The sequence below is a fragment of the Cherax quadricarinatus genome, chromosome 53, assembly GCF_038502225.1.
Source record: "Cherax quadricarinatus isolate ZL_2023a chromosome 53, ASM3850222v1, whole genome shotgun sequence".
Taxonomy (NCBI): domain Eukaryota; kingdom Metazoa; phylum Arthropoda; class Malacostraca; order Decapoda; family Parastacidae; genus Cherax; species Cherax quadricarinatus.
In genome coordinates, this window is record NC_091344.1 from 9,982,758 (window position 1) to 10,054,846 (window position 72,089).

Below are 72,089 nucleotides of genomic sequence, written 5' to 3' on the forward strand. Positions count from 1 at the left end.
GCTCTGACCACTAGACAAGGTATAATACAGTAGACCATCGTTTAACATGGTAGTTATGTTTCTGAAAACGCCGTGGTAGTTAAAACTGTGCTAGACAAACTGAAGAACTAATGGGAAAAACAGTTACAGTCCTGGGAGCCCCCAAAAAAGCCAAACAACTTTCTGAAAGTTAAGACACATGTGCAACATCTGGATATTTTTATTGTAGACGTTTCGCCATCCAGTGGCTTTATCAATGCAGATTCGAGAACATAATTAGAAGACAGTAGAACTATGTACAAAAGATGAGATAATCAATCCCTCAGCCTTGGAGTTAGTGTTCACAGCATCGTGGTGGAGGAGAATCTGGAACAAAGGCAAGAAGGCTGCTACAACTAACCCATCCCTTTGGGTAGGACCTAATTCCACTGGGGAATCCCGCCTACCAGTGATTATGCCCTCGTCTGCTACACGTCCTTATCCACTGACGCCTATATAACTGCCAGTCTTCTTGCCTTTGCTCCAGATTCTCCTCCACCACGATGCTGTGAACACTAATTCCAAGGTTGAGGGACTGATTATCTCATCTTTTGTACATAGTTCTACTGTCTTCTAATTATGTCCTCGAATCTGTATTGATAAAGCCACTGGATGGCAAAACGTCTACAATAAAGATATCCAGATGTTGCACATGTGTCTTAACTTTCATAGTGTCGGTATTTTATGCCTTTCTTGCACAAACAACTTTTTTTAGACCAACAGATCTTACAAAAATAAAAGTGAATACGTAATTGTAGTTCACTGTTGTGATGTATTATGTTATTTTTACTGCTTAAGATTACAAATGCAACAGAAATAGTAGTATTTCTTACCTTAAATTGTTGGTGCTGGTGTTTGTGGATGATTGTGGGGAGTGGAGAGTTATGCTGTGGCCCTACTGGGCTGAGGTGGATGGTAGAGGTTCTGGTACTGAAGTCGATGGTTGTACTGGAGTGTGCATAAATCATTCAAATCAGTCAGTCAAGTTAGTAAATCAGTCAGTCAAGTCAGTAAATCAGTCAGTCAAGTCAGTAAGTCAATCAAATCAGTAAGTCAGTAATACAGTCAGTAAGTCAGTCAAATCAGTAATACAGTTAGTAAGTCAGTCAATCAAGTCAGTAAATCAGTCAGTAACTCAATCAGTCAGTAATTCAGTTAGTCAGTCATCAAACAAACTCACATTTACTCATATTTTCTAGCATAGGATGATCCTACAAATATATGAACCCAAGGCTGGGACAAGGGTGGTGGAAGTGATGGAGGGTGGTGATGGTGGCGAGGGGTGGCGGGGGATGGCGGTAGCTCTTTCCCGTTGACTCAGTGGTCTAACCCACAGCCAGGCAGTGTATCCTGCGGGTGATGCTCCAAATTTTTTCCCCTCCCGCAAACTGAACCTTGTTAAGTTAATTTTACAAAGTGTTGTACAAAAATATTCCGCAATTCTTCAATAGTGCTATAACCAAAACGTGCCAAACAAAACTGTGTTAAACGACAGTTTAACACAGTTACATCCAACTACATTTATTTCTATACACTAGAGAGGTTAGAATGGCACCACTGTCACCACAAATGTATATTTTTGTGGTTGAATCTCCCACCCACATGCTGAGATCTAGCTCAAGTCCCTTCAAAATTGTTATTAATGATTCATAAACTATAACATGGCTAAAAAAAATCATGCTATATTAAAAAATTTAATTCAGATTAAATGCTCTCAATCTAACATGAAAATCGAAAGGAATAGAGCAGTAACTTAAGTACCTGTGACTGAACACTTAGTTGACTCTCCAAAATACTCTTCTTCGTACCTGTGACTGAACACTTAGTTGACTCTCCAAAATACTCTTTTCTTTCTTGATTTGGCTGAGCTGGTCCTCTAACTTCTTCTTCTCAGAGTTAAGAATTGATGTGTTCTTCTCCCAAGCTGCTCTTTCCTCTTCAAAGTCCTTCACTAATATGCTCATCTTAAAAATAAATGTTTCTTTTGTTAGCTACCGCTAGGGTTAGAATAAAAAAAAATTGTATTATCAAGGCAAATAATGCATAATAATTATTAAGATTTACATCGTATTTGTGCTGTGAGCAAGGTTAGAGTTATGAAGGGATTCAGGGAAACTGGTTAGCCAGGATTGAGTCCTGGAGGTGGGATGTATAGTGCCTGCATTTTAAAAAAGGGGTGGAGCTGTTCCAATTCGGAGGACCTCTGAAATGAGATGTCAGCAAAATTCTGGTAAGACAGCAATTAAGTGAATGATGGTAAACGTGTTTTCTCTTTTTTTGGGTCACCCTACCTTAGTAGGAAATGGCTAGTGTTAAAGAAAATATATTTCAATCAGATATGATCCAAAGAATAATTCCACAAATAAAGTGCAAGTTACATAAGAGAAACAAAGATTACAGGGAAGAGGCCTCTCTATAGTTAAAAAGCTCACTCATACACATGCCTGATACTACTCACTTACAGAAATCTCATGTAGAGTACTGTACTTATTTTAATAACCTTATTTAATTCATCCTTACAACAGGCATGCATACAAAAGATTTTGCTACCTATGCACTATATGACCCCCAGAGGGGTCATACAGTGCATGGGGAATGGGAGATTAATTAGGTTCAGTCCATGGAAGGGGAGGGGTAGCTGCAATTCCTTGGATCAAGAGCCCTTCACCAACATCATGTCATCCCCTTTAAGAGGTTTTCTCCTTGAATTCTCAAAATGACAGACGTGAAAAAATTCTAAATTACCTTTTCGGCATTCTTGTCATCATTATCAGCACTGACAGCAGAAGTCTTCTCCACACATGTGTTATTTGCCTCTTGTTCTGACACCTCAGTCTCGCTTATGCTTTCTTTGTTCCTCATTTTGTTCTTTTTACTAAGTATCGGCTTCACACACCCTTTATAGGGCTCATAAGGCACAAACTTTGGGTCTTTTCTCTTTTTGGAATATATGTTTGAAGCTCTTTCTCTTGTACAAGAGAGGGAACCTGTGCTTTGACTTCTTGGAATCAAGGGAATGATTCTCTCTTTGTTTAAATTCTTAGGTGGAGTATTAAGCAAGTAAGTGTCTGGTGCAGACATAATGGAAACTTTTGTCAGCTTAAGAGCAATGTCTGCAACTTCCGGTAAGTACTTATTTGTCCGCTTGATATTATGAGACGTTTCTTTTCCTAAAACAGGTAACATTACAGAATTTTCCAGTTCAACATCCTCTTTTAGTTTGTGTACAGCTTCAACATTGTGAATGATTTCTTTGATAGTCTTCTTATGTGTGATTTTTGATTTGGTCGATGACTGTAGAAGTATTTTTCCTGATTCTTGTAACTGGGGAAAAGAGATCAATGCCTGTTCCTCGCCATCTCCCTGAGATCTTTGTCCAGCAGCAACTCGATGAAGTGTCACACCTGGAAATTATTGGCAGTGAGTATTAAAGTACATATTGAATTAAAAATATAAAAATGCAGAATCGAAAGTATTGAAAAGCAAGTTTTCAATAGTTATACTAATTATATACGTACACAATTTTTTTTACTACAATGGCTGGTATTTCTTTAAGATAATGGTTATTGGGGTATGTTATGGTTTTTTTTAATTTGTTATTACCAAAGTCAAAAATTAGTTTTGCTGTTTTAGAACAGAGGAAAGCTTAAAGAAAATAGTGTCATTTAACCTAACAATGTTTTTCCTATATATTTTTAGCCAAAATTTTGTCTAACAATTCTGTAATTTGTGATAGACCACACTGAATATTATTTTGCATTATTTTATTTATGGGGAGGCAATAAACCTGAATGCTATTTTTCAATTCCCACTAATTTTATGCACTATTTTTCTATTTCTTTCTGAGTATGTACGTGGTTGCATACAAGGCACTCTGGCACAATCTACATCTTTTCTAAGGACTCTTGGATGTTCAACTGCAGTTGGCTGTTTAATGAATGTTCTTAGGTCGCTAAACAATCATTATTCATCATAACATGCACATATATTTGCACACAATACAAGAAAGAGCCCAAACGTTTATGACATGGCTTGCCGTATTCTGAGTTTTGACTTCCTGGTTTCGTAGAGATTTTGGGAGTCTAAATGCCCCTGCTGAGAGGTAGAGTATATACATGTTAAGAGTTTACTGTTTTCCTCTATTTTAAAGGGATTAAATGTCACTGATTGATAGTGTACAGGGCAACATGCAGCCTCACTGATCTTATTATGGCTGATAGGCTTTGAACCTAATAAACAAACAAACCTGGAAACACCTCATAATGTTATCTTATGAATTATCTAAAAGTGTACACTGTATCTGTTAAGAGTACAGTGGGCCCTCAGTTATTGGCCGTTCTGGCTATTGGCCAACTCAGTTATCGGCCGGGTTCTCAGCTTCTGGTTATCGGCTGTTATTTCGCTTATCGGCTGTATGAGATGCATTGGCCGGCCAGCCGACGTGGCTTGGGCGTCAGTCTAGCTGTGTCTTTGGGTGAGTGAGGAAGCTTGTGCTCATTCATCGAAACATTTTCATTGTTTGTAGAGGTTTTATATTAAGTGCAACTGCAAAATAAGTAACTATGGTTCCAAAGAAAGTTCCTAGTAAAGTTCCTTTGGTAAAGAAAGTGAGAAACACCATGGCAGTGAAGAGGGAAATTACTGAAAAATATGAGAGTGACCTTCAAGTGCTTGAGCTTGCCAGGATGTATAGGAAAAACAAATCAACAATCACTTCTATCCTGGCAAAGAAAGAACAAATCAAGCAAGCTGATGTGGCAAAAGGGGTAAATGTGCTAACCAAACAAAAGCCACCAATAACTGAAAATATGGAGAAGTTATTGTTGTTGTGGATCACCAAAAAACAGTTAGCAGGAGTCAGTGTTGTTGAGTCGATTATCTGCGAGGCAGTTGCATGCGGATCTTGTAAAGAAAATGCCTGGAACAAGTGCTGATGTTAGTGAATTTAAGGCCAGCAAAGGCTGGTTTGAGAGATTTAAGAAGTGTAGTGAGTCAATTATGTGTTTGGCCCAAGTGTGAAAAAATACCTCCTGGAAAATAAATTGTTACTCAAGTGCCTCCTGGTACTGGACATTCTGCTCATCTTCCAGACTTGGAAGACCAGTTGTTTAGGGACTTCAGGTTTATGAGAGTGAAGTTCTTGCCTCCTAATACAACTCCCCTCCTCCAGCCCGTGGACCAGCAGGTCATTTCTAACTTCAAAAAACTCTATACCAAAGCTGTGTTTCAAAGGTGCTTTGAAGTGACCTCGGACACAAATTTGACCCTAAGAGAGTTGTGGAAGAATCACATCAATATCCTCCACTGTATAAGCCTTATAAGTAAGGCTTAGCAGGGAGTGACTTCCAGGACTTTGAACTCTGCTTAGAGAAAATTGTGGCCAGGTTGTGTCCAAGAGAGGGATTTTGAAGGGTTTGAGGTTGACCCTGAGGACCCTCTGCCTGTTGTGGATTCTATTGTGGCACTGGTGAAGTCCATGTGGTTGGAGGTTAGAGGCGAGGATGTGGAAGAATGGGTAGAGGACCACAGGGAAGAGCTAACCAGTGAAGAGCTGCAAGAGCTTCAACTTGAACAGCAACAGACTGCAGCTGAGGAACTTGCTTCAGAGGAGGAGGAAGAGGGAGTGAAGGAGGTGCCTTCTTCAGAGATTAAAGAGATATGTGCAATGTGGACTAGGGTGCAAGCTTTCGTGGAGAAATACCACCCTGACCAAGCTGAAACAAGCCATATCTGCAACATGTTCGGTGACAAAACTTTGTCCCACTTCAGAGAAATCTTAAAGATACCAGAAACAGAGCACTCTTGACAGTTATTTTGTGTGACAGATGTGCAGTGACTCTCAAGCTGGTCCTAGTGCCATTAAAAGACAAAGAAGGGAAGTAACCCCGGAGAGGGAATTGTTACCTGAAGTTATTAGGGAAGGGGATACCCCTTCCAAACAATATCCTCAACTCCCTCTCTCCTCCTCCCTATCTTCCATAAGTCCAGAAGAGTTGTCAATAAAGATATGTAATACTGATTTAATTGTTCATGTATTTATTTTAATTCATTAATTAATAAAGCATTACTTTTTGTGAATATTTTTGGGTGTCTGGAACATCTGGAACGGATTAATTATTTTTATATTTTTATTATCACACTGGCCGATTCCCACCAAGGCAGGGTGGCCCGAAAAAGAAAAACTTTCACCATCATTCACTCCATCACTGTCTTGCCTGAAGGGTGCTTTACACTACAGTTTTTAAACTGCAACATTAACACCCCTCCTTCAGAGTGCAGGCACTGTACTTCCCATCTCCAGGACTCAAGTCCGGCCTGCCGGTTTCCCTGAACCCCTTCATAAATGTTACTTTGCTCACACTCCAACAGCACATCAAGTATTAAAAACCATTTGTCTCCATTCACTCCTATCAAACACGCTCATGCATGCCTGCTGGAAGTCCAAGCTCCTCGAACACAAAACCTCCTTTACCCCCTCCCTCCAACCTTTCCAAGGCCGACCCCTACCCCGCCTTCCTTCCACTACAGACTGATACACTCTTGAAGTCACTCTGTTTCGCTCCATTCTCTCTACATGTCTGAACCACCTCAACAACCCTTCCTCAGCCCTCTGGACAACAGTTTTGGTAATCCCGCACCTCCTCCTAACTTCCAAACTACGAATTCTTTGCATTATATTCACACCACGCATTGCCCTCAGACATGACATCTCCACTGCCTCAAGCCTTCTCCTCGCTGCAACATTCATCACCCATGCTTCACACCCATATAAGAGCGTTGGTAAAACTATACTCTCATACATTCCCCTCTTTGCCTCCAAGGACAAAGTTCTTTGTTTCCACAGACTCCTAAGTGCACCACTCACCCTTTTCCCCTCATCAATTCTATGATTCACCTCATCTTTCATAGACCCATCCGCTGACACGTCCACTCCCAAATATCTGAATACATTCACCTCCTCCATACTCTCTCCCTCCAATCTGATATCCAATCTTTCATCACCTAATCTTTTTGTTATCCTCATAACCTTACTCTTTCCTGTATTCACTTTTAATTTTCTTCTTTTGCACACCCTACCAAATTCATCCACCAATCTCTGCAACTTCTCTTCAGAATCTCCCAAGAGCACAGTGTCATCAGCAAAGAGCAACTGTGACAACTCCCACTTTATATGTGATTCTTTATCTTTTAACTCCACGCCTTTTGCCAAGACCCTCGCATTTACTTCTCTTACAACCCCATCTATAAATATATTAAACAACCACGGTGACATCACACATCCTTGTCTAAGGCCTACTTTTACTGGGAAATAATTCTCCTTGTATCCCATCTACCTTTTACTCTGAGTGTAGCTACAACTAGAAAGTGATCTGATATATCTGTGGCCCCTCTATAAACATGTACATCCTGAAGTCTACTCAACAGTCTTTTATCTACCAATACATAATCCAACAAACTACTGTCATTTTATCTTTATCCCATCAATACCGCCCTACATCATATCTTGTATACTTATTTATCCTCACAGCTTTTTTCTTAAAATATGTCCATTTGTTCTCTAGGCTTCCTTAACTTGTTAATCTCATTCCAAAACTTTTTCTTATTTTCAACAAAATTTGTTGATAACATCTCACCCACTCTCTCATTTGCTCTCTTTTTACATTGCTTCACCACTCTCTTAACCTCTCTCTTTTTCTCCATATACTCTTCCCTCCTTGCATCACTTCTACTTTGTAAAAACTTCTCATATGCTAACTTTTTCTCCCTTACTTCTCTCTTTACATCATCATTCCTCCAATCGCTCCTCTTCCCTCCCGCACCCACTTTCCTGTAACCACAAACTTCTGCTGAACACTCTACATTTTTAAACCTACCCCATACCTCTTCGACCCCATTGCCTATGCTCTCATTAGCCCATTTATCCTCCAATAGCTATATCTTACCCTAACTGCCTCCTCTTTTAGTTTATAAACCTTCACCTAATTCTCCTTATATCCCATCTACCTTTTACTAGTATAGCTACAACTAGAAAGTGCTCTGATATATCTGCCCCTCTATAAACATGTACATTCTACTCAACAGTCTTTTATACCAATACATAATTTCGCCCTACATCATATCTTGTATACTTAGTATTACCTATAACTAAGCCCCTTTCTATACAAAGTTCAATCAAAGGGCTCCCATTATCATTTACACCTGGCACCCCAAACTTACCTACCACACCCTCTCTAAAAGTTTCTCCTACTTTAGCATTCAGGTCCACTACCACAATTACTCTCTCACTTGGTTCAAAGGCTCCTATACATTCACTTAACATCTCCCAAAATCTCTCTCTCTCCTCTGCATTCCTCTCTTCTCCAGGTGCATACACGCTTATTATGACCCACTTTTCGCATCCAACCTTTACTTTAATCCACATAATTCTTGAATTTACACATTCATATTCTCTTTTCTCCTTCCGTAACTGATCCTTCAACATTACTGCCACCCCTTCCTTTGCTCTAACTCTCTCAGATACTCCAGATTTAATCCCATTTATTTCCCCCCACCGAAACTCCCCTACCCCCTTCAGCTTTGTTTTGCTTAGGGCCAGGACATCCAACTTCTTTTCATTCATAACATCAGCAATCATTTGTTTCTTGTCATCCGCACTACATCCACGCACATTCAAGCATCCCAGTTTTATAAAGTTTTTCTTCTTCTCTTTTTTAGTAAATGTCTACAGGAGAAGGGGTTACTAGCCCATTGCTCCCGGCATTTTAGTCGCCTCATACGACACGCATAGCTTACGGAGGAAAGATTCTTTTCCACTTCCCCATGGACAATAGAAGAAATAAAGAAGAACAAGAGCTATTTAGAAAAAGGAGAAAAACCTAGATGTATGTATATATATATATGCATGTGCATGTCTGTGAAGTGTGACCAAAGTGTAAGTAGGAGTAGCAAGATATCCCTGTTATCTAGTGTGTTTATGAGACAGAAAAAGAAACCAGCAATCCTACCATCATGCAAAACAGTTACAGGTTTCTGTTTCACAGTCATCTGGCAGGACGGTAGTACTTCCCTGGGTGGTTGCTGTCTACCAACCTACATTAATTCTTATAAAAAATATTATTTCAGTTTTCAGCCATTTCGGTTTTAGGCCGGGCTTCTGGAATGGATTACGGCCATTAACCGAGGGTCCACTGTATTTCTTTTGAGTAGTAATATATTTAGAAAAGAAAATGCCTGAGATGTTCATTAACTATTGAACAATATTATTATAATTATTTTTATTAATATAGTAGCTGTCAGTTTCACCAAAGATGTAAACCTGATGTAGACTACACTAATGATAATATTGTAGACTGTTAAAACACCTATAACACACTAATATAAACAAGTCGATTACAGCAATAATATACTGGCATGAATAAGGAATATAAAACAATGTGCAATTGTGACTGTGATGAAATATGGACCAACATTAAAGAATTGGCATATTTCTACATTTAGTATTGTACTACGAAACCTGAAGCACTGTATCTATAGTGCCTGTAGTACTGAAGGTAATAACATTAGTATTAACCCTTTGAGGGTCGACAGGCCCTCTCCGAAACTCGTTCTCAGGGTCGGCCAAATTTAAAAGAAAAAAAAAATTATTTTCTCTTATGAAAAGATAGAGAATCTTTTCCCGATCATAAAGACACCAAAAGTTTGAAATTTGATAGAAAACTTACGGAATTATGCTCTCGCAAAGTTAGCAGTCTCGGCGATGTTTACGCATCGGCGATTTTGCCCACTTTGAGCCCCATTTTCGGCCAATTTCACTGTACTAGTCGACAAAAAACATGAATATTTCGCTAGAACTCCATTTTTTCTATCGAATGGATGCAAGAAACCACTCATTTATGAAATTCAACTATCCAGTACAGTGGTCAGAATTTAGCAATTTTGCCAATTTCACACAAATTTCAAAAGATGCCAATTTCGGAATAGGGTCCAGAATAAACAAGAAAGACATTCCTGGCACTAAAATGACATTTCCTCTAGTCATTAGTCATGTCTCAAGTCCCCTCTTATATTCTTTTGCTTTCCACTTTGAATTTTTATTTTCACAAAAAATATAAGATTTACTGTTATGCAGACTACTGCATTAGTGTAAAAAATGGTATAAATATTGTTGGTGCACTTGTGAAAGAATATTAGACTCACCAGTTGACGTGTATTGCACGCTTGGCACGATTTGTTTACTTTTGAAGTTTGGTAAAAATCGAACATTTCTGCTACTTTGAGCTCAATTTCAAGGCACCTTTCTTTGTAAAACCAGTCAAAATCATCTCAATTTCTGTAATATGTCTTCCATTCTATAAAATGAGACCAAGAAAACTAGAATACAACAATAAATACCATACGAAAATACACTGCAAAATCGCTGATTTATTAAAAAAAAATGGTCAAAGTTTTTTTTTTCTCATTATGCACTGTGTGCTGCAGGATTTTTTTTAGACTGTGCACACTGACCACATAGACCCATTCTTTCATATGAAGGCCTACCAGCTTTCTCCCACTAGATTTGAGGCCGCTAGAATTTATGAGTACTAGTACGTCAAAAACCCCTACGCGTAAAACGTACTAGTACGACGAAAACCCTCAAAGGGTTAATAACTTCATTAATTTCTTTTTTTATTGCATTTGGGCTCAGCCAGATTATCGAAGCCTAAAGCCTCTTATAACAATGTATAATTAAAGAGCGCAGTCCTCGCATCTCTAAGAACTATATGAATGAGCCACTGACTTAACACAAAAATCTATAGATAAGATTAACCTTCTTTTTACATAATAAATAAAACAGAATGTTACCTTGTACAGGGTATAACACTGCTCCTGCTGGCTTCATGGTTAAAGGCAGTCGGATCTGAGAAGATAATACAGGTATCGATTTACAGGTTTCACTTTTTAAATTACAACATATATACTGATACATAAATAACAAAAAAAGGCACAATACCGTGACTGGAACGATACACAAATAACCCACACATAGAAGAAAGGAGCTTATGATGATGTTTCGGTCCGACTTGGACCATTTACAAAGTCACACTGTGACAGTGTGACTTTGTAAATGGTCCAAGTCGGACCGAAACGTCGCCGTAAGCTCCTCTCTTCTATGTGCGGGTTATTTGTGTATACTGGTACATACATGTTACAGTACCATTGCAGTGCATTAAGTAAATTTTACTTTAATACATTTTCAATATTTACTACAATACATCTGTAAATTGTGCATATTAGCCATACTGTAGAGTATTTAATTTTGTTTTCTATTTTATTAATGTTCTGATTTATTAGTCCATTATACTGAGAATTTACTGTAACCTGAGAGATATTAAATCCACTATATTTTCAATATTCTCCTTATGTAACAATAAAATGTTCCTAATACCATACACAAAATAAAACATGAAATATACTTAAAAAAATAACTGTCACAATACTAAGGATGGAACAATTCACTAAATAATCCATACTTCGGAGAAAATATTTCAGACAGTGTTTTAGTCTCCGACTTGATAATTGTCCAGGAAAGACCAAAATAGCGTCTAAAGTATCCTCTCAAAAGCGTAGGTTGATTGTGAAGGTGATGGTCTTTATTCAGGTTCATTATACATACAAACAACTGGTTCATGGTTCTGGCGGTAGTTCCACTGGCATGATCATATCTGAAGTCGAAGTGATTGAACACATCGACTCCAGGCTGAGGGACTGACTACCTCAAACTCCTTTGTATCTGAAGGAACTTAAGGGAGTTCAGTCCTGTTACATTATTACTATTATTATTATGGGGGAGTGCTAAACCCATAGGGATTATACACTGCTTGTGGTCCTTGTACAAGTGGGAATGTTGGGCATGTTTCTTCATGCCTGTTGCCCCTGTTCACCTAACAGTAAACAGGTACCTATTGTGGGTCGCATCCTGGGGAGGAAGACCAAAGGAATTCTGTGAAATAAGCCAGAGTGGCTTTTTTTGATATTTCATGGCTTTCTCTTACCATCTGGTTTATTAACCTAAATACAATCGTAATGAAAATGCGTTTATACAATGGTCACAATGAACACTATTTCTAGACAATAAATTATGCAGATTAAAGCTATTATTATTATTATTATAATCAAGGGGGGAAGCGCTAAACCCGGAGGATTATATAGCACCTGGGGGGGGATGTGGAAGGCATTCAGGCTTAATTAGGGGAACTGGAGCACAGATCCAATTCCCTAAATCAAGAGCCCCTCACCAACATCAAGGAACCTTCCTTGAGGGGATTATTATTATTATAATCAAAAAGAAGCGCTAAGCCACAAGGGCTATACTCCTTGAGGGGAGATTAAAGGTAACCACCTGAAGGTCGTGTGAATAATCACCTTATGTACCTCCATATGTTCACCCAGAAGCCACTTATCCTGTGGCTTTTGTCCTATTATTAGCACTAAAGTCGTCTGTTCTCTATGCATTTCTTTAAGAGGCGGAAAAAACGAATGTTTGAAATACTTACAAGTTCTTCCCGTATCTGGGTATGGAGTATTTTATTTTGTTGTTGTTAGGGTTAAGGACTGTGATAATTTAGAGGAGTCAACATGAAAATTACCGTCTTTTGCTGTTGGGGATTTATAAAGCCACTGGCAGCTTACGCCGTATCGAACCCTGAATTCCGGTGTCCAGGAAGGAAACCTTGTCCTCAGTGTAAGTTTATTCACTTATACACAAATACAGTTACATAGATTATCATACATACAGAGACAGGCTATTCTAGAGAGGGGACACAGAACAAGAGGTCACACATGGATGTTGAAGACTCACATAAGTCACAGGGCCCCAATGGTAGTAAGTCACTCTGACTTTTCTGGGTTATCCTAGGTTCTCTACACATATGCTGCTATGTATGATAATCTATGTAACTGTATTTGTGTATACCTGAATAAACTTACTTACTTACTTACTTACTTACTTGTAGATGAATGGTTCAAAGAACCGACACGTTGTTAAATTAGACACATGTGCAACTCTTGGGTATGGAAATAAATGGTATAAAATACCGACACAATGGCAATATAAACACAAATGCAGTATAATGTGATCCTTTATTGACTACGTTTCGCCCACACAGTGGGCTTTTTCAAGTCACAAACAGAACTACCTGGGGTGGAAGGAACGCGAGTATTTATAGTCCGGCTGAGGTCAGGTGAAGAATGCTGCATCTGATGATGTACCGAGTTGGGTTGTAGAGTCTAAAAACTTGGGTAGCTTGGAAAGGAGACTGGACAAGTTTGTGAGCAGACCTTCTACAGTGTTCTTATGTGGGATAGCGATGAAGAAGTTTCTTGGCAAGTGGTTCAGCTATGTTATAGAAGCCACTATTCTGGTTGAAGTTGTCGGATATAGAAATAAGTGATGATTCCAGGATTCTTCGGTATTGGGTGTTGTCTTCTGTGGCGATAAGTCTTGAGTTTCTGTAGTTTATCAAGTGGTTGTGTGAATTACGGTGTTGTACGCATGCATTCCTTGTGTCGTCAGACCTGCTTGCGTATTGGTGTTCTGAAATACGTGTTTGGAGGTCCCTTGATGTTTCGCCCACGTATAACTTGTTGCAGTCATTACAAGGGATTATGTATACCCCTGCAGAGGATGGAGGCTTGTCCTGCCTACTACTGGTGATGTCCTTGATGGTCGTGGTTGTGGAGGTAGATACTTGGAATGATGTTTTGGCAAAGATGTTGGAAACATGTTTGGCAATGGAGTTGGTGGGAAGGACTATGTATCTCTTCTCGGCAGTGTCTTCTCTGGGTGTGTTGAAGATGTTTAGTGCTCGCCGTCTGCAGTCTCTGATGAAGTGACGAGGATAGTGGAGTTTGGAAAATACCTGTTCAATTATAGTGCATTCTTCCTCAAGGAACTCGTTGCTGCAGATTCTGAGTGCACGCAGGAAGAAGCCTATAATTACACCACGTTTGGTTTTGGTGTCGTGGTGAGAGTAGAAGTGGAGAAGATCGTTTTGGTTGGTGGGTTTTCGATAGACTTTAAAACGAAGTTCGTGGTCAGCTTTGCAGAGTAGAACATCAAGGAAAGGAAGAGTGTTGTCGACCTCTTCTTCAAGTGTGAACTGGATTGAAGGCTCGACCTGGTTGAGCTTGTCTTGGAGAGCTTGAACGTTGAAGCGTTTAGGAGTTATGAGGAGAATGTCGTCAACATAACGGAGCCAGGTGACAGACGAAGGAATAATGGTGGAGAAACGTTCGGCTTCTAGATGTTCCATGTATAGGTTCGCTAGGACTGCACTGAGTGGCGAACCCATGGGTAGTCCAAAAGTCTGCTGAAAGAGGTGATTTTCAAAAGAGAAACACGTAAAGCCAACACATAGTTCAACCAGGTCGATGAAGTCGCTGGCTGGAATGGGAAGATCAAGTGAATCGTCAATTTTCTTGCGCAAGAGATCGATGGCTTGTTTAGTAGGTACTTTAGTGAATAGGGAAGTCACGTCAAGGCTGGAAAGCTTCTTGTTCCTGATGTTGATGTTGCGAATGCGATTGAGAAGATCACCTGAGTGTTTGAGATGTGCTGGACTGATAGTGCCCAAGAGTTTCGAGAGGTGTTTGGCGAGAATTCCTGAGAGCTTGTGGGGAGCACTGCCTATTCCCGAGGATATGGGCCTCAGTGGGATACCAGGCTTGTGAGTCTTTGGCAGGCCGTACATTCTGGCAGGTCTGGGGTTGCTGGGCATGGTGTGCAGAAGTTTCTTCCCTTGTTCTGAGCTCCTCAGAATGCGGCGAGTCCTTTGAAGAAAAGTTTTAGTAAGGTTGTCCACTTGGTTAGTTGTGAGAGGTTTGTAGGTATCTGGGTCATTAAGTAGATTGAGCATTTTGTTCCTGTAATCGTCAGTGTTCATGATGACAACACCACCTCCTTTATCAGCGGTGGTGACCCTGATGGTCGTGTCTTCTGCTAAACCTTTGAGTGCATTGATGTAACGTCGGGGTATGACTGGGGAGCTGCGTGTTGAGATGGCTGCTGAGATGATGCCTTGAAGATAGCCTTTTTGGAAGTCGGAGTCATTGTGTCTGTAGTTTTTGGCGATGAAATTGAGGTCTTGTTTTGGTTTCGTAATTCCTGTTGCGAATTTGAGGCCTAAGCTGAGGGCTTCAGTTTCTGTGGTTGACAGTGGACGAGATGAAAGATTTTGAATAATTTCAGGTCTTCCTAAACTTTTCCAATTACTATTATCGCAGAGTGTTTGTAGTTTCCTAGTAAGTCTGATCTTCTGTTGAACATTCGCTGTGGTAACTCTGCTGCGAATGATTTCGGCGGTGCGTCTGTTCATGTTGCCCCGGAGTGTTGTGCCTAGTGTTCAACACAGAAACTGAAGCCCTCAGCTTAGGCCTCAAATTCGCAACAGGAATTACGAAACCAAAACAAGACCTCAATTTCATCGCCAAAAACTACAGACACAATGACTCCGACTTCCAAAAAGGCTATCTTCAAGGCATCATCTCAGCAGCCATCTCGACACGCAGCTCCCCAGTCATACCCCGACGTTACATCAATGCACTCAAAGGTTTAGCAGAAGACACGACCATCAGGGTCACCACCGCTGATAAAGGAGGTGGTGTTGTCATCATGAACACTGACGATTACAGGAACAAAATGCTCAATCTACTTAATGACCCAGATACCTACAAACCTCTCACAACTAACCAAGTGGACAACCTTACTAAAACTTTTCTTCAAAGGACTCGCCGCATTCTGAGGAGCTCAGAACAAGGGAAGAAACTTCTGCACACCATGCCCAGCAACCCCAGACCTGCCAGAATGTACGGCCTGCCAAAGACTCACAAGCCTGGTATCCCACTGAGGCCCATATCCTCGGGAATAGGCAGTGCTCCCCACAAGCTCTCAGGAATTCTCGCCAAACACCTCTCGAAACTCTTGGGCACTATCAGTCCAGCACATCTCAAACACTCAGGTGATCTTCTCAATCGCATTCGCAACATCAACATCAGGAACAAGAAACTTTCCAGCCTTGACGTGACTTCCCTATTCACTAAAGTACCTACTAAACAAGCCATCGATCTCTTGCGCAAGAAAATTGACGATTCACTTGATCTTCCCATTCCAGCCAGCGACTTCATCGACCTGGTTGAACTATGTGTTGGCTTTACGTGTTTCTCTTTTGAAAATCACCTCTTTCAGCAGACTTTTGGACTACCCATGGGTTCGCCACTCAGTGCAGTCTTAGCGAACCTATACATGGAACATCTAGAAGCCGAACGTTTCTCCACCATTATTCCTTCGTCTGTCACCTGGCTCCGTTATGTTGACGACATTCTCCTCATAACTCCTAAACGCTTCAACGTTCAAGCTCTCCAAGACAAGCTCAACCAGGTCGAGCCTTCAATCCAGTTCACACTTGAAGAAGAGGTCGACAACACTCTTCCTTTCCTTGATGTTCTACTCTGCAAAGCTGACCACGAACTTCGTTTTAAAGTCTATCGAAAACCCACCAACCAAAACGATCTTCTCCACTTCTACTCTCACCACGACACCAAAACCAAACGTGGTGTAATTATAGGCTTCTTCCTGCGTGCACTCAGAATCTGCAGCAACGAGTTCCTTGAGGAAGAATGCACTATAATTGAACAGGTATTTTCCAAACTCCACTATCCTCGTCACTTCATCAGAGACTGCAGACGGCGAGCACTAAACATCTTCAACACACCCAGAGAAGACACTGCCGAGAAGAGATACATAGTCCTTCCCACCAACTCCATTGCCAAACATGTTTCCAACATCTTTGCCAAAACATCATTCCAAGTATCTACCTCCACAACCACGACCATCAAGGACATCACCAGTAGTAGGCAGGACAAGCCTCCATCCTCTGCAGGGGTATACATAATCCCTTGTAATGACTGCAACAAGTTATACGTGGGCGAAACATCAAGGGACCTCCAAACACGTATTTCAGAACACCAATACGCAAGCAGGTCTGACGACACAAGGAATGCATGCGTACAACACCGTAATTCACACAACCACTTGATAAACTACAGAAACTCAAGACTTATCGCCACAGAAGACAACACCCAATACCGAAGAATCCTGGAATCATCACTTATTTCTATATCCGACAACTTCAACCAGAATAGTGGCTTCTATAACATAGCTGAACCACTTGCCAAGAAACTTCTTCATCGCTATCCCACATAAGAACACTGTAGAAGGTCTGCTCACAAACTTGTCCAGTCTCCTTTCCAAGCTACCCAAGTTTTTAGACTCTACAACCCAACTCGGTACATCATCAGATGCAGCATTCTTCACCTGACCTCAGCCGGACTATAAATACTCGCGTTCCTTCCACCCCAGGTAGTTCTGTTTGTGACTTGTGTGGGCGAAACGTAGTCAATAAAGGATCACATTATACTGCATTTGTGTTTATATTGCCAACTCTTGGGTATCTTTATTGAGGAAACGTTTCGCCACACAGTGGCTTCATCAGTCCATACAAAAGATAAACTTGAAGAACAGGAGGAGAATGAGGTAATCATTCCCTCAGCCTTGAGTCGATGTGGTCAGTCCATCAATCTTGAATAGAATACGGTATTCTATTCAATTGAATATGGTATTCTATTCAAGATTGATGGACTGACCACATCGACTCAAGGCTGAGGGAATGATTACCTCATTCTCCTCCTGTTCTTCAAGTTTATCTTTTGTATGGACTGATGAAGCCACTGTGTGGCGAAACGTTTCCTCCATAAAGATACCCAAGAGTTGCACATGTGTCTAATTTGACTTACTTACTTACTTACTTACAGGGATAGTTTTAAGACGAGGTATGATAAAGCTCATATAGCAGGAAGAGAGAGAGAGGACCTAGTAGCGTTCAGTGAGGAGGCGGGGCCAGGAGCAACCACAATTAGGTGAGTACAATTAGGTGAGTATAGCAGCATATATGTAAAGAACCTAGGATAACCCATAAAAGTCAGATATTGACTTATTTCCATTGGGGTCCTATTCTTATTTCCATTTGGGTAAGTGAGTTTGTTTAAGCACAGGTACACGTAAGTACAATAATCATACATAGTGTAAATTACCTAGGATAACCCAAAATAGTAAGACAAAATAACTAATTTCCACTGGGGTAATATGGTAATGAAATAATGGGGTAATGTGACTTAAAATAACGTAAAGATTATCGTCATTGAGGTCGTTTACTGGGGTTCGGTTCACATCCGAAATGTTCTGGATTCGATTCCCGGTTACTCAGAAAATTAATTTATACTTTAATTTAGGCTATGTATTGCGCACTACTTCCCCAAAATTACAATGGTATTGAGGCACACAGGTTTTGCAGGCTCACACAAATATACTATAGTATATTATCACTGATTAATAAGACTCACGTGCAACACTTGGATATCTTTACTAATAAAACGATTCAACAACCAGTGGCTTTTACCGTCCATCATGAGAGAATAAAGACTGGAGACGGTGGAAGAGGTGGAGAGATGTGTAATTTCAAGGTGTTGAGTGCCTCAGTCTTGATGGAAGGTGTTCCCTTCCTTAGCTTTAATAAATCTAAAGGAGATGATAAGACACATATGCAACAATTACCTTTATTCCGAAACGTTTCTCCTACACAGTAGGCTTCTTTAGTCGGATACAGAAGAGTTTAGCAGAAGCAGTGGAGATGTGAAGACGATGCAATCAGTCCATCACCCTTGAAGGCGTAGTTTTGAGGTGGTCAGTCCCTCAGCCTGGAGAAGGGTTTTGCTCCATAGTCTGGAACACTGTGAAGTTTAAGCCTACTACGTAGGCCAAACGTTTCGGAATAAAGATACTTAACTGTTGCATATGTGTCTTATTTATCAACCTGTCGGTATTAAATACCATTTTCACATTCACTAAAGGAGATGCATAAGGAAGGAGACTCATGCTGGAGCCAGAAAAGAGGTGTAGCAACTGATGACATCATCTTAAGCAATGTCGGTGACTGAATACATACTCACAGGTAATGTCGGTGAATAAAACCCAAGAGGTTTCCCAAGAGAAAGACTCAATATACGAAAACACAAACTGAGAGTACAAATCGGCGAGTAAAGACTGTATTACACAGTATGGAAATTCTAACATGTTCCGTCACACAGGATGGTTTCCTTGATATACATCACATGAATGGATTTAATCATTATTCCTTATCATATAGGATGTTTTGTCTCCCCTTGACTTACTACCTCAGGCTGAATGGTTGTCCTGGAGTACTTCATCACACATGGTGATTTTCAAGGTATACTGCATCAGGGAGGATAGGTTTCCTGACTTCATAATAAAGGATGACTTTCAATATGTACTCGTCAGGGAGGATATTTTTCTTAACATACTCTTTTAAAGAGGATGATTATCAAGACGTTCCCTTACCCAGGATGTGTTTTCTATCAATTACAACACAGGGATGGGTTTCACACATGGGGTAATGAAATCTGTTAGCCTATAGCTTCGGACAATAGACCTACCATGTACAACATTCTACTCTCAAGGCCTACATGACGGCCTAGCACTATTGGACTACATTCCACAATATTTCCAAGTGATAATAACTCCAGTCATTCTGGAACTCCTTATAGCCATTAAGGAGTCTCCCAGCTCAGGCACACAGATTTCAATACCTCGTATGAGTCCCATCCTGCGTGATGGAATATGACAGGGAACATATGAATCTTTTGTTCCCACTGTGTAACTGTCACATATAATAGCAACACACTGCGGGTGTATCCAATTTTCAATAAAAAAAAAACATTCTAACACATTCCGAAGGCCAAGGTGGCGCAAGAAGTGCTGGATAATGTTGCGCCAAAAACATTCATCTGCCACCTGCTAGGTAAACATGAGTTATGACATATACTTCATGCATGTTGTGTAACCTGTGTGGAGACATGGACACAAGTTTCTCAACAGGCTTTAATTAGGATGACGTTTCGATCTGTTTAGACCTTTACGCAGAACGAAACGTTGTTCCAATAAAAGCCTGTTCTGCAACCTGTCGCGGTAACCGGCCATTTCACCCATGCTGTGTACCGTTATTATTATTTTTAACAAATGGTATATAATATTCATCATTAGCTAATTACCGATAGTTTTTATGTTTGTATTTCCTCTCATTATACTTATCAATAAACATTTTTTTATAAATATTAAAGAAATCTCTCATAGTTATTAGTAATTAATTAAACATTTCCCTCTCATAGTTATTAGTAGCTAAATATATTCCACTCATCATACTTAACACTTTGCTCTCATTATGCCTAAATACACTAAACATTTCCTGAATGTTGATGTCTGTTAACCCATCATAAAAATATTGGATCAACATTGCATCTGTTGCAATAAAGTTATTGAAATTTACATCTCTTTTCGATGTGAATGAATTAATTTTTTCAGATTTCAGAATCAGTCTATAAGAGGCAATGTACTTTAAAATGGATCGAAAAGGAATGACGATCGAAACGTTATTTAAAGTTTAATCAGTATTTTATTTGGTGTGTGTGTGTGTGCGTGTGTGTGTGTGTTTGTGTGTGTGTGTGTGTGTGTGTGTGTGTGTGTGTGTGTGTGTGTGTGTGTGTGTGTGTGTGTGTGTGTGTGTGTGTGTGTGTGTGTGTGTACTCACCTAATTGTACTCACCTAATTTTACTCACCTAATTGTGGTTGCAGGGGTCGAGACTCAGGTCCTGGCCCCGCCTCTTCACTGATCGCTACTAGGTCCTCTCCCTCTCTGCTTCCTGAGCTTTGTCATACCTCTTCTTAAAACTATGTATGGTTCCTGCCTCCACTACTTCACTTGCTAGGCTATTCCACTTCCTGACGACTCTATGACTGAAGAAATACTTCCTAACGTCCCTGTGACTCGTCTGAGTCTTCAGCTTCCAGTTGTGACCCCTTGTTTCTGTGTCCCCTCTCTGGAACATCCTATCTCTGTCCACCTTGTCTATTCCCCGCCCCTGACCCTTCTGTCCTCCAGTGTCGTCAGTCTGATTTCCCTCAACCTTTCCTCGTACGACATTCCCCTGAGCCTTGTTGAAAACCTTTGTACTTTCTCTAACTTCTTGACGTGCTTGATCAGGTGTGGGTTCCAGACTGGTGCTACATACTCAGTATGAGCCTAACATACACAGTGTGCAGTGTCTTGAACAATTCCTTATTAAGGTATCGGAACGCTATTCTCAGGTTTACCAGGCGCCCGTATGCTGCAGCAGTTATTTGGTTGATGTGTGCCTCCGGTGACGTGCTCGGTGTTATGGTCACCCCAAGGTCTTTTTCCCTGAGTGAGGTCTGTAGTCTTTGCCCACCTAGCCTATACTCTGTCTGCGGTCTTCTTTGCCCCTCCCCAAACTTCATGATTTGCATTTGGCAGGGTTGAATTCGAGAAGCCAGTTTCTGGACCATATGTCCAGCCTGTCCAGGTCTCTTTGCAGTCCTGCCTCATCCTCATCCGATTTAATTCTTCTCATCAGCTTCATATCATCTGCGAATAGGGACACTTCAGAGTCTATTCCTTCCATCATGTCGTTCGCATATATCAAAAATAGCACTGGTCCTAGAACTGATCCCTGTGGGACCACGCTCTTCACAGATGCCCATTGTGATATCTCTTCACGTACCATGACTCGTTGTTGCCTCCCTGTCAGGTATTCCCTGATCCATTGCAGTGCCCTCCCTGTTATATGCGCCTGATCCTCCAGCTTCTGCACTAATCTCTTGTGGGGAACTGTGTAAAAGGCCTTCCTGCAGTCTAGGAAAATGCAATCAACCCACCCCTCTCCCTCGTGTCTTACTTCTGTTACCTTGTCATAAAACTCCATGCTGGTTTTCATTTATAATCTTGTTCCGTTCCAGGTGTTCCACCACTCTCCTCCTGATAATCTTCTCCATGATTTTGCACACAATACATGTCAGACACAGGTCTGTAGTTTAGTGCCTCATTTCTGTTTCCTTTCTTAAATATGGGGACTACAGTTGCTGTCTTCCATTTCTCAGGTAGTTGCCAAGTTTCAAGGAATGTGTTGAAGATTGTTGTTAGGGGCATGCACAGCATCTCTGCTCCTTCTCTAAGGACCCACGGGGAGATGTTGTCCAGTCCCATCGCCTTTGAGGTATCAAGGTCACTTAGTAGCTTCTGCACCTCCTCCTCGGTTGTTCGTATGTCATCCAACACTTGTTGGTATATCCCTTCTTGATGTTCCCTTCTGTGCTGTCTTCCCAGAGCCCTTCCTGTCTCTACTGTAAAAACTTCCTTAAATCTCCTGTTTAGCTCCTCACATACCTCCTGATCATTTCTTGTGAGTTCTCCACCTTCTGTCCTCAGTCTGATCACCTGGTCTTTGACTGTTGTCTTCCTCCTGATGTGGCTATACAACAGTTTCGGTTCAGTGTTGATTCTCGATGCTATGTTATTTTCATACTGTCGCTGGGCCTCGCTCCTTACCTGTGCATACTCGTTCCTGGCTCTGCGACTGATCTCCCTATTTTCATGTGTTATCTGCCTTCTGTACTTTTTCCATTCTCTTTTGCACTTTGTTTTTGCCTCCTTACACCGTCGGGTAAACCAGGTGCTCGTTCTGGTCTTCCCATTGTTTCTGTTGCCCTTGGGAATAAACCCTTCCACTGCCTCCTTGCATTTTGTTGTTACATATTCCATCATTTCGTTTACTGGCTTTCCTGCCAGTTCTCTGTCCCATGGAACCTCCTGCAGGAAGTTCCTCAACCCTATGTAGTCCCCTCTTTTATAGTCAGGCTTTTCTCATTCAACTCCTGTTACTCTCTCCACTTGCAACTCTACTATGTATTCAAAGCACAGAACCACGTGGTCACTAGCTCCTAGGGGACTCTCATATGTGATGTCCTCAATGTCTGAACTGCCCAGGGTGAACACAAGGTCTAATCTTGCTGGTTCATCTTCCCCTCTCACTCTGGTAGTGTCCTTAACATGTTGGTGAATGAGGTTTTCCAGCACCACATCCAACATCTTGGCTCTCCATGTTTCGGGACCCCCATGTGGCTCCAGGTTTCCCCAGTCAATCTCCCTGTGGTTGAAATCCCCCATAACCAGAAACTTTGCTCTGCTGGAGTGAGCTCTTCTTGCCACCTCAGCAAGTGTGTCGACCATTGCTCTGTTGCTCTCTTCATATTCCTCTCTTGGCCTCCTGCAGTTCTGTGGTGGATTATACATCACTGCAATGACCACCTTGTGCTCCCCAGACTGAAGTGTACCTACTATGTAGTCCCTTTCTCCTGTCTCGTCTATGCCTCCTGTTTTCTCGAATTTCCATCGGTTTTTTACGAGCAGAGCAACCCCTCCTCCCCCTCTGCCCCTTTTGTCATTCCTTATGATCTGGTATCATGGTGGGAAGATTGCATCTGTTATTGTCTCCGTGAGTTTTGTTTCTGTAACAGCTATGATGTCTGGGGACTTCTCATCGATTCTTTCTTGCCATTCCTCATATTTATTCGTTAATCCATCCGCATTTGTGTACCAAACCTTCAACTTCTGTTCTAATACTGTAACTGTGGTCCTGGGGGAATACTGGGGTTGGGAGAGCAGGAGCCCTAGTGGGGGCCTGTGGGGGGTTGCAGTGGAGGTGGAGGAAGAGCTCCCATAGGGGGTTGCTGTAGGGGTAGGGTTCGTGGTGTGGGGGGTGGGAACAGAGGGATCAGTGTGTGATGGTTGGTTTGGATTGTTCAGTTGCCTTGGGGGAGTCGTGGCTGGAGTCCTTCTGCAGGTGTTTCTGGGGGGTGTGCTTGTCCTTCCACCTGTTCCTGGGTTATTCTGCTCTCCTTTTTCATTTCCTCCCATTCCTCCTTTCGTTTTTGCACTCTCTCTTTCAGTATCATCCTTTCCTCCTGCGTTCTGTCTCGATCGAGGTACACACTCATGAACTCCTGTTTGCCTCTCAGCCGTGCTTTCTCCTGCAGTATCATGGTTCGGGTTGATTCTGCCTTGAAAATTACTTTGAGAGGCCGATTCCTTTTCTTTGTGAACCACCCAATTCTCCGAAAATTTGCCACCTGGGTCATGTCTCCCTCGCCTATCACCTTCATGATACCTTCAATCGCTTTTTTCTCCTCCTGCTTTCTTTCCTCATAAGTTTCCCCTTTAGCTTCGTCTAGCCCATAGACAAAAACTGATCTCTCCCTTTCCACCTCCCACTGTGACTCCCATTGCATCCTCTGAGGTGTTTTAGTTCCTTCCCGTGGAGTGTTCCTTCCTTCAGTCCCTTCCCTAGCTGTGACCCCTATGCTCATTGGTTTGTCCTTCCTGCTCACCTGCTCCTGGCCCCCCACAAGTGTCTGGTAAGGTCCCTGCACATGTCCTAGTTCCTTCAATGTCTTCTAACCTCTCATTCTGTCCTAGTGTGCTCCCTGTCTTTGTTTTGGCCCCCATGTGGTTTTGACAGGACCTCTGCATAAAGTTTAGCTTCCATGCTCCCTTCAGATCCGTTGTCTGTGTCTGATGTAGACATTGCTGATGCTACTTCTGTAATATCTTTGTCTCTAGGCTGTTTCAGATGTCTCAGCTCCTCTTCTAATCTCTGTATCTTGGCTTCTATGTGTGTGTGTGTGTGAAATGTTCCAGCCATGGTATTATGACTTACATTCCTCCCTTTATAAAATGGGCTTACATATATTACATTCATGGCTTCATGTGTTAGGAAATAATAATGTCCTTAGTCTTTACTAAAAAACTTTATTGAAATAAGTTACATTTGTTACTAGAGTGATTTACACTTGTCCTTAAGAAGAGTGAGGGGCAGGATAGCTTGGACTTGGATCGTAAGAGGTAATAGCTGGCTCATAGCTATCGTCTGAGTAGTTGGGGATGGGGTCGTAACTAGGAACAGGGTAAGGTTCGTAGCTATCGTCTGTATAAGTAGGAATGGGGCCATAACCTGGGACAGAGCTATCGTCTGTGTAAGTAGGAACGGGACCATAACCTGGGACAGGGTAGCTAGGGACGGGTTCGTAAGATGGAGGTGGGTAACTGGGAGCAGGTTCGTAAGCTGAGGTAGGATAACTAGGGTACTTAGGAGATGGTTCGTAGGTGGGCTTGTAGGTGGGAGTGGGTTTGTAAGTCGGAGCAGGCTTATAGGCTGGGGTAGGTTTGTACACTGGAATTGGCTTGTATTCTGGCTTGTACTCAGGCTTATATTCTGGCTTGTACTCAGGCTTATATTCTGGCTTGTACTCAGGCTTATATTCTGGTTTGTACTCAGGCTTATATGCTAGCTTGTACTCAGGCTTATATTCTGGCTTGTACTCTGGGTACTGGGCTTCACCCTCGTAGGTGACCACAGCCTCCAAACCATCGCCGTTGTCCACGTAGTTGACAGTTTGTTTGCGGCCGTCAGGTAGGTCCACCGAGTAGCTGCCCTCGGTCTTGTAGCCGTCTCGGACCTCAGAGTGACCGAAGTTGGTACCGGAATAGTGGTCCACCACACCATAGTTGAAGGAATACTTGGGGGGAGCCTGCAAAAAAAAAAAAATCACAAATATTCATCACATAAAGTAGAAGCATTAAATTACTGCTGAATACTATACCGTCAAATTGAATAAGACATGTACAACACTCGGGTATCTTTATTGCTTGTAATCGACTAAAGGATTTAGTAATAAAGATATGCAACTGTTGTACGTGTGTCTTATCGCAAAATAGATGAGAAGAGTTTGCATATATTTTTTTATAGATACGTTGACGAATTTGAAACATTATTATGATTGGTATTAAGCATGAGCTGTATGTATGCAAATTATTTCAGCATAAATTATGTTACTTATGAGTGAGAATATTATTTAGAAAAGTAACACTTGACTAAGTAATTCCCAAGACAATTCATTCGGGCATTACATTAGTTTATTGTTACCTGTACAAATCATGTGAATTAACTGAAGCAGATGGAGTAAATGTTGTATCTTTCGTTGCAGGAAAAGTTAACATGATATTGCTTACTTGATAACGACTATCCTGTGCGCGAAATGTCGTCAATAAATGTTCCATTTAACTGCAACTGTGTCTTAAATTAATGAACATAAGATGAAGAAGTAATTCTCGTTGACTGTCTAATATCAGTGATGGACATAGAACAGAAATAAATTTAAAGTTAAAGCAATATACAGAAAGTTATGAATTTATATATATATATATATATATATATATATATATATATATATATATATATATATATATATATATATATATATATATATATGTATGTGTGTGTGTGTAAGATAAGATTTCGTTCGGATTTTTAACCCCGGAGGGTTAGCCACCCAGGATAACCCAAGAAAGTCAGTGCGTCATCGAGGACTGTCTAACTTATTTCCATTGGGGTCCTTAATCTTGTCCCCCAGGATGCGACCCACACCAGTCGACTAACACCCAGGTACCTATTTGCTGCTAGGTGAACAGGACAACAGGTGTAAGGAAACGTGTCGAAATGTTTCCACCCGCCGGGAATCGAACCCTGGCCCTCCGCGTGTGAAGCGGGAGCTTTAGCCACCAGGCCACCGGTGTGTGTGTGTGTGTGTGTGTGTTTGTGTGTGTGTTACTTACGTCTCGGTAATCTTGCTTGTATGGAGAGTGTGGAGGATATGAGGGAGGTGGGGCATATGCAGGATTGGCAGGGTATTTTGGAGGATGAACCAGATCATCATCTTGCTCGTATGGTAAGTGTGTGGGATAAGTGGGAGGTGAGGCGTACGAAGGTGGGCCAGAGTATCTAGGAGGATAATCTAGATCATCTTCTAGTAGATAGGGTGAGGGTTGGACGTATGATGGAGGGCCAGAGTAACTAGGAGGTTCCTCTGCTAGAACCACAGCTGCCACACACACCAGGACGAAGTGCTGAAACATGGCATTAAGTTAAACAGTATTATTATTACTATTATTATTATTATTACTATTATTATTATTATTACTATTATTATTATTATTATTACTATTATTATTATTATTACCTGAGGACTTTAAATAAAACTTATTTGAACATGGTGTGAATTATGCAAGTTCAAAAGACCGTGTTTATTAGAGGTCAATATTCATCCTTGAAAAACTTATGTGAAAATGTTAAAATTAACCTAAAATGGCGTCAACCTTTATTATAACGACGCTTTGCTCAGGGGAAACGTCATCTTGAGCGAAACATGGTTTTAATAAAGTTTTACCCAGTTTTATGAGTCTTTCCAACCACTAGTCACCTTGCTGCTAACCTGTTCTATTATATATATATATATATATATATATATATGTCGTGCCGAATAGGCAGAACTTGCTATCTTGGCTTAAATGGCAACTCTCCTCTTGCCATATAGGTCAAGCCAAAATTTGTGTACGCAATAATTTCGCCAAAATCTTTCTGAACCTAACGAAAAAAATATATTTCACTGTGTTTGTTTAGTATTAAATTATTGTAAAGAAATCTAAAATATATTTAGTTGGGTTAGGCTAAAATAAATTGTTTTTGTTATAATAAGGTTAGGTCACTTTTCTAAAATTCTTTTGGTGCAAAATTAAAAATTTTTACATTAACATTAATGAAAAAAATATATATTTAAACGTATAAGAGAAAATTTTAGAAAGGACTTAATTTTAAATGAGTTCCTGCTAATTGAGCAGTTTTACATATTCGGCACGACATATATATATATATATATATATATATATATATATATATATATATATATATATATATATATATCAGAAGCTCTCTCGGTAGCTATATTATCCGGTGATAATCAATGTCGAGTTTTCCGAAAAAAAAAAATCACTGGAGGTTCTCTCAGACTCAACATCTTCAAATTCAAATATATATTTCTCTACATAGCATACAGTGCTTAGTTTACATGCAGTAAAATATTGTGAAACACAAAGACAGCCACTAACATGCATGAATATTTCTTAAGGTGGTATGCAATCAAACTTGTACCCCTACTTTTTGATCAATTAGACTATGATTAAAAGATCCCCAAAACAGGAATCAGTATATTCTGGTAAATTTCTCGTCCGTTCTTTTTCCAACGTGGTGTTCTGAGTGAGTTACAACTGCAACATTTCCCTTATATATACATTTTTAAATAACAGGTAATCGATACATGGAGTATAGAAGTATATGCGCACCTTGAGAGCCATGGCTGGAATGTGATGGTGAGAGGAGTGTGTACGTGGACTTATATACTACTATGACACCCCCCACCCCCCACAAGCGACACGCCCACACCACACCCACACCACGCCCACATCAACCTCACCTCTAGGTCATATTAGGTTGTGTGCACCCGCTACTTTCCCCCAGCTGGGTGTTCAGTGAGCGCTGTTGTGTTTTAAATTAATCATAAGTGGAAAACAGAGAATGTATATTCGTAATTACTTAATAGCAGAATTAAACAATAGACACACAGCATGATATATATATATATATATATATATATATATATATATATATATATATATATATATATATATATATATATATATATATATATATATATATATATATATATATATATATATATATATATATATATATATATATATATATATATATATATATATATATATATATATATATATGCAAAACAACCACTCTGAAAGAATAGAGAAATTCCAAGCGCTTTCGTGACTACTCACATTATCAAGGAACTATCATAGTTCCTTGATAATGTGAGTAGTCACGAAAGCGCTTGGAATTTCTCTATTCTTTCAGAGTGGTTGTTTTGCATATATTGAAATCACCTGTTTACTGTGATCTTATTGCATATATATATATATATATATATATATATATATATATATATATATATATATATATATATATATATATATATATATATATATATATATATATATATATATATATATATATATATATATATATATATATATATATTTGTAGATGAATGGCTCAGAGAACCGACATGTTGATAAATTAGACACATGTGCAACTCCTGGGTAACTTTATTGAGGAAACGTTTCGCCACACAGTGGCTTCATCAGTCCATACGTAGGAGGAACTTGAAGAACAGGAGGAGAATGAGGTAATCAGTCCCTCAACCTTGAGTCGATGTGTTCAGTCCATCAATCTTGAGTAGAATACGGCATGTGAGCGGAGAAGCAGCTTATAAACCGTATGGCAGGAGAGGTGCAGCAGTCATAGGTGGTGTCACATTTGGACTGAACACATCGACTCAAGGTTGAGGGACTGATTACCTCATTCTCCTCCTGTTCTTCAAGTTTCTCCTACGTATGGACTGATGAAGCCACTGTGTGGCGAAACGTTTCCTCAATAAAGATACCCAAGAGTTGCACATGTGTCTAATTTATCAACATGTCGGTTCTCTCAACCATTCATCTACAAACCTGTCAGACACTGCAACTTCTTGGGATCTTAATACTTAGGAATTCTTCGCTTGCCTAATTCTTGGGCACGACCTACTTCAACATTGAACAAATGTGACACCACCTATGACTGCTGCACCTCTCCTGCCATACGGTTTATAAGCTGCTTCTCCGCTCATATGCCGTATTCTACTCAAGATTGATGGACTGAACACATCGACTCAAGGTTGAGGGACTGATTACCTCATTCTCCTCCTGTTCTTCAAGTTTCTCCTACGTATGGACTGATGAAGCCACAGCGTGGCGAAACGTTTCCTCAATAAAGATACCCAAGAGTTGCACATGTGTCTAATTTATCATATATATATATATATATATATATATATATATATATATATATATATATATATATATATATATATATATATATATATATATATATATATGTATATGTATATATATATGTATATTATGTAAACATTTATTTCAGTTCAGAGGGAACTCAAATCTACCAACCTTGAACCTTGAGACAAAGTACGCAATAACCTGACTACACATGACTATCCCCGGGCTATCTAGGCGTTTACTCCAGAATATATGGCCTTAGGCTAATGAATAGTTTTCATCTCTCGTGTATGCAATGACATGAGAGATATTAGAATGCCTATAATTCGTCGAACAAGCAACATTACTTACAAACATTTATCTCAAGCCAGAGGAGACTCGGCTTCTCTCGCTGGCAAATGAATGATAAAGTAGAAGGAAGCTAGACTGTTGCTGAAGGAGTGTGTGATTTGCAGAACATCGAGTGATCTACGCGTCCTGGATCACCGTGTCCAGCATAGTGGCCCAGAACTCCCGAAGTTTTAGTGTACGAGATGTCCTCGCTAGACTGATCCTTGCTCGCCACGCGTAAGAATAATGCTCGCCAAGACCGGGGTCCTGGCACGGGTCTTAATGTTGCGATGATCCGTTTTTATCTCGCCACGCGAGGTACGATCAGCAGTTAATTCACACACTGACATTTGACCTCACCGAACTTGACTTCACTTGATTCCCTGACCTCTGACCATTACATATTCTTGCTGTTGTTGCTCTCTTTATTCCAGTGACGAAGTTGCCATTGGGCGAAACGTCTTATTAATGTCCCGAATGCTGCTTTTGCGTTTTTATATCACAATTTGTGAGTATTTTTATACCTAGTACTTGTACTGGTTTGAGACTGCTGTAGGACGTAGTACATTGCGTAAAGTAGGTCACCTCATACTTGTATTGGTTAGGATAGGTAAGGTTTGTCAGGAAACAGGGCAAGTGTTTCCTGATGTTCGTCTTACTCGTATGATGACCCGCAGCTGGGGCTTCTAGTCATCTGACCGAGGCCTTCCGCTGGCTTACCGGTCCACCCCTTTAAAAATTATAGATATGAGTTCTACCATTAGATACATATATTTTTTTTATAGATGTATAGCTATCTAGCAAAGAGGCAATTAAGTAGAGGCACTTAAGTAGAGGCACTTAGTTCCGAAGACCTTACGGACCTTAATCTATTTAGAAAAAGTGAATTATTGTCTATCAGTCGTTTTTTTTTCTCTCTCTAGAGAGAGAGATGAGGTTAAGATAGTATAACAAATGGCTCTCCTCCCACCCTTCACTCCTACCGTCCACACTCTCGGCATAAATAAATAAGTGAAGATAATTATCATGGCATATTGTAAAAAAAAGTGCATTTAGCTCCGACTATATGAACTCTAAGACATTGATTTCCCATTATTAATGTGAACCCGACCATCTCCACCTCTGCTACCACCACAGCCACACTGCTACCACCACAGCCACACTGCTACCACCACAGCCACACTGCTACCATCACAACCACAAATACACCTACCACCACAACCAGAAAAACTGCTACCACCACTAAGAAAATTATTTAATCATATACCCACTCAGGATAGAAGGGCAAAGTTTTGCTTAGAAACTAAGAACAATGAGTCGCTGCAGTAGGCCTATTGGGCCATGCGAGGCAGCCCAAAGCCACACTTAACCACACTCACTCTTCTTTCCAACTCATTTTTTAAATCCGTTCAGAATCTAAATTATAGCTATCTATTATTTGTGCAGTGCATTTGTTAACCCATTATTCAACACCGTTGTAGAGACAGTAAATACCCTAGGTATTTCCTTTACCCAAGAACAGAATTTTGCTTAATTCACACTGTTGTTATTGGTGATACTTGTTCATGACGAACTCGGCAGCATGAACTGTAAAGCCATTTCATTACAAGACTCCTCAATCAGGATACTAGAATGCTGAAGTTACTTCAGAATGCTGAAGTTACTTCAGAATGCTGAAGTTACTTCAGAATGCTGAAGTTACTTCAAAATTCCTCCGGGTTTGTTCCTTCTCATTCACCAAAGATGCTCCTAGGGGGAAGAATTTTTAGTTTACATTTCAGCCTTCGTATAATGCTTTATTCAATTCTTTATCGGAAGAGGGTTTGTTCTTCTGATTGTCAAAAGAGTTTACTTGATAAGCATTTGAAATATCACGGAGTATTATGTATCTCTTGGCAAAGAAGAACTCTCCCACCAATAATAAAAGCAACAATGCCCCGTCAGGAACAATTCTCAACAAACCCACGAATTGAAAATGGAAACTCACGTGCACATTGCATATCTTCCCTTTGAGTTTCAGTTCAATATTCTTTGCCGTCGAGTCGCATTGTCCTTCAAATATTTTTTTTTGTTTGATTGGCTTTTTTTTTGGATCTCGAAGGTTTCAATACAATCTTCTTGTGATCTCCGAATCCTAAAAAATAAGAAGGTTAAGTGTTCTCTTCACTCCATAGAATATTAGTCTCCTTTACTAAACTTTAGAAAAACCGAGCAGCATATTCTAGGTTTAAAAAAGCAATTTGGAGAATCATTAAAATTTTTAAAGTTTTATACACAAAATTTCTAGTTATGAAATCTAGAACTGATAGTTTTTCTGGTCTCTATTTGTTCCCATCTTTACGTACATGACGTCATTGGCGTTGACTACTTCAAGACCCGACTTTTCTTGCTATAAAATTAAACTGCAATGATAGCGCTATTACATTTGAATCTTACAATCTTGGCAAGTGTGGAGTGGATAGTGATGTGTGGAGTGGATAGTGATGTGTGGAGTGGATAGTGATGTGTGGAGTGGATAGTGATGTGTGGAGTGGATAGTGATGTGTGGAGTGGATAGTGATGTGTGGAGTGGATAGTGACGGTCAGAAAAACGAGCCAGGCTGCGGTCTCTCGCCTTGCAGATAACTTATTTTAATATCACTCTACAGAGACGTAATCAGACCGAGATCTCCAACAGTTTTATTGGTCAGAGACTGGGCCAAAGAGGATCGATCCTTCACTACCTATCGAGCTGAACGACCCACACTGCGTTTACCGACTCAAGCAATGCAGTACAAGGCTGGACAAGGCTGGACTTAGTATTCACCTTCAGTAGTGCAGATATCGAGGACATCACATATGAAAGACCCCTTGGGGCCAGTGACCATGTGGTTTTAAGCTTCGAATACACAGTAGAGCTACAAGTGGAGGGAGAAGCAGGAAGGCCAGGACGAATGAAGCCAAACTACAAGAAAGGGGACTACACAGGAATGAGGAACTACCTGAACGGGGTTCAGTGGGACAGAGAACTGGCAGGGAAGCCAGTTAATGAGATGATGGAATATGTAGCAACAAAATGCAAGGAAGCTGAGGAGAGGTTTGTACCCAAGGGTAACAGGATTAATGAAAAAGCCAGGATGAGCCCATGGTTTACCCAAAGGTGCAGGGAGGCAAAAACCAAGTGTGCTAGGGAATGGAAGAAATATAGAAGGCAAAGGACCTAGGAGAATAAGGAGAACAGTCGTAGAGCCAGAAACGAATATGCACAGATAAGAAGGGAGGCCCAAAGACAATATGAAAATGACATAGCAGCGAAAGCCAAATCTGACCCGAAACTGTTGTACAGCCACATCAGGAGGAAAACAACAGTCAAGGACCAGGTAATCAGGCTAAGGAAGGAAGGAGGAGAGACAACAAGAAATGACCGTGAAGTATGTGAAGAACTCAACAAGAGATTCAAAGAAGTGTTCACAGAGGAGACAGAAGGGACTCCAGAAAGACGGAGAGGTGGGGCACACCACCAAGTGCTGGACACAGTGCACACAACCGAGGAAGAAGTGAAGAGGCTTCTGAGTGAGCTAGATACCTCAAAGGCAATGGGGCCAGATAACATCTCCCCATGGGTATTGAGAGAGGGAGCAGAGGCGCTATGTGTACCTCTAACAACAATATTCAATACATCTATCGAAACAGGGAGATTGCCTGAGGCATGGAAGACAGCAAATGTAGTCCCAATCTTTAAAAAAGGAGACAGACATGAAGCATTAAACTACAGACCAGTGTCACTGACATGTATAGTATGCAAAATCATGGAGAAGATTATCAGGAGAAGAGTGGTGGAACACCTGGAAAGGAATGATCTCATCAACAGCAGCCAACATGGTTTCAGGGACGGGAAATCCTGTGTCACAAACCTACTGGAGTTCTATGACATGGTGACAGCAGTAAGACAAGAGAGAGAGGGGTGGGTGGATTGCATTTTCTTGGACTGCAAGAAGGCGTTTGACACAGTTCCACACAAGAGATTGGTGCAAAAACTGGAGGACCAAGCAGGGATAACAGGGAAGGCACTACAATGGATCAGGGAATACTTGTCAGGAAGACAGCAGCGAGTCATGGTACGTGGCGAGGTGTCAGAGTGGGCACCTGTGACCAGCGGGGTCCCGCAGGGGTCAGTCCTAGGACCAGTGCTGTTTCTGGTATTTGTGAACGACATGTCGGAAGGAATAGACTCTGAGGTGTCCCTGTTTGCAGATGACGTGAAGTTGATGAGAAGAATACACTCGATCGAAGACCAGGCAGAACTACAAAGGGATCTGGACAGGCTGCAGACCTGGTCCAGCAATTGGCTCCTGGAGTTCAATCCCACCAAATGCAAAGTCATGAAGATTGGGGAAGGGCAAAGAAGGCCGCAGACGGAGTACAGTCTAGGGGGTCAGAGACTACAAACCTCACTCAAGGAAAAAGATCTTGGGGTGAGTATAACACCAGGCACATCTCCTGAAGCGCACATCAACCAAATAACTGCTGCAGCATATGGGCGCCTAGCAAACCTCAGAACAGCATTCCGACATCTTAATAAGGAATCATTCAGGACCCTGTACACCGTGTATGTTAGGCCCACATTGGAGTATGCGGCACCAGTTTGGAACCCACACCTAGCCAAGCACGTGAAGAAACTAGAGAAAGTGCAAAGGTTTGCAACAAGACTAGTCCCAGAGCTAAGAGGTATGTCCTACGAGGAGAGGTTAAGGGAAATCAACCTGACGACACTGGAGGACAGGAGAGATAGGGGGGACATGATAACGACATAAAAAATACTGAGAGGAATAGACAAGGTGGACAAAGACAGGATGTTCCAGAGACTGGACACAGTAACAAGGGGACACAGTTGGAAGCTGAAGACACAGATGAATCACAGGGATGTTAGGAAGTATTTCTTCAGCCACAGAGTAGTCAGTAAGTGGAATAGTTTGGGAAGCGATGTAGTGGAGGCAGGATCCATACATAGCTTTAAGCAGAGGTATGATAAAGCTCACGGCTCAGGGAGAGTGACCTAGTAGCGATCAGTGAAAAGGCGGGGCCAGGAGCTCGGACTCGACCCCCGCAACCTCAACTAGGCGAGTACAAGGTTCACAGACGCTGTAATTCTGCAGGAGCCCTGACCTTCAGAATGACCGTAACCACAAGACTCAGAGATGTAATATGTGATTACGTCCGGAATTTCGCCATATATCTGGACCTAAAGTTGTATGAACCAGATTTGTCAAGTGACACACACTTGTGTGTTGTGATGACACTCTGTAATGTGATGGTCAAGGTACTATGTCATGGGTATTGTTCATGAACTAAAATATTTTTTATTGTATTTTTGCTTTTAACTCCATTTTTTTCCTTTGTGCTATTACATACATAATATCTTTGTGACATACCGGCGGACTCCCACCAAGTCAGAGTGATGCGAAAAAGAAGAGACACTTTCACCATCACTCTATCACTGTCTCTTGCCAGCGGGGCGCCGACAGTACAGCTCAGTTGCTCCTTCTAGTCTGCAATATCCTTCAGAGTCCAGACACTGCACTTCTCACCTCCAGAAATCAAGTTCGCCTAACCGGCTTTCCTCAACCCTCGCTCACACTCCAACAGCACGTCAAGTCATAGAAACTACTAGTCTCTACTCCTGACACCCTTGCACACACACCTGCTGGATGTCCAAGCCCTTCACATACAAAACCTTCTTTACCCTCTCCCTTCCAACCTTTCCTAGGACAACCTCTACCCCGCCTTCCCTCTAATACAGATTCATACACCCTCCAGTTCATGCCACTTTCCTCCATCCTCTATAAATGACCAAAACCACCTTAGTAACTCCTCATTAGTCGTTTGCATAATAGTGTTAACTACATACATATTTAAATATATAAATATAGGAGTTATATTCGAATACTAAATAATTTTTTTAGAGATTTTATTTACACCGTTGAATTTACATCTAAGAGATGTTTGTTATCGTACCTCAGCTTATGTCAAACCCAAGATTTATGTCAGGTACATCATGTTAGTACCACACTGGTACTTACATATGTTAGGTGAACAAGGGCTACGTGTGTATTATTATTATTATTATCACGGGGAAGCGCTAAACCCGTAGGATTATGCAGAACCTGTGGGGGGATGGAAGGTATTCAGGCTTAATTCAGGGAACTGGAGCATAGATCCAATTCCCTAGATCAAGAGCCCCTCACCAGCGTCAAGGAACCTCCCTTGAGGGGACTACGTTTGTAAAAAGTGCGTCCAAATGTCTCGACTCGCCAAGAATTGAACCTAGGTTCGTCGGTTGTGAACCGATGGTGCCACGTTTGAACAAATTTATTGCTGCGGAATGGTTCTTTTAGCAATCAATTAATTCTTCTCGTAGTATATTTTAACATTCAATATTAGCTCATCAAATGAATAATATTTACTAAAGTAATTAGTAGAACAACATATTTATGTTTTACATGCAACAGCTGCACTTTTTACAAGACTTACAAGGGTTGAGGTGAGTGAGGCAGGTTCCCGTGATGCAATCGCTTCAATATGTATAATGACATATGGCCACCCACACTATTTGTGCACTACCATCTTCTAATTTCGTCTCCCTTGACTAATCGTCATCTTAGAGCACACTTCTATGTGGGTTTTTTGAATGGGCTGTAAAACCTAGCTCCGGTAAACCAGCGAACGTTGACTCAGTGGGTCATCATATGGCTGGGACCCGTGTCAGGAGACACTATGACGCTTCCTGACGAATAAGCCACTACTCTAGGTTGAGGTTTTTGGTTTACCTACCTCCAGGGTGGTAGATCTGATCTGCAGTACGTGCTTGAGTGCACTGACTCGTTCATATATCTTTTTTCCTGGTTAATCCGTGCGTTCCTCTACTGCTGAGTTGGTTCATACATCCGTTTGTCTTCGATTCCACTGATTGGTTCATACATCTTTACCCTTTCCTTATTGGTTTCTGCATCATTGCTTTCGCTGATTGGCTCAAGGTCCTTACCTCGACTGGTTAGTCTACATGTCCATGAATCCACAAATTGTTCTTTTGTTTTTATTGCCTACACTGATTAACGGATACGTTCTTTCCCCCAATGAGTGATCCGTACGTGCTTACTTCGACTGATTGATAAATACGTCCTTGCCTTCACTGACTGGACCCTAAGTTCTTGCCTCTACTGATTGATTCATACATCTTTGTCACCTCTAACTGGTTCTGCATCATTATCTTCACTGACGTTATTGTCTCCGTTGACTGGGATATACTGTACGTTCTTGCCTTAAATTGTACGTTCTTGCCTTAAGTGGTTCAACAGTACGTCCTTGTCTCCAATTAGAGGAGTCAAACGCAGCTATAGTGGTGACTATTTTTGGCGTGCCAGTGATTGCTAGGTCGTTGCTGTGGAGGGGGGGGGGTGATGGAGATGAAGGGCGGGAAGGAAAGGGGAAGAGAGAGAAGGAGATGACTGGGATGAGCGAAGAGGGAAAGAAGGGGAAAGGAGGAGAGACCCTTAACTCGTTCCAAGCTTGAATTCGGACGATAGGGGACGAAAGGGGTTGAGTTTTATTTAGTAAACTTGGATACACCAGCAGCGTGCTGCTACTCTAGTCTATATAATAGTTACACAAAATGGGGCTCATACAGGGTTTCGAAACCTGCCAGCCTGAGCCGGAAGACTTCGGTAGGATGAGAAAAGGGAGAGTAAGAAAATGAGAAGTAACAACAGAGGGGATGAAACGGAAATATATTAAAGATTAATTGATTATGATAGATGGGGATAGGGGATTGACAGGATGATACAACTAAAGAAATAGGTGTCAAGGAGGTGGGAATTTTTACTCCCCTTCTTGCTTCCCGTCTCCTTGCCCCCGTCCCCTTGGGCATATAATTTGTTGTTTTTCCTTGCGCGGACCCGCCTTCTACCCACCTCTTTTCTCTCTCGTTTATTTATTATTCATATCTCCCATGTTTTTATTCTCCTGTCTTGATCTATGTATTCCAAAATAAATACTGCTAAAATATGTCGAGTTCTTGAGTACACATTTCTCTCCCATCAAGACTTTTTTTTTTTTTTTTGTAATTTCTGTGTACAGAATTTACAGAACATTTTTTTCCCCCACAATTTCTTATCCTGAAAAAATCTGGTACTTGATTATCTGTTTCTCGAAGTCATAGTTCCTCGAGGACAACCTGCATGTGTCTTCTAGCTGCTACTTCGTCTCAGGAGGTTTCTGGTAATTCTTCACTTCCAATACCACACAGCTCTGAGTTATCAAGGTCCTGTTTGGAAGATATTATCGCCTTATGGGATTTTGTTTCATCCAGCAGTTTTACGTGTACAATACTGTTGTATTTATAGTATATGTTCCTTTAATTCAGTCGAATTTCTTTTAATCTTTAATCCTTTTTGATGTTCCTAATCTCATTTATTTCGTGCTTTATTTTCCTCTCTGTGTCTTGTACTTGTGTTTTTAATTCCCTTTTAATTTGCATTATATTAAGCCTGTTGTATTTTTGAGTTCTTTTTCCTTTGCCATCTTTGTCGTTTCTTCTCCAGTTCCAGGATCATCATTTTAGTCATGTCTTCCATGATCTTTGGTAGCCTTCTTCTGTCAGGACTCCCGCTATATTCCTCATGACTTTTATCATTTCATTTCTGCCTAAGATGTCAAATTCCTACACCCGACCCTTTCTACAATGCTCTTCGTCTCTGTGCTTCTCCTAGTCAATCAACTCTTTGTCATGTTTCGTATCTCGTTATTAAACATATCTTCCAGGGGACAGAAGATCCCTTCAAATAATCCTCAATACATTCCTTTTTCTCGTCTCTGTTCATAGCTAATATTAATGTCTGTTTTGTTCATAGTATTCTATTTAATTTTGTCAGTCTTATTGCCGAAATAATGTTGGTTTGATACTGACACAATTTTGTGGTGAATTGTTCCACTTTCTCCCCTAAACATCGATGATCTGAGAACGCGTGTGGGGAGATGTCCTCCCTTGCTGATTGACTTTGTGTGTGTGTGTGTGTGTGTGTGTGTGTGTGTGTGTGTGTGTGTGTGTACTCACCTAGTTGAGGTTGCAGGGGTACAGTCCAAGCTCCTGGCCTCGCCTCTTCACTGGTAGCTACTAGGTCACTCTCCCTGAACCGTAAGCTTTATCATACCTCATGTGTGTGTACTCACCTATTTGTGGTTGCAGGGGTCGATTCACAGCTCCTGGCCCTGTGTGTGTGTGTGTGTGTGTGTGTGTGTGTGTGTGTGTGTGTGTGTGTGTCTGTGTGTGTGTGTATGTGTACTCAGTTGTGGTTCCAGGGGTCGATTCACAGCTCCTGGCCCCGCCTCTTCAATGGTTGCTACTAGGTCACTCTTCCTGTTTCATGAGCTTTATCATACCTCTCCTTAAAGCTATATATGGACCCTGCCTCCACTACATCACTTCCCAGACTATTCCACTTCCTGACAACTCTGTGACTGAAGAAATACTTCCTAACATCCCTGTGATTCATCTGAATCTTCAGCTTCCAATTGTGACCCCTTGTTGCTGTGCCATATCATATCCCCCCTATCTCTCCAGTCCTCCAGTGTCGTCAGGTCGATCTTATTTAACCTCTCCTCGTAGGACATGCTCCTTAGTTCTGGGACTAGTCTTGTTGCAAACCTTTGCACTTTCTCTAGTTTCATTACTAGCCTGGTTAGGTGTGGGTTCCAAACTGGTCCTGCATACTCCAATATGGGCCTAACATACACAGTGTACAGGGTCCTGAACGATTTCTTATTATTGAGATGTCAGAATGCAATTCTTAGGTTTGTTAGGCGCCCATATGCTGCATCAGTTATTTGATTGATGTGCGCCTCAGGAGATGTGCCCGGTGTTATACTCACCCCAAAATCCTTTTCCTTGAGTGAGATTTGTAGTCTCTGGCCCCCTAGACTGTACTCCCTGTTCGGTCTTCTTTGCCCTTCCCCAATCTTTATGACTTTGCACTTGGTGGGGTCGAACTCCAGGAGCCAGTTTCTGGACCAGGCCAACAACTTGTCCAGATCCCTTTGCAGTTCTGTCTGGTCCTCGTCTGATTGAATTATTCTCATCAACTTCACATCATCTGCAAACAGGAACCCTTCTCAGTCTATTCCTTCCGCCACGTCGTTCACATATATCAGGAACAGCACCGGTCCTAGGACTGACCCCTGTGGAACCCCGCACGTCACAGGTGCCCACCCTGACACCTCGTCATGTACCATGTGTTTGTGTGTGTGTGTGTGTGCGATTTATCGAACAGGGCTAAATCGTTAATGCTACTACTACTACTACTACTACTACTACTACTACTACTACTACTACTACTACTACTACTAGTACTACTACTACTACTACTACTACTACTACTACTGCTGCTGCTGCTGCAGTTGCTGCTGCTGCTGCTGCTGCTGTTGCTGCTGCTACTACTACTACTACTACTACTACTACTACTACTATTACTACTACTACTACTACCACCACCACCACTTTCTACCACCTACAGTCTCCAGAACTGAGAGTGGCAGTTCCCCAGTATGCGGGGTGCTAGTCCCCCACTCCTAGGATGCTAGTTCCAAAAATGGGAGGGATTACTAGTTCTCTGTAAGGAGAAAGGGAGTGACAGTCCTCAGCATGGGGATCCAAGACTCCTCACGTCGAGAATTTGCTCTGCTTTCACTGGTAGGTGAACCACTGTAACAGTAGCAGCAACTCGGTCCGTGACCTAAATTCCTTCACGGATAACAATAACATTTTCAGTATACTCGGCTGTAGAATCTGCAGCAGTTTTTTTCCAGTTAACTTTTCTATGGCATATCATCAGTAGCAACTGTTCGGGTACAGGTATGGATGGAAGAAAATGTGTGGATAGTGGATACGTTTCCGTTCAGGGACTTCGAATATTGCAAATTATTTGGAGTGACCAAGGTCCGAGGGCCTTCTGGAATTAGGTTGCAGAAAGAGAAGGGAAATTTTACATTCTAATGAGGATTGAGCTCAAAATGACATCAATGAGCTCAAAATGGCATCAGTGAACTCAAGATAGAACCAATAAGCTCAATTGACATCAGTGAACTCAATGTGACAATAATAAGCTCATGATGCCACAGGTGAGATTAAGATGACATCGTTGAGCTCAAGATGACATCAGTAACTGCAGATGACATCAGTGAGCACAAAAGCGTTTTAGAGTAATACGGATTTGATTTTTTACGACAGTTGCGTCTGGAGACATTGTACTGTTTCTTGACCAGCAAAACACCACCCCCACCATTTTCTGATTTGATAAAAGCTCTACACAGTGAAACGTCGTCTCAGCTAACACCTGTTCTGCACCTATGTCTTTCCTCTTATCCTGTAAGCAATAGGCCCCTTTATCTCTCTATTCCAGTATCTGTCACTTCCTGTTTTTCCAGGTGAACAAACTCACACTTGCACCACGAACACACAAGATTTACTACGGAAATTAGTGAACTGCGGTAAGCCATAAGAGTTACCTCAGACCAATATTTTACTCTGAATATCCTGTTGCTCGGGTAAGAAGTAATCATACCTGGTTCATTAAAACCTTACGTTCCTTTATATATAAAACGATACTTGACTCGCGAAGCCATAATAACAGGATTGTAGACAAATCATGGAATGGGCGGGGGCTTGAAGCCAGGGCAGATGCGTCCTAATACTCAGAGGCCAGTGCATTAACCAATATACCTAGTTGGATGAATCTAATTAGAGACAGCTGGGCGAGTGGTGAACTCATTGACCTGTAAGTTTTAGGACTCACTTGGCATGAGTTCGAGCCCCACCCGTTCCGTGATTTGTTTAAAATGATACCTTACAGTATCATGGATCCTGTGGCTTTCTTCCGGAATGTGAGTGATATGATAGGCCGTAAAGAGCCGTGACATAAGAATCTAGAGCCAGTGAGGTCACTGAGAGACTGTGTCATCTCTAAACTGAGGTAAGTGTGTTGTATGACCTGATCAAGGGTGTTGGGAAGAGAATTGAGGTCCTGGCTAGCAGCCTTCATACCGACGATGTGACACTGTATCAGTGGTAAATATCCAGTATTTTACACTCTTTTTACTTAACAATGCAAGACAAGCCACGGGGGGAAGGGGAATCTTTAGCACACGTACTTTCACATTTCTCAGTGCGTCATCAGGAGCTGTGCAATGTTGCAAGGCCAGCAACAGGAGAAATAGGGCAAGTTTTCTCAGGTTATATAGCGCGGTGGTGCAATATAACCTGCTCAAGTATATTGTGTATATTTAACATGTCTGACAGTTCAGTTATTCTAGTAATTATTTATATCTATTTGTCCTATGTACAATCTCTTGCAGCGTTTGCAAGGTACTTCATATACATATATATAAAATCTGTGGTTACACAATTACGAAAATGATATACAATATTGTTACGAGTATGATTACACTTATGCTTTTCAACATGTTTTGCCTTGATAAAGGGTTCCATAATTTATCAATATCCATTGTGTTGCTTTTATTATTCCCCGTAAGGTTCTTCAGTAACTTGGACCAGCCCGTGCCACAACCTGTCATTTTGTATAATGCAGTAATATATTTTTCTGTCTGTTGATCGGTGTTGCCGACTTGTATGGTAGAAACACGCTTGGTTGCAGAACAAACTTTTATTATAAAAGACGTTTCGGTCTATTGAGAACGAAACGTTGATTATATTAATGGAGAGTAAAGTTTGATGAAATCCACAGTATGCAGAACATTCTCGTTAAAAGAAAATATAATTATACTAATGTATTCGATACTCACAAGTATCGTATGCTGTTACTGACCTTGTATACTGACATTGTATTGTATACTGAGAAGTATCGTATACCATTATAAAATATCTGCTTCACTATGTGCACAAATAAATAATTACTAAAAAAGAACTAATTTTTTTATTAGTAAAATTGGTATTCTACATTGTGTGTGTGTGTGTGTGTGTGTGTGTGTGTGACTGCCCTGACCTACATGGTGTTTTGTTTATATAACCCCCACCATCGCTGCCTTGGCTCCGAGTTCAACTTGAATTCTTTTTGTAGGTCAGTAGTTTATAGTATTATTATTATTATTTTTTTCATGAGAATGTTTAAATACGTAAGGACCATACAGCGTATAGCAAGTTTGAACTAAGTTTCTCCAAGGGAGAAGATGTATCTAAAACTTGTATCTAAAACTCTTGACTTTCATTAAAAAATGTATTCCTCTCATTGACTGGAGATCTGGAGTTCTTTTCACAAAGGCACCAGTACCATCACACAGGCTGGTGAAATGATTTCATCACCTCATCATAATAATGATGGCATGCAATACAGAGAACTTAATGAATAAGAAGCATGTACAACAAATTAAACCAATATTCCAAATCTGCTTGTAACACACAAGATCACTTGTAGATACAAATGCAGATGTTCTCCTGTTAGTCCTTGTGGCACCAAGAACTCGGTAATAAATACGAAACATGTACAACACCTTAGTGTTACTCTTGTTTCTCATTCATCATTAATAAATCATATCACTTGTTTATCACTTTCATATGGCCACTTACATCGTTCATCTGTGATCCAAACCATACCCCCGGCCGGGATTGAACCCGCGGTCATAGAGTCTCAAAACTCCAGCCCGTCGCGCTAGCCACTAGACCAGCTAGCCACAATAAGATTCATCCAACTAGGTATATTTCTACACCATAGGAAAGTTAGCACAGGCACCTCTGTGACCACAAATGCAAGTTTTTACAGACGAATCTCCAGCTAGCGTGGCCGTGACGAACTCTAGCTCATGTTGACGGCAGTGAAGGGACTTGAGCTAGAGTTCGTCACGGCCACGCTAGCTGGAGATTCGTCTGTAAAAACTTGCATTTGTGGTCACAGAGGTGCCTGTGCTAACTTTCCTATGGTGTAGAAATATACCTAGTTGGATGAATCTTATTGTGGCTAGCTGGTCTAGTGGCTAGCGCGACGGGCTGGAGTTTTGAGACTCTATGACCGCGGGTTCAATCCCGGCCGGGGGTATGGTTTATTTGCAATCGTGTCATTACGATTTCTTAAGTCAGTTCATCTGTGATCTACGTTTTGGAAGATGACGGCACTGAAAACACCACAAGGTGTTCGGCTCACAGCCGAAAGAATCCTTGTTCGATTCCCAGTCTGGGGAAAACTTATATGCAAGAGACAGTAAGAGAACATAGATTTTCTATCAAGTTTTATTTTATCATGTAGGAAGATGTTTCCTATATGGACAAAGTGACACTCAGATCTAAGTTGCACTCTTATCTTCTGCATGATTGCTTTGTTTCTATGTTTGTTGTCTCATGGTTGATAATGTCTACTGAGGTCGTATCCAGGTGAAGAAAAACCAGATGTCTTTATTTAGTTCGGCATTCTAAGTCCTTTTAAATCAATGTTTTGGAGCATTTACCTAGATTCAATACCTGAGCTGTTTGTATCTGTTAGTAAGTTTATTCAGGTATACACAAATACAATTATATACATTATCATACTTTGCTAAGCCGAGTAGTAAACAGGTAACTGGGTTTATACAGACTGTTGTGGGTGGCTACTTAAGGTGCGGGGATTGAGGAATGGAAGTGTTGAGATTCGTAGATAGAGTTGGATTTTTAAAGGAATTTTGGCAGGCAATGTCTTTTAGCCTGTAAAATTAAATGCAGTTGGGATTCTATAGTATCTGTCCTTGCTCCGCTGGAAGAGAATACGTTTAATAAAATGGTCATTCACGTTAACAACATTTGATAATGGCGCTCAAAAATATTTGAGCGCCATTATCAAATTTTCTTGTTGAAAACTATGATATTAATTATAAAACAAAATACAAACAAAATATTCAGATACTATTATGCTTTGTTTTACTACGAGTAGAAGTGAAAATTCTTCAGAGTATTTAAGTGATGAAGAGAAAAGCAGCTTTAGCCAAAAGCGATTAACGGACGGAAGATCGAGCCTCCAGAATATCTCATCCTAATTTGTGACATGGGTTTACCGCTTCATGAAATACCAGAGAAGAGCATCACAAGGTTTGCACACTGAAATTAAAGACCACTTTTAAAAGTTTATTTCAACCTTAAATTAAACAATATTGTAATTTGTATACATATTTACAAAGCAAAAAAAAAAAAAAGTATTCAGAGTATGATGCTGCGGCAACAACAACTCTCACTGGGGTAAGACGAACCACGATATTAAATCTGAGATTTTTTTTCCATGAGCCCTGTTTTCTTTAGGTGAGTATTGGCTTGCAGGTAGAGGCTGGCGTATAATTGGGAAGTGTATGTAGGAATTGGCTTCTAACTGAGAAATAGATTGTAGGTGGAGGCAACCTTTACCAGTATTCTGCCTGGCACTCAGTCTTGTACACCGGGCACTGAGCATCATTTTCCCCTCGAAGGTGAGCACAGCCTCCAGATTGTCGCCGTTGTCCACGTAGTTGACGGTCTGTTATATATTAACGCTATTATCATTAACATTTTTAAAAAAATTTTGGGAGTCACTGAGTTTAATTAAAAAAAAATGCTATAAACTAAAACTTTTTTTATCCAGCAGAATTTGAGACTTAATATTTTATTTTTTCAAATGTACAAACTTTTGCCTTTATATACGTCAGTTCATTCTGAAATCTGATACAATATTAGAGAAAAATTGATGTTGTTAGAACATAAAATTTAACCACACAGACGCACGACATAGGGACGAAGGGGCATAGATAGAAGCTATAAACACAGATGAGAAGCAAGGTTGTTAGGAAATACTTCTTTAGTCTCAGAGGAAGTGGTGGCGGACAACACCATACACAGTTTCAAGACTAGGTTAGAGAGGACTCGAGAGGCCAGAAACAACTTATGCCAGTAACTGCAACTTAATTAAGAGGCAGGACCAGAAGAAGGACCCTCGCCAACAGAACTTAATGAGTATACGAGAACTAACCTAATTATATAATATATCAGAAAATCGTGTGTATCTCGCTTTCCTAACTATCACCGGATAGGAAGAGTGTGCCATACTGAAAGACAATGACGGCACTGTGCCTCAGTACAAGACGTTACAGCGAGGGAAAAAGTGTGTCATTCCTGAGATACAGCATTGTATTCGAAGTGAGGAAGAATCTGTACTCACTTCAGGGTGTTATTTCAGGAGGTAGAGGCTGTAGTTTCAATATGAGAGGCCCGGTGCATTTCTTGCATTGATGATATGGCTGGTCGGAGGACGGGACGAACAGCACATTGAAAGGACGAGGAACAGGGATGGGCTGGGAGCTTATTTCTGGGGTCTCTGGGGCTGAATTGAAATGGTATGGGGGCTGTGTGGTTTTGTAGGTGGTGTACTTTGGTGTTGTGGTTGGACGGGTGGAGTACTTAAGTGGTCTGGTTGGAGGGCTACTGTATTTGGGAGGGATTTTAGAAGGTTTCGTGTATTTGTAAGGTGTGGGTGGATAATTGGTGTGTTTGGGAGGTGTGGGATAAGGACTGGTGTATTTTGGAGGTGTAGTTGGAGAGCTAGTGTATCTGGGAGGTGCTGAGTAATGGTTGGTGTATTTTGGAGGTGTGGGTGAATGGTTGGTGTACTTTTGAGGTGTGGGTGGAGGGTTGGTGTTTTTGGGAGGTGTTGGGTAAGAAGTGGTGTATGTGGGTGATGTGGGTGATCGATTAAAGTACCTGGGTGGTGTGGGTGGAGGGTTGGTGTATGTAGGTGGTGTGGGTGGAGGGTTGGTGTGTGAAAGTGGTGTGGGTGGTTTGTATTTAAATGGTATGATTGGACGTGATGGAGGTGTACCCATGAGATAGAAAAGTGGAGGACGGGAGGGGTAGAATGGAGTTGAAGTTTTGAGATAGGACGGAACTGAACTGGTGGTATAGGATAAGACTGGAGGGATAGAAGAGGACAAGGCTGGACGGGTGGGATAGGACTGGGCTGGAGAAGTTGATTGGGAAGGGGCTGGAGGGGTGGGATAGGAAGGGGCTGGAGAGGCAGAAGTGGGATATGCTGAAACTGTAGGAGTGGGAGAGGATGGAACCGGATGAGTAAAATAGGAAGCAGCAGGAGGAGTGGGAGTGGACGGGGATGAAGGAGAGGAAGAGGATGGGGCTAGACTGGTAGGATGGAACGAAGATTGAGGAGTGGGATGGGGAGCGGTTCTACGGATGGCAAAGGACGCTCCTGGAAGGTCGAACTTTGAGATGCTTGGGTGTATGCGAGCACCAAACACGGGCGGCTGGTAAGCTACGGTCACCAGGACACCACAACACAACACGATGATCTGAAAACCCCACCAAATAAAAATAATTATTATAAGTAATGCGAATAGCGGAAGGAAGCTGGTAGAAAGGTGGCAGGAATGAGGCAGGAAGAACAAACCTTGGAGAAAAAAACGCAAATAATGCACATGGAGATTCAAGTCAGTACGTTAAATGGGAACTTCGGGCTTCAACTGATGTACTCTTTAGCATATACGTAAAGAATGGCAACAAAAAGTTAGCAGCGGACATTGGAAATCGGCGATAGATAGCCCAACTGAGGCAGCTTTTCGTAACTTAATCGGCCCAAAAGCATCATCAAGAACGTCAACTGACATTCTTAGCCGGCGTTATGTTTAATTCATTTCTATGGTGTAACAAATGAGGACAGACACTGACCTAACTCCACTCACATCCGTGGCAATTACACTCGTTACAGAAGTTACTCGAATACGTTAATTATTTAGATTATTTCCACTGTATCGTTGAAGTAGTTACTCTGATAAGCTAATTATTTAGATTATGCAGAAAATAGGGTAGAGGTAAAAGTGGACAAATCAAGGCAAACAAGTGCACGAAATATTATCCATAATCATGGGCTTTTAGGAAGGAACCTTGATGTGTATAGCTGCGCTTCTTACCTTGAGAGACATAGCTGAAATGTTCCGGTTAGTGAGCTTCTCCCTCTTATATATATAAACGCTTAGAAACTTACCACATTAAACAACAGGTGGTGTTAGCCTTCTCGCCTGAGGAAAAACACTACTGTTGATGCTTGCTATTTTTTAATAACAGGCTCATTGTCTTCAGTATTACGTTCATCTTTCCTGCATTCTTTGTTAAAAATTTGGCCTACGATGCAACCATGGTAGGAAGAATGCGACTGTACTAGTTTAAGAGCAAATGCTGATAGAAAGTTTGTGCGTGATCCGGCAAGATTTCACCATGTGAAAGATAAACCCACATTTACATACTGTCTCACTCACTCATAATTAGTTACGAGCTTAACCATAATTATCGCTTCTTTGGTCATACCTCTGGGCAGTATTACGGTCACACCTTTTATGTATCTCACCTGGAACAGAGAGCTTAAAATACTGTGGAAGAAACAAGGAACCGAGGATACTATAGTCTAGTTAGCCATCCTCCAGCTTCCTTGTCTCGTCTCTACTGAATGTTGAAGAGGTTCGTAATGAGGCATGTACAGTGGTTCAGCTCCTTCCCTCAGTATCACAAGAATATGTTGTCACTTCTGACGGCTTTTGCTGTATTCAGATACTTCAGTATCTTCTACACATCTTTCCTGTACAAATCTCTTTTGATGTGTGATGGTCTCTGGAGGCTTCCATTTTCTTCGGTATTATTCTTTTTCTTCCTGAATTTTCTGTTTAAGTCCTTTGTATATATTTCTCCCTTATGTATTAATGGTTTTCTTTCATATATTTTTTGTTTTCTGTTTTTTATTTATTTTTTTTTTGTGACCAAAAAGTAGTTTTGGTTCCGTTTATGCTCTAACCTCAAATTTATTTTCATACCGTGTCTTAGCTTTCCCTCGTACAAATGCATAATCGTTGCTTCCCTTACTTTTTCGTGCTATATACAGTGTTTTGCCACTGTTTTCTCCGTGCTTTGGCTTTCCTGCAAACCTGGTTAAACCATACAATCTCTCTCTCTCTCTCTCTCTCTCTCTCTCTCTCTCTCTCTCTCTCTCTCTCTCTCTCTCTCTCTCTCTCTCTCTCTCTTTTTACACAGACTTTGACAAGGTTAAGGATCCCTAGCTTTATTGACAAGCTAAGAGCTGTTACCTACATCAGCTCATTTGAAAGCATTTTTATTGTTATGAGACATACAAGTAGGGAACAGGATGAAGTTGGAGCCATCTGTGGGCCAGCATTTTCATTTGATCAACTGACGTTATCTCGTTGACATCATTATGTTGTACGAATGTGTTCTATACTCGAGTCATCCTGGGTATATATGATCTCAGATGGAGTGATGTTCTGGAGAAGGGTACAGCCAGAGTGAAGTTGCTGTTTTCTGCCCGTCTTGTGGCATAAAAGTTTGTTTCACGCTGTCCTTGAAGTGGATCCAAGTGTGGTACTTTGACAATATTGGCCTTGTACATAACAGTAAGGCCACCCACATCCCTCCTGTGTTGAAGGCTCTGCTGAAATGACAGATCTATCCAGGATGGGTCCAGGCGAGAGATGAGACGTCTTGCTCTGTTCTCTACTCTGTCAAGCAGTCGCAGATGAGAGGGGGGGGCAGGCAAACCAAGAAAGTGGAGCATACTCAAGGTGTGAGCGTACTTGTGCCTCGTACAGAATCTTGCAATCCCTACTGTCAAGCAGATGCGAGATACGGCGAAGTGCTGTAAGCTTCCTGGCTGCCTTGTTTGCTAGATTTACAACATGGTTCTTCATGGTTAGTTTGGAGTCAAATTTCACCCCAAGGATATCAACTTCTTCTCCAAGTGCCAACACCCTCCCATTCATCCTTACTACTACACCAGCATTACCATCATGGTGCCTAGAGACGATCATCATTTGCGTTTTCTCAGGTGCAAATGTTACTTGCCATCTATTTCCCCAAGCTGACATAGCTCTCAACTGTGATTGATGTAGCTTAGAGCAGCTGGCATTTCTTCTCTTGGATAAGAGAATGTCAGTGTACAGTCATCTGCATATGCATGTGATTCTGGGATGAGATGAAGAAGGTCGTTGAAGTAGACATTCCATAACAATGGTCCCAGCACGCTTCCTTGTGGAACACTTGCCCCAATAGGATGTCTTGCTGATTCCGTTCCATTGAGAACTGCACTTAGAGATCTTCCATGAAGGTAATCACTGAGGAGACATAGCGTAGAGCCTGCGATTCCCAGTGCTTGAAGTTTTGCTAAGAGGCCTTGGTGCCACACCCGGTCGAAAGCACCAGCAATGTCCAGTGCTACCACACAGCTGACTTTGGATTCATCCCGTGACTGGTGCCACTTTGTGGAGAGGTTTAACAACAGATCAGCAGCAGAGTAACCTTTCCTGAAGCCATATTGACGATCACAATGTAGTGAGTGGTAGTCAAAAACCTCTGTCATTTGTCTTGAGATTATTGTCTCAAGGATCTTACCAGTGATTGACAGGAGTGACACTGGTCTGTAGTTGCTGATTTCTGCTCTGCTCTTCTTTTTGTGAACAGGGACTACATTTGCCTCTTTCCACAGAGAGGGCCATTTACACTGTACTAGGCAGTGCTGAAAGATGCGAGTTAGAGGTGCTGCTAGCTGGTCTGCACATCTTCTCAGCAATCTTGGGCTCAACTTGTCTGGGCCCACAGCCTTTTCTTGGTCAAGCGATTTAAGAAGGAAATGCACCTCCTCCTGCCTTATTGTCACCATTGACAGTTTTGACACAGTTCTTGCAGCTAGCCAAGGAGGGTCCCTTGCTGGATCAGGAACTTGCATTTTGGTAGCAAAGTGTTCAGCAAAGAGGTCTGCCTTCTCTTGACTACTAGCAGAGGTGGTCCCATCCTGTCGATTTAGAGGTGGAATGAGTTCATCAGGCAGATAACCTTGTCTGTCCTTGACCAGGGACCACCAGGTTTTGGAGCCTACCCTACCTGATGCTAGCTTTCTTTTTGTGTCCACCTCCCATTTAGCAATGGCCCACTTTTGAACGTCACCCATATGCCTACAGGCTTGCCTGTGCAAGTTCCTGTTATAGGTGGTAGGATGTCTCTTATACCTTCGCCATGCTTTGTACTTAGCAGTAGCAGCCTCTCTACAACGAAAGCCAAACCAAGGCTGATCTGTAGGCTTCGTCACATATTGCCGGTGAGGAATGTGTTCTTGTTGTAGATTAAGGATGTGTCCAGTGAAGGCTTTCACTTGGTTGTCAACATCCCCTTGGAGAAGAGCATTCCAATCGGTGGTGGCGAGCTCAGAGCAAAGGGCTGGCCAATTACCTCTTTCTCATAGCCAGGTTGTGTGTGTGGACTCCTCACCTCGTTCTGTTGGGATCATAAGTGTCGTAAAAACAGCCTTGTGGTCAGACGATCCAACGTAGCCGAGGGATTGACAAGTGACTATACCTTCTGCCAGATCACTCACTACTGGGTCAAGGGAGGAGCCAGAGATATGAGTAGGGAAATCAACAAAGTTTCTCATGTCAAATACTGCAAGAAGGTCATCAAAGTCCCTCTGTATAAGGTGTTGGTTGAGGTCACCAACAATTATGATATGTTGACAGTTGTGTTGTAGCAGAAGGGAGTCCATATTTTCCATTAGGAAGTTGATGGGGTCTGCATGTTACCACTGAGGTCTGTACATTACACATTCTAGTACAGAGGTACTAGTGTTTATGCAGAGCTTGAAGAACATCATTTCAAGATGAGTAGGGGTGGCAACATCAATGTGCTGGGCATGAACACTTTTAGAGAAGCACACAGCTACACCTCCTCCTTGCCCTTGCCTGTCTCTTCTCATCCATGAGGTGTAGCCAGCAATTCTTGCAAAATTTTCTGGAGTCTCTCTCTCTCTCTCTCTCTCTCTCTCTCTCTCTCTCTCTCTCTCTCTCTCTCTCTCTCTCTCTCTCTCTTTCTCTCTCTCTCGTATTTTCCATGTGTTTTCCTCATACCTGACATATATATAGAAATATATTTCTTCTTACGGCTACTTATACATATGCAGTCCATCATCTTCTGGGATATTTGTCTTTCGATTAATTTTACCAGTGCACTTCTCTCAGGAAATTTGTTATAAAGTATTTTCCTGCATATAAAGCGCGCTTATTTTTTTCCACAAAAAGTCTTGGAAATTCAGCCTTCTCCTTACATGCTCAAGGTTACGTTACGTTACAAGTCTTATATGATCGTGCGCCTTATATGCCGAGAAATACAGTATCTTCGAAGTTTCCTTTTTATAGTCTGGTTTTCTATGTCTCATATTTGTCTCTAATCTTATTTTTTCTTAGATTATGAAGGCACTCACCAACAGTCTGACTGATCAAAGATCGAAGAATCAAGCTTCCAATGCTTCTTATGCGGGTTTAGCATTTCATAATAAGCAGTTTCTATTCTACTAGAGTATCAAAGTTTGGGACCGTGGGATCAAAGATACAAAATCCACAATCACTTCAGTCTGACACATTGAAAGTGAAATATAAAATCAAATATAACCATCTCGTCTCCATATTTCAGTGCCGTAGTTTATCCCTCAGTGTTAGCTCATAAAAACTTCAGATTTTTGCCTCTACTAGCTGGGTCCTCCACACTTACGTTTCCTTCCTTCATGTGACCCCAAGTTTTCCCAATCGTTTTCTCGGTGACTGATGTTGTCTGTAATACGAAGCTTCACTTCTGCTAAGATTGATCACCTTGCTTCTGTTTCCTATTCTTATTGTTTCCGCATTGTTTTCTTTATGTTTTATCATTCACCTATGTTCTTCATTGAAGGGTTGTCACTGTTAATATAATTTTGTGTCGCTTGGTCAGTAATGTTCCTGCTGAGTAGTGTTTTATTTGTCCGCTATTTATGTTTTATTCAGTTCCTTGAATATCTACTTGTTTCTTATTGTAACATTCCTCTTTTCCTATTTTTTTTTTACTTTGTATTACTGCTCAGGTAAGTAACACTTATTATCACCCTCGTGACTTTTGTCTCTTTGAGAGCAACGAAATCTGGTTGTCGGATATTCGGATACGTTGCCAGATTAATATTTTATCCTGCAACACGTGTACTGCCGGCAGTACTCCTTTTAAAACCAGGGATCTCCAGTCAGTTTATGCACACACTGGAAATAAATTAAAATAAAGGCGTCTCCTTTCCTCTTGAAGAAAGAAAAAGGATCATGGTATAACATGAGTTGTAGATTATACTGCAGTTATGGGAACCACTTAATTCTTGTGGGTTTTCAGTAAAAGGAGTGGTTGGAGGCTCGATCCTCTGTTCTTGAAGCATTAGATAGGTATGCTACCTGAATATATTCACCTAAACGCCAAGGGGCTGCAGTGGAAACCCAAAATGCAAAGAAAGTTGAGCATTTGTTATCTTTCAATGATTTGAGGATTATCGTTCCAGGTCAAGCCTCCTGAATCAGATAGGAAATATTACAGGAATAAGGGTTACAAGGAGACACAAAGGAGAGGAAGACGAAATATACAATGTTTCCCATCTTTTAGATGCTCATGAGATAAAAGCCCTGAAATATTGCTGGTAGGAAAAAATATGTAGCAATCTTCCTTTTCACACTTACGTGAGAAGACGGCAACACCTCCCTGGATGATTGTTGTTGACTGTTATCTACCAGCCTACTATCTAGTGCAAATTTTTGAAGTTATTCAGGATATTAAGTAGTGGTAATTACCGCTTGGGGTTAGGCTTGGCAGGTTGGAAGATGAGAATAATACACAGTGAGTGTGGTAAATGTTTAAGAACCATCTGTTGCGTAGCGGTGAGGCTGAAAGTGATTCGGTCGCCTACAAGTGCTCCACTGCCTCTGAAACGAGAAAATACATAATTACTCAGTTAAACGTAACTGAAAAAAAATTTTTACAACACATCTACGACTGCAGTTGTAAGTCTGGGAGTTGAAGCGTCGTAGTAACATAGTTGCGTGTCTAACATCTGCTTCGTTGTCAGTTACGTCTGGCAACAGCTGCATCGTCAGTGGCGTGGTTGTACGTCTGTCAGCAGTTGCGTCATCATTGACGTAGTTGTACGTCTGACTTCTGTTGCTTCAAAGAAACACATTCTCCTGTCCTACGACAGTCTTTTATTTTGTGAACCGCCTTTCAGATGATGATCCACTTGTACTTTTCCAGTCTAAAAACAAAAGAAAATCGATAACTGCGGAAGTTGTTTATCAAGACGAAAATAATTCCCAGTCACTTAAGTGTGTAATTTTTTGAAATATATCTTTATATTTACTCTCCTAGTCTGCCACACACACTACTATATAATATTTCCTTCAAATTCATTTACGTATTTTTCTGTGATTTGTCCTGCAGCTGCCTTTATAATCTATATCGTAGGATATTTGCACTGAGAAGTGTATTTGGTGGTCCTGTGAGTTACAGCGTCGTGTAGTTTTTCGCTCACCATGAGGCGAGCAAAAACAACATAGGTTCGAATCCTTGGCTAGTCGCAGTGTTGTTATTGATCAATACCATTCGTTCGTGGTTACAATAATATATATATATATACTTAGTGAGTTTACTTTAATCTCTATTTTCGGGTTATGTTAGGTAAGGTTCGTCAGGTCAAATGTTTCATGATGCGAGTCTTAGTCATGTGATGACCCGCCGCTGGAGCTTTTGGATTAAAGTATTCTGGTCTGGTTGTGAAAAGGTTACTTGCAGCAGTAATAACCCTTTTCTTTTTCATCGGCCGATTTTCTTGTCGATCGTGAAGGAAGAGTAGTAAGTAACGTTGGTTGTTCTTGGAGGGAGGACAGGTGGTAAAAAGAATTGGTTGCCTTTCATAGAAGAGAAAAGAAGTTGTCATTCTTGGAGGGAGAAGATGTTGCAAGAAGAGCTGTTTGTCCTTTTTGGAGGAAAGACAAGTTGTAAGGAACGTTGCTTTTACTTCTTGCAGAGAAAATAAGTTGTAAGAAACATTGTTTGCTCTTCTTGGAAGAAGGACAAGTTGTAAGAAGAAATGCTTGTCCTTCTTGGAGGAGGGACTAGCTGTAAGAAGTGGTGCTTCTTACAGCTATTCCTTCTTACTAGCCGTAAGAAGCAACGCTTCCTACGACTAGTGTTACTTGTGATTGAACAATGGCATAAGGAAACAAGTGGTGAGAGAAACACTATGCTGCAGGGAGAAAAACCTTCATTATAACGTCTCATCAGTACAAATCTGTCCAATAAAATAACCTGTTAAGTGAAATCCCGAGACAGTATTTAGTAATTAAGACTCTGGTTCCAACGATGAATACGGAGGAGAAAATGTTACACCCTTTTCTCATTCCTAATGCTTATGCCATGGCGACTGCTCTCAAGACCTTTGTGCAGACACGTAATAATGGCGTCACATGTTCTCAAATATAGGAATTTTTTTACTGTTCCATTCCACAGCCGCTTTTCGGAAACGACATCCCGAATCTTCCCTGACACTAGTATCTCCAGTTCAAGAGGAATCTATGCATATATTTTTAAACAGTGGTTGATATTGTTTATAATTGGCAATTATCAATAATTGAGCGACTTTGTCTTTGCCATTGCATAGTTTATAAGAAAGGCAGTTTACATTTGCCTTCATATTTTTCAAAGGAAGTTGCTTGTGGCAGCAACAAGATGTAAACATAAGCTACTTGAAGGTATACATAAGCCACATATGCAACTTAAGCCACATATGCAACAGTTAGGTATCTTTATTTCGAAACGTTTCGCCTACACAGTAGGCTTCTTCAGTCGAGTACAGAAAAGTTGGTAGAAGCAGAAGAGATGTAAAGATATCTAACTGTTGCATGTTTCTTACCTAACAACCTGTAGGTATTTTATACCTTTTTAATACAAACTCCCGAGTACCGTTATAGAAGCTAAGACGTAGTGTAGTTTTAAAAATAGGTTGGATAAATACATGAGTGGGTGTGGGTGGGTGTGAGTTGGAATTGACTAGCTTGTGCTAATTGATCAGATGTCGTGCTCCTTCCTTAAGTGCATGTGACCTGACCTGACTAGGTGGGTCATTGGTTTAAGCCAGGAGATGACTTGGACTTGCCTGCTGCAGTGTTCCTTCTTTCATAGTCTTATGTTCTTATTACCCAATCTAATGGTTCTCTCACTTGAAACAGCTGCAGAATCCGCTGTGGGCAACGTTGTCGCATGTATATAAGAGCCGTAGTGACACCTTCACCATTACACCTCTGCCATGTCTCTCAAGGTAAGATGACCAGTAGTTGCTGCCACAACTTCTTTTCTGTCCCCGTGGCACTAAATATGCGCTAGCATCACCATTTTCCAAAAGACACATATAGATTTAAATACATATCTTTTAGTAAATCTAAATACGCTATGCAAATTTGCGTTTTTAGAATAATTTGCTCCGTACAATCGCAGCTTAAAGAAAGTTCCTCTGCGTTCTGCGTCTTCAGAAACGAAAATTTATTAAAAATATTCTTGTAATTAAAATTTTAAAGAGAGGGGATTAAAAAAACTGTGTAATGTTACAAACTGGCAAGAATCTGATAATGATAAGGCTTCTTTATAATGATATAATGTTGGATGTTACAGGTGGTCCCGGTCCTCTACTTGGCAGTCGTGGTCTTGGGCGAACATTTGCCCAGATACCCAACCCATCCAACCTACACCAACCCACCTGCCCCATCATACCCTGCACATCCTCCCCCAGGGAATCTTGCACATCCTTCTCCAACCTACTCTACACATTATCCCACAACCTACCCTACCCATACTTCCTCGAACCACCATACACACCGTTCATCAAACTACCCTAGGCAACCTCAGTCAACCTACCCTACTCATCCTTCCTCAACCTATCCTACCCATTTTTCCTCAAACTACCCTACACATACTCCCTCAACCTACCTTGCACACCATTCACCAATCTACTCCGCTCATTCTGACGTCTCAATCCCTGCTCCAGTCTCCTATAGCAACACACATTACCCAAAAGCAAGTAGAGATTCCTTCTTTAATTCATCATCCTTTAATCTATGTAAGTCTTCATTTCATTGTTTTGAATTATTATTGGTCCATGGGTAAGGTATTGGCTTACTTCAGCACATCAGTAGCAAATTCTGTATAATTCAATGATCTTTACTTTAAGTGTGTTAACGTACTTATTATTCAGCATTTATAAACTCGAATGAAGATTCTTAAGAATGTCTCACGTCTGGAAATGCATTGCTGGGATAATAAATGTTTTTGTCCTGGAGGAGAAGGAAGATTAATGTTAGATTTTTTATATTTAGAAGCCACCCATGTATGCCTTCGAATACGCTGTTTTCGCGGGATCTTCGGGTGTGGACTTCGGACATTCGGAGACTCGAGGTAACTACGAAACTCAAGGAGGTTACACAGTGGGTCTCCCAGATGGACGTAAGAAGACTGTCACTTACGTGGACAAAGGCGACGGTCTTAAGGCTGATGTGGTCATTGAAGGGAAGGTCCATCATCACTACAGATAGAGCCTTGCATCCCACCACTTGTTGCATCCTCCCGCATATCATTACGCTCATCCAGTGTTTGTTCTCTACATGCACTTGCTAATTTTTTTTTTCTAAAAAAGCATATTAGATTTGCAGACAATTATATTTGTACAAAACTTTGTTCACACGTCTTTTTATCATGCTTGAGAAAATTAAATAAAAACTGTATAAATATTTTGATAACGTAGCGTGACGAAAACAAGCATCATCCATCACCCCGGAAACAAGGGGTCACAATTAGAAGTTGATGACCCATATGAGTCAAAGGGATGTTAGGAAGTATTTCTTCAGTCATAGAGTAGTCAGGAAGTGGAATAGCCTAGCAAGTGATGTAGTGGCAGGAACCATACGTAGCTTAAAAAAGATGAGGTATGATAAAGCTCATGGAGCAGGGAGAGAGAGGACCTAGTAACACTCAGTGAAGAGGCGGGGCCAGGAGCTGAGTCTCGACCCCTGCAACCACAATTAGGTGAGTACAATTAGGTTTGCTTGTTATTGTTGGAGGAAGGAGAGGTTGTAAGAAGCTTTGCTTGGCATTGTTGGAGGAAGGAGAGGTTGTAAGAGGGTTTTCTTGTTATTGTTGGAGGAAGGAGAGGTTGTAAGAAGCTTTGTTTGGCATTGTTGGAGGAAGGAGAGGTTGTAAGATGGTTTGCTTGTTATTGTTGGAGGAAGGAGAGGTTGTAAGAAGCTTTGCTTGGCATTGTTGGAGGAAGGAGAGGTTGTAAGATGGTTTGCTTGTTATTGTTGGAGGAAGGAGAGGTTGTAAGAAGCTTTGCTTGGCATTGTTGGAGGAAGGAGAGGTTGTAAGATGGTTTGCTTGTTATCGTTGGAGGAAGGAGAGGTTGTAAGAAGCTTTGCTTGGTATTGTTGGAGGAAGGAGAGGTTGTAAGATGGTTTACTTGTTATTGTTGGAGGAAGGAGAGGTTGTAAGAAGCTTTGCTTGGCATTGATGGAGGAAGGAGAGGTTGTAAGATGGTTTACTTGTTATTGTTGGAGGAAGGAGAGGTTGTAAGAAGCTTTGCTTGGCATTGTTGGAGGAAGGAGAGGTTGTAAGATGGTTTTCTTGTTATTGTTGGAGGAAGGAGAGGTTGTAAGATGGTTTGCTTGTTATTGTTGGAGGAAGGAGAGGTTGTAAGATGGTTTGCTTGTTATTGTTGGAGGAAGGAGAGGTTGTAAGAAGCTTTGCTTGGCATTGTTGGAGGAAGGAGAGGTTGTAAGATGGTTTACTTGTTATTCTTGGAGGAAGGAGAGGTTGTAAGAAACTTTGCTTGGCATTGTTGGAGGAAGGAGAGGTTGTAAGATGGTTTGCTTGTTATTGTTGGAGGAAGGAGAGGTTGTAAGAAGCTTTGCTTGGCATTGTTGGAGGAAGGAGAGGTTGTAAGTAGCTTTGCTTGGCATTGTTGGAGGAAGGAGAGGTTGTAAGATGGTTTGCTTGTTATTGTTGGAGGAAGTAGAGGTTGTAAGAAGCTTTGCTTGGCATTGCTGGAGGAAGGAGAGGTTGTAAGATGGTTTGCTTGTTATTGTTGGAGGAAGGAGAGGTTGTAAGAAGCTTTGCTTGGCATTGTTGGAGGAAGGAGAGGTTGTAAGATAGTTTGCTTGTTATTGTTGGAGGAAGGAGAGGTTGTAAGAAGCTTTGCTTGGCATTGTTGGAGGAAGGAGAGGTTGTAAGAAGCTTTGCTTGTTATTGTTGAAGGAAGGAGAGGTTGTAAGAAGCTTTGGTTGTTATTGTTGAAGGTGGGAGAGATTGTCAGAAGCTTCGTTTTTTATTGTTGGAGGAAAGTCAATTTAATCATCCATTTAAGTTGCTTAGTGCACTCATATTTAACTGACAACAATTATTACTATCGCCGTCGTGTAAGTTGTGTACACTGCTATTAATCCTAACAGCGAAATCAGAGTTTATTTCTAGCGATTAGCGAAAAAATGATTAAGCTTCCACCACTCTGTGGACCAATTGACCAACACATTAAGAGCCTCACATAAGTATATTAACAGTAGCGAATACATTGCTATGCCTCCTACCAACATCGTTCATGATTTGCGTCTTTGCCAAAACTTCCCGCAAATATGATAAATGGACAGTTCCCAGAGTAGCGCTGAACGCACACATATATCTGTATTCGGTATTGCTATATAAATCAAAGCTTTCAATGCATCATGTTTTAAATCCGGCAATACTTTGCGAATTTTGAAGTTTAGTAGTAGTTTGCTCAGGACAGTCGTTGCTAGGGGATAAACCCGTTAGTAAGATATGATGATGTATCAGTAAATTGTTTTTGTTCTGTTTAAGAATATATTGTGCTTATGAAGACTCCTGTTGTTCAATATGCAACACAGATGTGTAACTGAAGAACTGAAAATTACCAGCTAGCAAGAATATTGCACTGATGCAATGTTGGATATCACTAGCTAGCAAGAATATTGTATTGATGTAGTGTTGGATATTACCAGCTAGCAAAAATATTGTATTGATACAATGTTGGATATAATAGGTAGTCTCGATCTTCTGCTTGGCCGTTGAAGTCTTCGCCGAACATTCAACAAGATACCCAACCCCTCAGATCAACAACACTCCAACAACCCCATCCTACCCTATTCATCCTCACCCAACCTACCCAATAAATCCTCCTCCAGGATACCCTAGACTCCCTCCTCCAACGTTTCCTGCAAAATCTCCACCAATCTACCCTGCATATCAAAAACCAACCTACCCCACTTATCCAGTCGTCAAATACCCTTCTCCACTCTCCTATAATAATACACAATGCCCAGTCGTAAAGAGGAATTCCTTCAATTCGTCATCTCGTACTACATACACGTACTCGTTTTATTTCTTTTGAATCATCAGTGGTCCAGGTATAAGGTGCTTACTACTACCAGATGAGAATACACAATCTGTGTATTGTTCGAGGAATCTTTACTTTCAGCATTAAATCTTATTGTTAATCATTTGTAAACTGAAGGAAGATTATTAGGAATCTTACACGTCTGGAAAAACGTTGCTCTTGTAATCAAGTTTTTTTCTGGAACAAAAGGAGAATTAATGTTACATTTCTGGCATTCAAGAGACTCCTAAAGACAGTCTATTTAAAGTGACAACAATTATTACTTTCCCCGTCGTGTAAGTTGTGCACACTGCTAGGAATCCTAAGAGCAAGACCAGAGTTTATTTCTAGCGATTAACGAATAAATTATTGAGCTTCCACCACTCAGTGGAGAAATTGACCAACACATTAAGAGCTTCACATAAATACATTAACGGTAGCGAATACATTGCTATGCCTCCTAGCAGTATCGTTCACGATGTGCTTGGTTGCCAAAACTTCCGACAAATATGATAAATGGACAGTTCTCAGAGTCAACCTTCACGCGGGGAGTTAACAAAAAGGTTCATTGCAGGTAGTCCTGCAACCTTACAATGTTACTAATTCGTCGTCCATTACCTGACAACGTCTTTCTCCACTTCACAATTTTCCATTGGAAATAATATCCGTCCAGTCGTAGGCGCCATGACATGGTAAGACCCTGTTTGCTCGAGGCGTTGTCTCTGAACAATGCTTTACTCAGCAAATAGTGTCCTCTTACCATAATCTAACACATTACATAAACTGTAAATATACAAATTAAAGGGTGTTTTAAGGAAAATCTTTGCATATTGTTAACTGTTAATGGCTCACGATGTTTCTCGTAGAGAATATCATACACCAACTTAACTGAGATGGAAACATGGGCCTTTGAACACTTGCACTTTTCTCCTTTACTCTTCTGAGGGAAACTCAGGGTCTTTTTGTGATCTTTCCCCTGATTTTAAAGTATGAAAACTGTCTAGGATGCAGCTTCACAGCCGAGGCACCACATCAGGGAAGCTGCACATGCAGAATATAAATTTTAGATTATTTTATGAAAATGTCTGCATGGCGAAGTATACAAGCTGAGAACATCGATGAAGCATATTGCAATCTTCATTCCTATTAACTCTTGATCATAAACGAAGAATAAGTGTGATGTTTTCTAAAGCTTTTATTGAAGATTTTACTGAATGTTTTTGACATTCATTTTACAAAAAATTTAACAAATGCATTAAAACAAAAGGCAACGGATATATTAAACATTAAATTCTCGTTGACCTCCTCTCTCCACCCCACCGTCCAGTGTGCAATGGATGGTGGGGTGGAGGAGGACTGTAGCTAAAAGTAATGAAGGAATTTTAGTACGTTGATCACGTCAACCTACAGACGTTCACCACTGTGCACTTAGGTGAATGTTTTCCTACGACAGTCAAGAAGGAAGAGTTTATAGCCTCCTTGAGTGTTGTATCCATCACGGGTCTCTGAGCGTCTGAATCTCACTCCAGAATAGGCTTCGACGATAGCACATTAGAAGGTATACTTGGGAGGCTCCTGAAGATAAGAAAAGAAACGTTAGTCATTATTATATTACAGGAAAAAAAACATTAGATTTCTCTAACAACGGGTTGTCAGTTGTGTGGGATTGTTAAGAATATTCACTGAAGCTCACGATTATTAATAATGCACACGTTCTTTACGCTTAAACTAAAAGAAAAGAACTTTTCACAAAACACAACTTGTTAATAATCATTTGTACTGTAGCCGGCACCATGGCCAGGAACAACTGAGGATTCAAAGAGAATGTAATGAAAGCTTAAAGGAAATATATGATGTAAAACTGAAAGTTGTCCTACTTACGTCTGGTTAATGTGGGTTGTTATAGGAGGCCTTGGTAGTGTATGAGACGACTGTTGGATGGGTGGGCTAGGCTGGTGGAGGATGTGTAGTGTATGATGTGTGGGGATGTGCAGGGTACTTTTGGGTTGGATGTGAAGGGTAGGTTGGGGGAGGATGTGTAGGGTATTTTGGAGGGGGATGTGAAGGGTATTTTGGAGGAGGAGTAGGGTATTTGGGGGTAGTATGTGTAGGGTACTGTGGAGGAGGATGTGTAGGGTATTTTGGAGGGGGATGTGAAGGGTATTTTGAAGGAGGAGTAGGGTATTTGGGGGTAGTATGTGTAGGGTACTGTTGGGGGGTATGTGTAGAGTATTTTGGAGGGGGATATGTAGGGTATTTTGGAGGAGGATGTGTTGAATAATTTTGGGAAGGATGTGAAGGGTACTTCGGGGGAGGATGCACAGGGTACTTTGGCGAAGTGTGTGTAGGGTACTTTGTTGGCGGATGTGTAGGGTATTTTGGTTGAGGATATGTAGGGTAGGTTGATGAAGGATATGTAGGATAGGTTGGTGGAGGATGTGTAGGATATTTTGGGGGAGGATGTGTAGGATATTTTGGGGGAGGATGTGTAGGGTAGGTTGGTGGAGGATGTGTAGGATATTTTGGGGGAGGATGTGTAGGGTATGTTGTGGGAGGGTGTATATGGTAAGTTGGGGCTGATTCACCGGTATTGGGTGGATGGGTTGGGTATCTTGGAGAATGTTCAGCCAAGACCACAACGGCCAAGCAGAGTACCAAGACTACCTGTAATATCCAACATTATATCATGAACCACCTTACCCTCGCTAGTTCATAACAATACAAGTTCCTCAATACCCCGTCTATGTTATACATTGGATTCCAGATATATATGTTTAGGAAATGTTTATATAAAAAAGTCAGAATTAAGAACTTTTTCAAAGCAGTTCATTATGTCTCAAAGAAGAGTTAACCCCTCAAGCTCATAGTTGTACAGTACCATAATTGAAAAACCCATATTTGCACAATATTTCGAGATTTGTAAATCTGATGCAGAGAAATCTATAATCTGTAAAGCTGTACAGAACGGTGACACCAGCATGCATTTAATAATAACTATATTGACAATAATAATGATTATTATTATATTTCAGCACGATACTATGTTTTACTTCGAGGGGTGACAGTTGTGTCTGCAGAAAGAACATAGTTATACATAGCATTTAGCCATGCGGTGCCACAGGGACAGAAGAAATTGTGGGAGCCAGTCCTAGTCATCTTACCTTGAGAGACATGGTAGAGGAGTGATGGTGAAGGAGACATCATCACTCCACTTATATATACTTGAGTGACTTTTACCCACAGCAGTAATTGCTGTTGTCACAGTCGCTGAAATCTCTATTAAAAATGTTTGGTAAGAATAATATATGAAATGTTTTTTATGTATTTTTTATTCTTGCACTGTGATTATGTCAGTCTTTCGCTTGATAATTATTACTTAATATGGAGAATAAATTTTGTCTTTAATAAAATTCATAAGGGATAATGATGCACAGAGCCGGAAGTTACATTAAATATGTGCTGTTCACATCTAATTAGAGTTTTTTACATTGACCGAATGTATTGGAAGAATGGGACAGCCAATCGCCCATATATTTTTATTTATTGGGTTGAACCACTTTAAATGTGGTTTATTTGTGTTTAGAAATACGATAATCCAGTGGACACAGCATCCGCCTGGTGTCTTCCATGGGGATCCTCGCCTCCAGGACAAAGTGTGGGTTTTTGTAAGATAAGCTAAGATAGGATTGTTCAGAATTTTAACCCGGAGGTTTAACCACCCAGGATAGCCCAAGAAAGTCAGTGCGTCATCAAGGACTGTCTCTCTTATTTCCATTGGGGTCCTTCAATCTTGTCCCCCAGGATGCGACCCACACCAGACGACTAACACCCAGGTACCTACTTACTGCTAGATAAACAGGGACAGCAGGTGTAAGAAAACATGCCCAACGTTTCCATCGGTGTCAGGTATCAAACCATGGACACTCAGTGTGTCAGGCGAGAGCATTGCCTACCGAGCTACGGGACACCTAAGAAAATTATGTAATCAGTATAATATGAATTAGGGAATTTTCTGAGGATATTTTCAGAGCTATTTCACTCCATTATAACAGACATTATGGGAATGTTAATACTAAAATATTGGAAAAGGTACATGTCTGTTTTATGACCATACGGTTTTCCAGTAAGTACAGTGTACTTCGTCTCCACGAGCCGTGTCTTTGAACATCTTAGAACAAGGCTGTAGTGAAGCACAACATCCATGTGTTTTCTGATTTCTAGGGACTTCTTGAAGCTGTCAGGTCTACGTATCTCAGTCAGAGATTCGTGGCTAGCACTGTAGCTACTCATACGAAGCAAAACACCCTTCGATCACGATCTATCCAAGGTAAATTGATGACTCCAATTGGATGCTTTGTCCCTGTCCCAAACGACCCAGTCGAATAACTGACACCCCTGCATAGTTGGGGCTATTTTTGGATTGGGCAGAAGGATGTTTTCTGAATTCTTATGGTTATAGCCATGACAGTTAAGACCTTGATGACTGAGTTCGTCTGTAGGTTCACTGCTAAATATACACCTTTATTCAATGAGAATATCGTTTTGTTATACCAAAGCAAATGATTTACAGGTCAAAGCGAGTGCTCGGTAGGAAATTAAGAGCAGTTGATATGAAATCGCTGACAAGAAGAGCTCTCACAGCTAGGAATGGAGGTCTGTAATTCCCGGACAAATTCAAAAGCTCTTTTTGGATATTATCCGTGTGAAGGTGACTGTTGCAGTCTTCAAGGAAAGCTTGTTTGGTTTGACATATTAAAATTATCACTTTTGGTAAACTTAGAATTATAAAACAAAAGAGATTCGTTGATGCTCTTGGAGAATCTCATACCAATTTTCTAGAAGCAACACATAAGAATAATCATGGAAGTGATGATATGTATGTTGCCTTGTGGACATGTATCATCGTAATTCTATATGGGCGAATAGCTTGATTCCACGTAGCCACAGCAGCGGCAGAACCCGGTCAGGTACATCCTTCGAGCCCCACCCCTTCAAGAGGGAAGGAGGTGATTATTCTTCAATCAACTGTTCCTGTGTTCCAGAGACCTATCACTGTAAACTACTTCCTTCTTTCCCCACCGGTCATCCACCCTATTACCACCACTGACCAACAAAACTCTCCAATCTGTCCTTCTCGTTGTTTATGCATCGGCCCCATTCACATTTGATTTTGTACATAAATATAGAATCTTTCTAATTCTTCTTGTTATTTCACTATACCAAGTAAATTCAAATATAGCACAAGTGGTTCATGTTGTTAAAAGTAAAATCTGGTCGATATTTCTGTTTAAGAAATTTTTTTTTTCCTTGGTAGCAAAGTCTACTTCTGTCGTTAAGGAAAGCGATTTACAAAAACATCTATAATAGGAAAGAGAACATAACTTCACTTGATACGCACATTAATAAGAACTAAAGAACATAAGAAAATAGGAACACTGCAGCATGCCTGATGGCCTATACTAGGCAGGTTCTTCACAATCACTGAGAAAATATTTGCCCAACTCAATTTTCAATGCAAGGAAAGGAACGAAATTTAAAAGGAGCACCAGTCCTCTCTGAATTAAACATCGTGTTAAAGGGTAACAAAACTTAGAAAAAAAACAAAAAACAGATTGTTGTTCGCATTTATGAAAGTTCCTCAGTTCTTCCGCCAGAGATTTAGTCGACATATGATCAAGCAATTAAACTCTTAAACAAACAAGAAGCGATGCAAGGGTTTCTCAAGTCTGAAAATGCTGACACAATTAATAAATGCCTAATTTACGCTCATTCCTGCACTAAGGCATATCAAATTCATAATGAAGCAACCACCTGCACTATTGGAAAAATAATAAGATATGTAACAGGTAATAATAGATCTTTGATTTGGATCAAAATGTGGTATCCACCAAGTTTCCAAGGTGAAGAGCTGTTAAGTGAGTGTTTTAAATGCTCTAGGTTTGATCACTTACCTTACAAATTCTTCCCTGAACAAGGTGAGGTATCGGCTTAGAACTCTTTCTTTATAAAAAGATGTAAAAATAAATGTTCTCTGTGATCTGTGAGTCGCATTTCTCTATCCATAAACTGCCCAGTACACGAAGCCGAAATCAAGAAATCTGAGAATTCGAAAAGCTAGGAATCAATGTATAACAACAATGCAACTCCCATTAAGGAATTATTTTTCTTTCATTATTATGCCTAGCACAAGAAGCGTCTTTCAGCAATTATTTTCTCTGAATAATGTTTGAGTCAAAATTATCGGTCCCATCCTTGTAAGGTTATTTGGTTTGTATTCAAGAATTACAGAAATCATTCATTCTGAGATAATTAAGCTGTTTGATTTGATAAGCAAAACATTCTATGAGCAGAAGACAAACACTGCAACCTCTTGGAAGCAAAATATTACAAAATGAATCACTATGTAAAGACGGTGGTTAAAGGGGTTTAAAGCCAGTAGACTACATTGGTATCATTAAATCTGCACTGTAAGTTCATCACCACCAGCAAAGAATATTTTCATTCCCAAAATAGGAATTAAGGTAAATTCTCAGAAAATACGCTCTGAAAAGCAAAATATATCATTTTGGATACATATCCAGCGAAACTTGCTCAGTTATTTATAAGAACAGATCCTGCATATATCCTAGCGTCTGAAGCCGATATTATTGAAGATTAATGTATATACATTCTTATTGAATATATTCTGCATGTTAACAATTTATTGAGTAGGAAAGACTAAAAATATCGCAAATAGTCTCTCAATTATACACCATAATGTATCGTAGATAACCCCTAAAATGAATCTGTTAATGGTTAAAGTTTTTGTGAGAGCTGCAGTTGCAGCAGTGGGTAAAAATAACAAGTATATAAGAAGCCAAGTGACACCTTCGCCATCACACCACTGCCATGTCTGTCAAGGTAAGATGACCAGTAACGGATACTACTCTCTCCTACCCTCATTGCATTGTAGCGCTGAACGCACACATATATCTGTATTCGGTAATGCTATATAAATCATAGCTTTCAATGTATCATGTTTTAAATCCGGCAATACTTTGCGAATTTTGAAGTTTAGTACTAGTTTGCTCAGGACAGTCGTTGCTAGGGGATAAACCCGTTAGTAAGATATGATGATGTATCAGTAAATTATTTTTGTTCTGTTTAAGAATATATTGTGCTTATGAAGACTCCTGTTGTTCAATATGCAACACAGATGTGTAACTGAAGAACTGAAAATTACCAGCTAGCAAGAATATTGTACTGATGCAATGTTGGATATCACTAGCTAGCAAGAATATTGTATTGATGTAGTGTTGGATATTACCAGCTAGCAAAAATATTGTATTGATGCAATGTTGGATATAATAGGTAGTCTCGATCTTCTGCTTGGCCGTTGAAGTCTTGGCCAAACATTCAACAAGATACCCAACCCCTCAGATCTACAACACTCCAACAACCCCATCCTACCCTATTCATCCTCACCCAACCTACCCAATAAATCCTCCTCCAGCCTACCCTAGACACCCTCCTCCAACGTTTCCTGCACAATCTCCACCAACCTACCCTGCATATCAAAAACCAACCTACCCCACCTATCCAGTCGTCAAATACCCTTTTCGAGCCTCCTATAATAATCCACAATACCCAGTCGTAAGGAGAAATTCCTTCAATTCACCATCTCGTACTACATACACGTACTCGTTTTACTTCTTTTGAATCATCAGTGGTCCAGGTGTAAGGTGCTTACTACTACAAGATGAGAATACACAATCTGTGTATTGTTGGAGGAATCTTTACTTTCAGCATTAAATCTTATTGTTAATCATTTGTAAACTGAAGGAAGATTATTAGGAATCTTACACGTCTGGAAAAACGTTGCTCTTGTAATCAAGTTTTTTTCTGGAACAAAAGGAGAATTAATGTTACATTTCTGGCACTCAGGAGACTCCTAAGGACAGTCTATTTAAGTGACAAAAACTATTACTTTCCCCGTCGTGTAAGTTGTGTACACTGCTAGGAATCCTAAGAGCAAGACCAGAGTTTATTTCTAGAGATTAACGAATAAACGATTGAGCTTCCGCCACTCAGTGGACAAATTGACCAACACATTAAGAGCTTCACATAAATATATTAACGGTAGCGAATACATTGCTATGCCTCCTAGCAGTATAGTTCACGATGTGCTTGGTTGCCAAAACTTCCGACAAATGTGATAAATGGACAGCTCTCAGAGTCAACCTTCACGCGGGGACTTAATAAAAAGGATCTTTGCAGGTAGTCCTGCAACCTTACAATGTTACTAATTCGTCGTCCATTACCTGACAACGTCTTTCTCCACTTCACAATTTTCCATTGGAAATAATATCCGTCCAGTCGTAGGCGCCATGACATGGTAAGACCCTGTTTGCTCGAGACGTTGTCTCTGAACAATGCTTTACTCAGCAAATAGTGTCCCCTTACCATAATCTAACACATTACATAAATTGTAAATATACAAATTAAAGGGCGTTTTAAGGAAAATCTTTGCATATTGTTAACTGATAATGGCTCACGATGTTTCTCGTAGAGAATATCATACACCAACTTAACTGAGATGGAAACATGGGCCTTTGAACACTTGCACTTTTCTCCTTTACTCTTCTGAGGGAAACTCAGGGTCTTTTTGTGATCTTTCCCCTGATTTTAAAGTATGAAAACTGTCTAGGATGCAGCTTCACAGCCGAGGCACCACATCAGAGAAGCTGCACATGCAGAATATAAATTTTAGATTATTTTATAAAAATGTCTGCATGGCGAAGTATACAAGCTGAGAACATCGATGAAGCATATTGCAATCTTCATTCCTATTAACTCTTGATCATAAACGAAGAATAAGTGTGATGTTTTCTAAAGCTTTTATTGAAGATTTTACTGAATGTTTTTGACATTCATTTTACAAAAAAATTAACAAATGCATTAAAACAGAAGGCAACGGATATATTAAACATTAAATTCTCGTTGACCTCCTCTCTCCACCCCACCGTCCAGTATGCACTGGATGGTGGGGTGGAGGAGGACTGTAGCTAAAAGTTATGAAGGAATTTTAGTTCGTTGATCACGTCAACCTACAGACGTTCACTACTGTGCATTTAGGTGACTGTTTTCCTACGACCGTAAAGAAGGAAGAGTTTATAGCCTCCTAGAGTGTTGTATCCATCACGGGTCTCTGAGCGTCTGAATCTCACTCCAGAATAGACTTTGACGATAGCACATTAGAAGGTATACTTGGGTGGCTCCTGAAGATAAGAAAAGAAACGTTAGTCATTATTATATTACAGGAAAAAAAACATTAGATTTCTCTAACAACGGCTTGTCAGTTGTGTGGGATTGTTAAGAATATTCATTGAAGCTCACGATTTTTAATAATGCAAACGTTCTTTACGCTTAAACTAAAAGAAAAGAACTTTTCACAAAACACAAATTGTTAATATTCATTTGTGCTGTAGCCGGCACCATGGCCAGGAACAACTGAGGATTCAAAGAGAATGTAATGAAAGCTTAAAGGAAATATATGATGTAAAACTGAAAGTTGTCCTACTTACGTCTGGGTAATGTGGGTTGTTATAGGAGGCCTCGGTAGTGTATGAGACGACTGTTGGATGGGTGGGGTAGACTGGTGGAGGATGAGTAGTGTATGATGTGTGGGGATGTGCAGGGTACTTTTGGGTTGGATATGAAGGGTAGGTTGGGGAAGCATGTGTAGGGTATTTTGGAGGGGGATGTGAAGGGTATTTTGGAGGAGTAGTAGGGTATTTGGGAGTAGTATGTGTAGGGTACTGTGGAGGAGGATGTGTAGAGTATTTTGGAGGGGGATATGTAGGATATTTTGGAGGAGGATGTGTTGGATAATTTTGGGAAGAATGTGAAGGGTATTTCGGGGGAGGATGCACAGGGTACTTTGGCGAAGTGTGTGTAGGGTACTTTGTTGGCGGATGTGTAGGGTATTTTGGTTGAGGATATGTAGGGTAGGTTGATGAAGGATATGTAGGATAGGTTGGTGGAGGATGTGTAGGATATTTTGGGGGAGGATGTGTAGGATATTTTGGGGGAGGATGTGTAGGATAGGTTGGTGGAGGATGTGTAGGATATTTTGGGGGAGGATGTGTAGGATATTTTGGGGGAGGATGTGTAGGGTAGGTTGGTGGAGGATGTGTAGGATATTTTGGGGGAGGATGTGTAGGGTATGTTGTGGGAGGATGTATATGGTAAGTTGGGGCTGATTCGCCGGTATGGGGTGGATGGGTTGAGTATCTTGGAGAATGTTCAGCCAAGACCAGAACGGCCAAGCAGAGTACCAAGACTACCTGTAATATCCAACATTATATCATGAACCACCTTACCCTCGCTAGTTCATAACAATACAAGTTCCTCAATATCCCGTCTATGTTATAAATTGGATTCCAGATATATATGTTTAGGAAATGTCTATTTAAAAAAAAAGTCAGAATTAAGAATATTTTTAAAGCAGTTCATTATATCTCAAAGAAGAGTTAACCCCTCATGCTCATAGTTGTACAGTACTATTATTGAAAAACCCATATTTGCACAATATTTCGATATTTTTAAATCTGATGCAGAGAAATCTATAATCTGTAAAGCTATACAGAACGGCGACACCAGCATGCATTTAACAATAACTATATTTCAGCACGATACTATGTTTTACATAGATGGGTGACAGTTGTGTCTGCAGAAGGAACATAGTTATACATAGGATTTAGTGATGCCATGCCACAGGGACAGAAGAATGTGTGGCAGCCAATCCTAGTCATCTTACCTTGAGAGACATGGTAGAGGAGTGATGGTGAAGGAGACATCATCACTCCACTTATATATACTTGAGTGACTTTTACCCACAGCAGTAATTGCTGTTGTCACAGTCGCTGAAATCTCTATTAAATATGTTTGGTAAGAATAATATATGAAATGTTTTTTATGTATTTTTTATTCTTGCACTGTGATTATGTCAGTCTTTCGCTTGATAATTATTACTTAATATGGAGAATAAATTTTGTCTTTAATAAAATTCATAAGGGATGATGATCCACAGTGCCGGAAGTTACATTAAATATGTGCTGTTTATATTTAATTAGGATTTTTTACATTGACCGAATGTATTGGAAGAATGGGACAGCCACTCGCCCATATATTTTTATTTATTGGGTTGAACCACTTTAAATGTGGTTTATTTGTGTTTAGAAATACGATAATCCAGTGGACACAGCATCCGCCTGGTGCCTACCATGGGGATCCTCGCCTCCCGGACTAAGTGTGGGTTTTTGTAAGATAAGCTAAGATAGGATTGTTCAGAATTTTAACCCGGAGGGTTAGCCACCCAGGATAGCCCAAGAAAGTCAGTGCGTCATCAAGGACTGTCAATCTTATTTCCATTGGGGTCCTTCAATCTTGTCCCCAGGATGCGAACCACACCAGTGGGGTACCTACTTACTGCTAGATAAACAGGGACTTAAGAAAACATGCCCAACGTTTCCATCGGTGTCAGGTATCCCATGGACACTGCAGAGAGCCCTACAGCCACACCTAAGAAAATTATGTAATCAGTATAAAATGAATTAGGGAATTTTCTGAGGATATTTTCAGAGCTATTTCACTCCATTACAACAGACATTATGGTAATGTTAATACTAAAATATTGGAAAAG

The 72,089-nt window shown here is 40.8% G+C and overlaps 2 protein-coding genes across 2 annotated transcripts in view; both read right to left on the minus strand.

Moving 5' to 3' along the window:
* LOC128692410 (golgin-45) overlaps positions 1 to 12,659 on the minus strand; it is a 51,454-nt gene extending 38,795 nt beyond the window's left edge. The window contains exons 1-4 of the mRNA XM_070096292.1: positions 12,555 to 12,659; positions 10,864 to 10,918; positions 2,764 to 3,422; positions 1,827 to 1,982 (exon numbers count right to left, since the gene is read on the minus strand). Coding sequence (XP_069952393.1) covers positions 1,827 to 1,982; positions 2,764 to 3,422; positions 10,864 to 10,900 — 852 coding nt within the window. The 5' untranslated portion in view covers positions 10,901 to 10,918; positions 12,555 to 12,659. The remainder of the gene's footprint in view (positions 1 to 1,826; positions 1,983 to 2,763; positions 3,423 to 10,863; positions 10,919 to 12,554) is intronic.
* Positions 12,660 to 24,818: 12,159 nt separating this feature from the next.
* LOC128692269 (adhesive plaque matrix protein-like) lies at positions 24,819 to 42,178 on the minus strand. Its single transcript, XM_070096234.1, has 4 exons — positions 41,988 to 42,178; positions 36,335 to 36,464; positions 26,655 to 26,945; positions 24,819 to 25,570 (listed from the first exon to the last, which is right to left on the minus strand). Exons 1-4 carry the CDS (start codon positions 42,176 to 42,178, stop codon positions 24,839 to 24,841), a joined length of 1,344 nt encoding a protein of 447 aa, XP_069952335.1. The 3' UTR covers positions 24,819 to 24,838.
* Positions 42,179 to 72,089: the final 29,911 nt, after the last annotated feature.

Excerpts from the sequence above, each read along its gene's own strand:
- LOC128692269 (XM_070096234.1), bottom strand. The coding sequence starts at position 42,178 with ATGAAGGCTGCTAGCCAGGACCTCAATTCTCTTCCCAACACCCTTGAT. Across the intron at positions 36,465-41,987 it reads GCCACAGGATCCATGATACT|CAATAAATTTGTTCAAACGT; the intron begins GTAAGGTATCAT and ends ACCATTCCGCAG. Across the intron at positions 25,571-26,654 it reads ACAAGCAAGATTACCGAGAC|GCTCCCCCCAAGTATTCCTT; the intron begins GTAAGTAACACA and ends TTTTTTTTGCAG.